Source organism: Macrosteles quadrilineatus, unplaced genomic scaffold (genome assembly GCF_028750875.1).
Source record: "Macrosteles quadrilineatus isolate MER2022 unplaced genomic scaffold, UCM_ALF_1.0 Scaffold_3__2_contigs__length_128488019, whole genome shotgun sequence".
In the NCBI taxonomy this organism is placed as follows: domain Eukaryota; kingdom Metazoa; phylum Arthropoda; class Insecta; order Hemiptera; family Cicadellidae; genus Macrosteles; species Macrosteles quadrilineatus.
Window position 1 is genome coordinate 48,411,075 of NW_026542596.1, and position 72,089 is coordinate 48,483,163.

At 34.8% G+C, this 72,089-nt stretch overlaps 3 protein-coding genes across 3 annotated transcripts; 1 reads left to right on the forward strand and 2 right to left on the reverse strand.

Moving 5' to 3' along the window:
• Positions 1–11,791: 11,791 nt before the first annotated feature.
• LOC128991076 (trypsin alpha-like) lies at positions 11,792–21,931 on the reverse strand. The gene is made up of 6 exons (XM_054413803.1): positions 21,783–21,931; positions 16,441–16,556; positions 14,314–14,408; positions 13,420–13,666; positions 12,999–13,133; positions 11,792–12,004 (listed from the first exon to the last, which is right to left on the reverse strand). The coding sequence occupies exons 1-6, from the start codon at positions 21,820–21,822 to the stop codon at positions 11,840–11,842; spliced, it is 798 nt and encodes a 265-aa protein (XP_054269778.1). The 5' UTR covers positions 21,823–21,931; the 3' UTR covers positions 11,792–11,839.
• Positions 21,932–24,013: 2,082 nt separating this feature from the next.
• LOC128989180 (uncharacterized) lies at positions 24,014–28,237 on the reverse strand. The gene has a single exon (XM_054411050.1). The coding sequence runs from the start codon at positions 28,235–28,237 to the stop codon at positions 24,014–24,016; it is 4,224 nt and encodes a 1,407-aa protein (XP_054267025.1).
• Positions 28,238–31,666: 3,429 nt separating this feature from the next.
• LOC128988412 (uncharacterized) lies at positions 31,667–37,284 on the forward strand. The gene is made up of 4 exons (XM_054409676.1): positions 31,667–31,692; positions 32,549–32,690; positions 34,898–35,049; positions 36,950–37,284. Exons 2-4 carry the CDS (start codon positions 32,552–32,554, stop codon positions 37,058–37,060), a joined length of 402 nt encoding a protein of 133 aa, XP_054265651.1. The 5' UTR covers positions 31,667–31,692; positions 32,549–32,551; the 3' UTR covers positions 37,061–37,284.
• Positions 37,285–72,089: the final 34,805 nt, after the last annotated feature.

A 72,089-nucleotide genomic window follows, 5' to 3' on the forward strand; every position in this document is an offset into this window, starting at 1 on the left:
ATCCTACACTCATCCTTCACTCATCATCTGATATAATTGATTGATTGATTGAATTTTGAACCGTAATTTTTACAGCAAATAGAGATACAATTCTGTTTAGAATTGTAAGGACCATAACATACTTTCGGTTCAGCCGTTTTCCATCGAAACTCAAATTTTCCATTTTTTACAAATAATATCACATAAGTTAGAATACCTTTTGAGGCGTAATTTGTACAGCAACAGAACAGAGTTTTGCTTAGACGCAAAATAACTATAACATACTAACATGTAAAGTGATAATCAATTTTAATGACAATTTGGAAAGACAATTACCATAAATAATCATAGTTTAAAAGAAATGAAATACACCTGGAGACAAAATAGATTACTAGTACCCAAATACCAAAATTCATCAAAATCAGACCACGTACGTGGTATGTAGCTCTCTATGTTGCTGACCCGAACACACACACACATCACTTCAAAGGCCACATTTTTGGGTTCAGGGGAGCTTTTGTTATTTTGAAGCTATAAATATGCAGTGGTAATTAATTATTAGAAAAATTTCATATCTAGTAATCAGATACTTAAAAAATGTATCAGTAAATCATCAAAGTATTATTTTATCAATCTCATCCAATCAATATGCACCTCAATAACATTTAATATATCTTATATCTTCTAAATCTATAAAAGAGAAACTATGTATGTATATACATTCCCTATGGACTCCGAAACCGCTTGACAGATTGTAATGAACCTTTCAGGCATTATTAAGCATTATTCAAAGATGGTTTGTGTGAAGTTTGGTGCAGATCCGTCAAAAAGGCTCAGTAGAGGCAATACCACAATATGACCAATATACCAATATACCACACAATATACCAATATGACCTTAAACTACAATATTCATACATAATATAACCATCTAATTCGTCTTTCATCCAGCCAAATCTTTTAACAGTATTTTTTATGGGTACCATCTATATATAAAGCCAAAAGTACCCATGAACTTTTGAGAAAACTACAAGTCACACCCCCATAAACCATATACTTAAAATGTTCGTCATGACGAGAAACCTTGCGCAAAATTATCCATTATTTCATAAATTGCCCTATAAGGTCGTAATTGCTTTCCAAAGGGAACTTTCCATTTACCTAATGTTAAAAATACCTCAGCTGTTATTATTTGTTTGTATTACCATTACTGTATTCTGCTTTGTTTATTTCAGCTTAACTTAACCAATCAATAGTTTTATTAATACTTATGTAGTAAACGGGGTGGAGCCCGTGGGTAACAGCTAGTTTATTAAGTAAATTCAAAAGTGCCATTTGTATGCCAATGTATTGTATATAATGTAGGTGTTGGCAAAGGTTACCAACTCCATGCACTACGCAAAACGATTAAAATTTAGGCCTTCTACGTGGGTTCCAGCTTTTGATCAAAAATAATTATCCAGCTTAAAACATATAAAAATTGAAAAATGTTTAACATAATTTTTATATGAGTAACATTTTTTAAATAAATCAAACAGTTTCATTTGTATGTCAATACAACATAATGTCGGTGTTGGTAAAGGTTACACACTCTATGCATTTTAAATCCTTATATCTCAAAAAGAGCTTGAGATACGGCAAAACTGTTAATACCAGCCTACTAGATGGGTTTCAAATTTTGAACAAAAACAATAATACAGCGTAAAAAGTCTAAAATTTTAGACGGGTAAAATTTACCAGTTTCTTTTGCATTGCAATTATTTTCCATTACGATAGTTAAAAGCAATAAACAACGTTTTGGGATCTGGAATCTGATCCCGTCTTCAGGCGAAAAAACTTAACTAACAATACACAAATGCCCAACATAAGTTGGAATACTTTACAGAGGGTAGCAGTCAAAAGAAATATGCACTGTATAGCAGTCAAGTCATGACAAAACATGCAAATAATAACCAATCACAAAACACTATAGTCTATAAAAGGTGTCGTGTGGACAGCTCACACAGTGGAACACTAATAGCACAATTCACAATGACTACTTCAGTGCGTTTTGGCGTGACTACTTACTTGGTGTGTTTTTTATCATCGTAATGGAAAATGTCCGCAATAAACCTTTAAAAGACATTAACTCACCATCACCAAAGATGAACTTCAAACAAAGAAAATATTATGATTTATTCAAACTAATCTCCAACAAATGAACCTAGGACAACTGATTGTCTCAATACTTTGTAATTTTCAACAAACTCGGACAACTGAAAACTCGAACAAATTATGTGATCCGGTTGACTTCATGTACCGAAAGAACGCATAGAGTTGATGTTTTGCTACCAATGACGAAATTTACTAACTGTAAAATATAAATACAAGACTGGTTTCAAACCACCTAATAACACAACGGTACTCTTAACAGACTAGGCGTTCTCCTAAGCACATATTGGAGGTGCAGATAACTGTGTACAACAGGACGAAATGTGAAGAAAAATACAACCTCACACCCAGGCTGTTTTGTACTTTCGACCAACACGTGTCAGCTTGTTGGGTAAGTATCAAGTGATTCAGAGTATATTTTGGAGATTCAATTGAATAGTAGGGTTAGAAGTTATTTAGATGAATAGCAATTCTTCAACACTCGCTCATTTGGGCTAGTTGAGTGTTGAGTAAAGTATATCATATTCCAACACTAGAGTGATAACCACAGTCAAAGAAAATCTGTCCACACTTGGTCTTCAAATATAAACGAGTCACCGTTTCATTGAACTGGCAAAGATTGTGATTGTGGCCGCCGCGATGTTCGCAGCAATCCGTTATCTCCAGTAAATGCGGTGGACTCGCTCATAGTTGCTTTCTCGTCCACTCATCCCATTACGCGCATTTATTGAATACATTTGTTGATAGTCTTCAAGATAAGCTATTTACATGAATTTCAATCACAAAAAAATATCAAGCAGCACAGTTGATAAAGGTGGCAGTATTTGAATTTACAGTTAATGACAAGTTTTTTTTAGCCTACATAGTGGTTTATGTTTCTAACTTCAGTGCGATACTTGCGATATCGAAAATGGTGTCTGGGCATGAGCGTCTTTATCTTTAAAGCAAGGATTCCTTTCCTTCATTGGTTAAGTCAATGGAGTAGACACAAACATTTATTTTTCTAGTTTGATCCTTTCACATTTCTGAATTGCTTAAACTGAAACAGCGTAAAATTTTGTGCAACAATATTCAATTTTGATATTAATTATTATTTGGTTTCTGGACAATTGCCCTGTACTCTATGGACCTTATGTTTTAGGGTGACTTTGGTGACCCGGTGGTGGTCGATGGTGTACTCTATGGATTGTTTGCTGGAGGATACACTTGTTTTCCCGGTTCTTATCCTTCACTTTACACAGACGTTACTTCACTCCAAGATTGGGTCCAGAGTGTCATCTCAAAAGACTGAGAAGAACAGGAGGAATAACGGTGTTAAAAATCTGTATTTAGTAACAACAAATTACCTCGCATTGTTTTATTACTTTTTATCCGACCTTGACTTTAAGCCAACTTTTCATTATAAAACAACCTACGAGTTTCCGTTGGATGGACGACGTGGGTTTGGTACCTTTTGAAACAAAATTACTTAACAATGCATGGTCAGTATGGATATTGTGGTGCTTTGCTTATATTGTGTACACACTTGACGCTGTTATTATGCATCACGTCGTCCGTTCTTCGTCGATCATCAACTATGCACAAATCTTTCACTACCATTTCTACAAAGTGTCTGGTTTCGTAAAATATAATGCGATTTAAGTTTTTTGTACCTCTAAACATCTACTTAAACACCCTCTTTTTACTGTTATTTCCTTTTTAAATTTAAACACATTACCTCCTACATCTAAATAATTTTGTCTTAGAGTTTATCAAATGTGCATCCTATATCTAAATTGTGTTAACTTACTTCCTCTCTTCCTTATTCTCATACATAAAAATAATTGATTTCCTACAAATACTACTATAAATACTCTTGCATCTTATGATAAAATATTTGAATATATCGAAGTAACAATCATTCAATATTCACGTTATTTTGTAGAGTTGATTGTTTTTTTTATATATTTTGTTGGACATAAGTTGGAATAAGTGTTTGGACATGAATAATTTTCCTAGTCAATAAAAAGTAACGGGAAATTAAAATAAAACTCTGATTAAGGTATTTAAAAGGTATTCAACAGGAAATTCCCACGCACAATCTATGACAGCCATAAAAGATTCTAATTTTCATTTTGAAGAAAGGAACTATCATACTTTTCAAAAAACCCCTTCAGTAAAAAAATAAATAAAAATAAACTTCTAATATAATCTGTTTTGTAAATTAAATAACACCCAAGTCTCAATAGCTGCAGAATGATGGTAGTAGGAAAACTAAATGATCTCTCCTAATACAACGTGTGTAAATCATTCTAATTATATTGGAGAGTTATTGCCTTCTTCTTTATTAATCCAAAGGTAAAAGATCAATTCAACAACCAAGGACATCAAGTACCAAAATTATTTGTCTTGAGGAACCACCAAAGAAGGACTGGATTCAATGCACTTCATGTTCACTCTAGTTCAAATTATGAGGTTGGGAGCAAATTCACTTGTGATTACTGCTAAAAAGAACTAATTCTCTATAATAAATAGGTTACATACCTTATAAATCCGACAAACAGCTCATTTTAATTGAAGGTCGTTTACATGTTTCGGCTTGTATCGGCCATTGTCAAAACGTTGCAGTTGGATGGTGAAATCCTTGTCATTGTTTTCTACTAAAAGTACATACACAAACACATACACACGGACGGGACGAAAACATTATGAAAAACGAATAAAACTTTAAATAGGCCTATTAAATACACGGGCAGGACGCACGCACACCGTTGTCAAGGTCAGGATGCAGACTGGACTCCACTTTCCTAGTAACTATCCTGCAACTATTTAACTGCATCCTGACTGCATCAATTTGTTCGTGTATACCTTTAATTTAAGACCAACATTATGAATTATTGGGTAGAAGAGCCAAACGAATTCGGAAAAGAAACTCCCATAAAAAATGACGAGGAAGGAAGTTGCTATTATGCTTAACTTAAAATATACATCCGATAAACCAATGCTGACGCTTCGTTGCAAATCTTTGTGTGCATACCGTATTTAATAACAATATCATGAAAATCGGGGAAAAGCCGAACCGACTCAGAAAATAAAACCCAATAGTTTGTAATATACTAGCAGACCCGTGCGAATCATACACACTTAATCCATCTCTGGTCCCACTTATTGAGGTACACAGCTTAGTTAATTCTGCGTAGTAAGTGCATCGTTGATTTAAGTATGGGTTCTTAGTTCAGGAATAGATGTGAGTTTACATTTTAGATAATTAACCTTTACAAAATATAATATTAAGTTATTTACGTTTTTACATGTTTACAGGACCTATTTGAACTCGTTTTTTAAGTTAAGGTCACACGAGTAAAAAACTTGTATGTCTAATGTCTTGAACTGAAATTGTTATATCCATTGGAATTTTTATGAATGAAATAATAAAATATGCGTTTTAAAACAGAAAGTAAGGAGGTCAACAAAACAATCTGTAGAAATGTTCTTCAATTAATTGTGCTATTTTTAAAATACTACCCATAAGCATCATCATGCGCCTCAAAATCTTATTTAACTAATGTTTTTAAATAAACACACCTTTTTTTGTATTGCTATCCATAACTTCTTTGTTTATTAAGTTTCATTCGTGTTTTCCTAAATAACTACTCAGAAATCAGTTTTCTTAGGTTTCTGTAAACTTAAGGCAGTAAAAGAGAGGATGCAGCTCTTACAAACCTCTTTGAAGCGTAATGGTCCGTATAATTCTGCTAATAAAGCTTAAAAAATACAATGATTTTAAAGTGTCCATTTAATTTAATGTGCTCATTATAATTACTGTAAAACCTAAATAAATTAAAACAGTTTTCCCTTTAGATCCACATAATGTTTAATGAGACAACATTTCAGTGCTATGTTCAATATCAAAGACAGCAGAAACCTTAGGATTGAAGGATAATAGAAGGATAACATTATCCTTCATTAGCCTTTGAGATGTGACGCAACTCGTTGAGAAGCTGCAACACGAGATAAAATCAGAGACTTTGTATTTTATTCGAGAAAACATTTAAACTGGGTAGAGGAAAACTTCTTCCTTAAAATACATTTATATAAATTGTTATTTTATTAGCGAATTTCCCATATAGGGAATAAGATATTACTGTAGGTCTCATGGTAGGACCTTGACCCGGGACCGATTTTCTTTTTCGTTTTGAGGCCCCCGGCAGCAAAAAACACCATTATATATTATATTAGATGTTGTTCGCATTTAAGGATACTGTAATTAATATTAATAAACAATAAATCATAGTACCCTTATTTTAAAATATATTTAATGACTTATGCATTTCGATTCTCAGATCATGGTCACAGTCACAATATTATTAAATCTAATATGTAAACAAATAAAATAAATACAATCATACGTTTAAATTTTAACTAAATCTTTCTTGTCTTGGAAAAATATATAATTTAGAAAATCGTTATGCCAATGGTTTTTTTAATTATTTTGTCTTAATTCTTTGATATTGTCATAAATTCTTTGATCTTGTCGTTTACATTTTGTGTTTGCATTATGTTAAGGATGTTGCTTTTATTGTTTATTGTTTCTAGATATATATGTAATTCTTCTTTTACATCCATCCTTCTTCTTGTTGTTCATATTCTAAACTTCGTACACTATCTTCAATAAGTTACTAAAGATCCCACTCCAGAATACAACAGAAATATGAACAACATGAAAACAAAATGCAAGTTATAAGTTTTTCTTGTGTTACACTAAAAATAATTTTGAGTATACAAATATTTTCGTTGCCTCTTATCCAGTACAAACCAAGGAGGTAATAAGGTAATATATTTTTAATATGCTCGCATCAAAGTAAACTAAAGGAGAGGGTTCCAACTACTATATTATTTGAATCTGAAGTAGATTCCATAAGACGATTTTGACATGATTTTCCATGGATATTCAAAAAGGTATCTTGAAAAAAACCCAATACAGTACTACTACTTAAAACTCTATTAAACTTAAAACAGATACTAGGGCACTTGTAGTTAGCCTTACCTATATTTGGTGGAAACACACTTTTTGAGCATTCCATATATCCAAATGATAATGGAAGTGACAAGAAGTTTTAGAAAAGCTTTTTAACAAGATTTTGAAAAGAAAAGCCCATCCACGATCAACTACAGCTATGAAAGGCAAGATTTTAACTCCATCTTTGAAGATGTTATTAGACTCTCCAAAGTACTGGTATTCTGCATTATAATTGAGATTTTAGTTAAATGGACAACCAATTTAGTACATCATAAATATATTTTCATTTAAAGCTGTCTTTTACTGTTGATTTCACGGTTACTGTTTGGTCATTTTAGAAAATTAATCAACTAAAATTAATTAGTACTGTTAACAAAGGTTTTTTGATACTGATAGTAATGAGATTTTTATTTTATCTATACAGACTATCAGACAAATTTAAATGATTTAAAATATTAATTCAATAATTGAATTCTTATAATAACCACTAACAAAATCTTTCTATGGAATCAGTATAACTCTCACCATAAATATTGTTCAGTATTAGCTGTAGTAACCAATCGAAGTAAAAAGTGGATAGTAATATAAAAAAAAATCTCAATAAAGCTAAACAAAACATTAATTATAAATTTCCAATATTTAATAAGTAAAGTGTCAGAATACCTTGAGGTAAATTTGTACCTTGACTTTTGCTCTTGACCTTTGCACTTTGTAAATTTCTACCTTTGAGAATACCTTGCGGTAAAACTATAATCAAAATTAATAACATCAAAGAAGTGTAGGAATTGTATTTATTTCAAAGTTAATAAAATATAAGAATCGTACAACATAGTTAAGTTGCGGTATAATTTTTAAAGGAAAGCCATATTTCTGCAGTTTTTCTTTATGTTCATTTGGCTTATGGTAAATATTCCTCAATTTATTTTCTAAATCCTTAATATATGCATTATATTTAAAAACACATTAAGGTCCACTAAAATTCAAGAAGACCTACTGAAGATCCAAACTATCACAAATAATAAGATTTTAAGAAACAACACGGGTTCAACCCAATTCAAATTCTATTTCCATATAAACTTATATTAAATTTGTGTTTTTTATTAACTTCATTTGCTACAACGTAACCCAGAAAAGAGAAGCAGGGCATTGCCTTTACAATGTTCCATGAACTGGATACAGATAACTAGATATGAACAGAAATGTTACTGACCAAAGTGACAGCACTATCAAAATGATATATTCACTAGCAACACTAGTAAACCAGATTTATCTTTATGTGTGCAATTGTATGAATTTTACACGAGCTGCCTTCAAATCTGGCTCACGAGTGGTTCTAACATAGTCCAATAAATTATTTATGAAGTATATGGGGAAATTGTGATACATTTATCTCTGTGTGTTCCCTACAATGTTCAACATTTATCCTTTAATAGCATTTGAAAAGATTTTGTCTAAGAATTATTAATAAATATTTTTGTCTTCAATTGTTACGTAGTGTGACGTAACTGAGAAACAGCTCATCAAGAAAGTTTCTTCGTTCAATACGCATTTGAAGATTAGTATTTTACACCTACATCAGACTACAGAATAAATATGAACCCTTAACTGAAATGGACTGTTAGAGGTACCAGTGGCTACAACTTAATATTTTAAGAAAAAAGGCCTCATCTAGAGAAAAATCTAGATGAGATCTAGACAGAACTAGTTAAACCAGTTTGTACTTCACTTGACAATGTTTAAAGTTTGGGATCGCACTAAAGTATATAGTTACGTTCAATATCCGTAATTTTAAGTGCAAGAGTCACTTGTTCAAGTATACAGTTACATTACTTTCAGTAAGTGCAATATTCAACTGAATATACGATAAGTGTTTGGTTAAATGGACAGCTCATGTGAATTGTAATGTTCATATCTTAACAATGCCAATTTTTTACAAAGGGATTAAAGTGCGAGAAAAGGAGTTTTATGTGTTCCGTTATCAGTGGATTCAAGATTAGTTGTGATAAAATAAACCTATTGTCTCGGAGAGTTCTTCTTTAAGATCTATAGCCACAGTGTTTTAATATTAGCCACATTTATAGAAAATTAGATAGTTAACTATTTTTGCTAAGCTAAAAGACAAAGTGTAAATCCAATCATGAAATTAGCCTTGTAGGAAAGTGGAAATAAAACATAATAACATACAATGCATGAAGGAATATATTAATGTAATATGAGCAGTGAGACTCCCCTATGGAGACATAAAACGTATATCTCTCACATGTTTAAGATATGTCAAGAGAATATGATGTGGATAAAATGAACTAATTCCAAAGCAGTGATACATGCTTCAACATGTAACAGTTGGATTATCTGGGTAAGGATCTTTACTTGAGCCACAACACGTGGTTTGGGAAAGTTCTAGCGGAACTCAGTAACGTGATCCATGTTTCAACCTCAAGTTAATATTAAACGCGGAAAAAATTATATAATTTTATGTGCCTATTTCACATCTTCCAACGCTAAGCTACAAGATACAACAAGATACACAATATGGTACTAAATACATTTTTAAACTTCAAGTTGGGCCTATAAGAGTCCCTGCATTTAGCATAGCTGAAGCTTTTCGGAATTGGGGGGCTTTAAGCCGGGTAGACTAGCTTTGCCCAGGAATACATAGTAGTTTATATATTTTATTGATCCTAGCACGTTAAAATATTAATTTTATACTTTCCTGTATTAAAAACTAGTTATTAAGCACGAATCTCTAATCGGAGTCGTAGATATATTTATTGTTTTGTATGTAATAATTACCTCTCAACACAAAACATGATACAGTAGCAAATATTTGAAAACAATATACTATTTATTTGTAAAGGATTTTGTATTTAAAGAATATAGCCTTTCTTGCATTTAATTTTTAGTCATCAGATCTTTTCCAGAGAAGACTTCTGAAAACTCTACGTCTAATGTTTATTTTGATTACCTTCTTATTTTCATGACCTTTTCACAAAAATACTGACCCACCTCGTACCTAAATATTTATACAAAGAGGCCAATTAATATAATATCACGAAAGTCCTATTTCATCATACTGTCCGGAAAGCAGCCGTTTTTAGTTCTCTAAATCGTCCGCAAAATCATCGTTTTCGGATAACTTCAAATAGGGGACGGAAAAACATATGTTACAATTTTTTGTTCGCCAACCTCAAAATTGTATCAGTTCATTATGAAAACACTACTAATAACACGATATTTAAATTTACGTTAGTATGCACGAGAAATTTAAACATTGATGACGACTTTGAATAACCTCAAATCATGTGGTCTAATTGTCTAACGATTGGAATGTTATTTCCACAGTACGATGAAAATAGTTGCTTATCACATGAGGAAAAGTGTATTTTTGGTACTTAATCGTAAAAACAAAACACGATTGCGTACCAAAAAGAGCCACTTTCGCTCCTAGTGATGATAAGTACTATTTCAAAGTAATGTCTGTGTGTGTGTGTATTTATGTGAGGAGAGGTATGTGTGCACATATTCCTTACAGACCACACGTGTTCCGATTTTGACCTTATTTCTGTGGCATTAAAAAAAAAACATTCTGTGTAAAAAGCACGTATACAGTCATTTTTCACACTAATATTTTAAAACGGTTAATAAAGGTGAATGCAATAATTCTCTCAATACTTAGAATTGATCACACATGTTTAAATAACACACCGTAAGCTTGCAACAAAGAGAATAGGGTGTTATTTGCTTATTATAGTGGACACTTTTTTTTTCATATTTACAGAACAGTTTATGTAAGCAGTAAGTTGGCAGTAAATTTTAACTGAAGAGCATCTTTTTCGCATTAAGTACTTTGGAAGGTCTAATAGCTTCTTCAAAGTTCAAATTGAAATCTCGCCTTTCATGGCTGTAATAAGTTGTGGGTGAGACTTTCCTACTGAATACCTTTTGAAAACCTTAATCAAAAATTTTAATTAAATTTCCCTCTACTTTTTATTGACTAGGTAAATTATTAATATTCAAAGACTTGTCCACCAAATAATGTCAAATACCATCAAACCTACGTAATAACATGACAAATTTTCATACTGAATCTTTGTTACTTTGATATAGTCACATATTTTATTATAAGAGTGAACCGCGCCCTCAAGTCTTATATCAAAAGTATTTTAAATAGGGAAACAATTATTTTTATGTAAGAGGAGGAGGAGAAGTGGAATTGTGGATGGCACAATTTGGATATAGGATGCACATTTAAAAATACATTTTAGATGTAGGATGTAAAGTTTTTAAAGGTAAGATGAAATATCAGTAATAAGAGGTTGTTTAGTAGAATTTTGAGGTATAAAAAACACTTAAATTAAATCACACTATGTTTTCCAACGACGATCATTTTGAAAAGAGTAGTGAACGACTATTTGTTGTATGGTGTGTAGTTGAAAAACAACGACAAACGTATGGCGTTTTGCTTTATAACCGCGTCATTTTAATACATGCTAGCAATAGCAATAAAATATCCATACTGTCTATGCATCGACGTGTAATTTCGTTTCAAACGGGACTGGTCTTTTAACATTACACGGTACATGGTCTTGCCAAAATGACATCAGAACCTTTTCTCTAGAGAAAAGTTCGCTTAAAGTTTAGGCCAGACAGAAAGTAAGAAAATTAACAGATATAATTTATTGTTACATTAAATACAAATTTTCGACATTTTTATTCCTGTTCTTCTAAGTCTTTTGTGATGACACTCTGGACCCAATCTTGGAGGGAAGGCACGTCTGTGTAAAGTACGGGATAAGAACCAGGAGAACAAGTGTATCCTCCAGCAAACAATCCATAGAGTACACCATCGACCACCACCGGGTCACCAAAGTCGTACTGAAACATAAAAGTCATAGAGTGAAGGGTAATTGTTCAACAACCAAACATGCAATAAATCACAGGCTAAACATTGTTAGGCCTACATAAAATACATTTTTTGTGTCTAAACCAATGAAATTTTCAATGAAGCAATCACACTCGCTCTGAAGATAAAGACGTCCTTACCCACACATCAGATATGCCGAGAATCGCAATGAAGCTAGAGACGGTAACCACCAGGCCAGCAACACAACCAATCCAGTCAAGGTAATGACGAGGCCTATCATTTGTCGTTACAGTAACTGTAGGGTAAAATATTACCGTCTTTATCAACTGTGCTACGATTGCTCTTTTCACCATGAAATTTCACGTAAATGACTACAATAGTCAATCGAGATTCAAGATTATCAACTAGTTTATTCAATTAATGTAGATGACAATATATTATTTTAATAAAATGTCTAACTGACATAGTTCTAGATGGTAAAGGTATTAAAGTGTTAACTTGTTAATTAAAAATACTTTATTTTTAGTGATTATTAGCACTGTTCGATGGTTAGGAATTAGCCAGATAGAAACCAGACGATTTTAGGCAGTAAAACGTTAGTAAAGTGTTGGTCTTTGGTGGATTACCGGGTCACTTGCGTTAAACCAATTCATGTTTAAGGGTAAGCCACAATGTAACTGTCAGTGTTGACCTGTTAGCATTCCCCATCGCGTCGGCCAAACTCTTTTTCCCAAATAATTCAAAGACACATTGACATCTTTATCTTCGAAGACCAATGCTTTACTGGTCGTGCTTGTTACTGCCTGTCTCCTTCGGCCGATGTAGTCTACCTTCAAGTACCTCTCCAGCTTTAGGCTATGATGCAACTTACTCAACAATAATATTCGACTTATTCCCCTTGAGTGAGATTTGAAGAATTTTTATTCATCTCTGAATCCCAAATAATTTCTTGTCATACTATTTACTTGGATCTCCAAATTATATTAAGAATAACGTCATACTTACGGGGCAAGCTGCCACATTTTGGTCCAAAGTACAGAACAGCCTGGGTGTGAGGTAGTCGCCGTACGTTCCAACACACTTCTTCCTGTTGTAAACAGTTATCTGCGCCTCCAATATGCTCTTGGGAATGTTCTCGGTCTGATAACAGTACAGAATTATCAAGGGTTTGCTACAACTCTTAAAATTTACAACTAGTAAATTTTAATCTTGCGTTGTCCCGTCCACATAGGCCACAGGTCTCTGCATGAAACCTATGCAACAAAGTATGGAGAAATCCAGGTACATGCCAACAAATTAGGTGCCAAATAAGGTGGCAACAGGAGGCATAACCACGAAATTGCTCGGATATTGTGAAACACAGAGGATATAACTGTAACTAAAGTTAGACCTATCATAATAAAATTTCTTGTAGTACGAAACTCACCGCGTCATAGCCCCACCCGGCAGTCCAAGCCTTGGTGTTGGGTTTCAGTGACTTTGTGCCCAATGTGATGGCCTTCACCTTCTTCCCCAACTTGATGGGTTTCTTGACCTTGACCAGGGCAATGTCATAGTCCCAGCCATCCCCAGTATAGTTCGGGTGTATCACCACCTTGCCGGGCTTCAACACCTGGCCTTGCTTGTTGTAGAAACTGCTGCCAACTCGGAACGTCAGATCAGCAGTTGGAATCCTGAAAATAAAAAGTATTTAAGTTCTCTTTCCATGTCGACACGTCAAATAATAAAATCACAATCCTGGGACTGTAGCCATGACCGCAAGAGGTGATTACGATGTCGCTGTGATCGAAACAGTTGCTCAAAGATGTCGCTGTGATCACATCAGTTGCTCACAGATGTCGATGTGATCGCATCAGTTGCTCAAAAATGTCACCGTGATCGCATCAGTTGTATGAGAATTTTACCGATTCTGTTCTAATGGTTCGGCAGTTATGATTTTGGTTCGACAAAGGCCTATTTAAGTAAACAAATACAATCATCACTGTGCGTGCAATTTTCCCGTTGTCGCCAGGCCGTGCCGCTGGTAGTCTCGCCCCATTCGACTTTAGTAACCGACATTTTAAGGTCACTTTCCTAAGATCAGTTGGTATCTATAATTCTCTTTAGTCATTGATTCATTACTGGTTGGTATGAGATAGACAATAGTAGGCATAATATTACATAGTAAAACCAATTAATGTGTGTGTACCAGGTAAACAATCGAGTTAGGACTTCGACAATTTGAGACACTTTAATATTTTGAGGTTCACTGGTGAAACAATTAAGATATTGAAGAAAAAAATAGCTTAATTTATGTTTAAAGAGATACATATATATTTACCATTCTGGATCTACATTCCATCCAGTAGTAAGGAGCCAGTTCTTGTTCAGTACCACTGCTGCGCCGTACTCTTCTCCATATTGCTCCAATGACGCCTGTCAACAGACACCACATATGCAGTATTAAATGCACCACTTGTAATAGTGTCATCAGTGTAAGTACATTTTAAATACATACATAGATTATTTTAGCTATACCCTATCTGGGTTCATTGAAAACGGTATTATGTTTTTTTGGCATTTAATCATTTTATTTATATTCCAACTTTTTTCTATATAGCCTACAATAGCACTAAGTTCTTATTTAAAATACGATAGTAAAAAATAGTTGTACAGTATATACATAATGTTAAGTTTTCTGTTGATTTATTTTGCCCTAAGTCTGTCTCCGAGACATAAAAGTGTTGTCATTAAAATATTTGTACCACTAGTCTGGCTCCAACCCATGTTTTAGAATTTTAGAATATTAACATGTGCTTTTGTATTATTGTTGGTTTTAATGCTCTGTGTTCAAGTTGAAGAAATATAAAACTGTTGTACTCAATAATCTTCGTTCTTGATGGTTATTTAGTGATTTTCTCTCTATGAAAGTACCAACAAAGTTTTCCTCCCTTTTCACTATAACTCCCAGGGTGATTATAAAAAACCTGATCGATTTTAACTTTGTCTCACTCATTCCGTGTTAGAGGTAGAAATCTCTAGTTTTCATTATTTGTTAGGGAAACTCAAAAAGTTTTATAATCAGCTGTTTTTATTAGCAGTACCTTCTTACATTGTTGTGTGATAAACAAAAACAAATAAGTAACATTTTACGATGGATCCTCGAGTGAAGACGCAGTGTGTCGAGTGGTTAATAGAAACTAAGTCTCCTATTGCTGTTCACCGTAGATTTGCCGAGCATACATCACAGAAAAGGCAATGGTCGTCCAAGGGTAAGTGAAGAAAACGTTCAAAGAATTCATCATTTCTTAATAATCCGAGACAATCAACAAGATCTGCAGCTCGAGAGTTGAATATTAAGCATTCCACTCTACACAAAGTGTTAAAAAGAGTTTTGCATTTTCGGTCTTATAAGTTACAGATAGTTCAAAAGATTACGCGACAAGACTGGGCCAGACGCAGAGAATTTGCAGTTACAATGCTCGACCGTTTAGAAACTGACAATAACTTCTTAAACCGGATATTTTTTTCTGATGAAGCTACGTTTCATGTATCAGGGAAGGTGAACAGACACAATGTCTAGATATGGGGATCTGAGAATCCTCATTTTCACCAGGAGCATACTAGGGATAGTGAGAAGGTGAATGTTTGGTGCGCCTTATCTTGCAACAGATTGATCGGCCATTTCTTTTTTGCCGAAAGAAATATCAATGGGACCATTTTCGTGGATATGTTGGAAAACTTTGCCATTCCACAGTTTGAAAATGAGCAACCAATCATGATGTTACAACTAGATGGCGCTCCACCTCATTGGAGACGGTTTGTTCGTGACTTTCTCGACGAACATTTCCCAAATCGTTGGATTGGCCTTGACGGACCCATACCTTGGCCACCAAGGTCGCCAGACATTACCCTATGTGATTTTTTTGTTTAGGGGTTAGTAAAAGATCGTGTTTACTCCAACAAAGTCAACAGCCTGGAAGAAATGAAGCAAAAGATCAGAGAAGCATTTGATGAAATTGATGTTGCGATGTTGCGGCGAGTTTGGGCAGATCTCGAACACAGACTTGATTATTTAAGAGCTAATAATGGAAAACATATAGAAATAAGATAGTGTGAATGTGTCATCGTAAACTTAAGAAAATTGTCTTTAATTTAACATTAATTTTAAAAAATTTTGATGAAAAATAAAAGAGCAATGACTGTTTAAAATCGATCAGTTTTTTTTATAAACACCCTGTATTTTAAAGACATATAAAGATTTACAAAGAAGCCTAGAATAGTTCTAGGTAAAACCTCTTCCTAATTGGTATTACACAAGCCTAAGTTTTATCCTCTAACTACTCTGATTCTCGCCTCTCTAGTCATTTCACATAATGACAACAAATTAGAGGTTTTCTAGTTTTTTTTGCAGTTCATTTGATATGAAAATCTTTGAAATATTTACAATTTTTGAAGCAGCACTTACAATGTAAGGGTATTTGGTGATGGATGTTTTGTTGCCGTTGAATATGTACAGAGAGTTTTGAGATCTCTTCCTGTTAGGCAGTTTTCCGATGAATTGTTGCTCGGCATAAGTCGCTCCTGTGACAAAAACTTTAATTATGAGGAGAATTCCTGCAATATAAGTTTTATTATTGAGACTAATGTCTTAAAGTTAACCAATGATGTCTTATGTAAGGTATCATAGTTGTTTGGAATATATCACTTTACTTACGATTACATAACACGAGAAGGAATATCTGAGCAACACAATTTATGTTCCTCCATACCAGTAATTAAAAATAAGTGAGTGGCTAGGATCCTTGCATAAACATCCTATGGTATAAAAGTAAATGGTGAAGTCTGTAGAGTTGTTTAAGCATTGATGCTTCACGCCGTCAGGATCAGGAATTAATAAACTATGCTACAATGATGCAATTATTATGTGGCAAAACCATAGTTCAAACATATCTTTTTCAAAGTTTAAGAGTATCCTTCATTTATGTATAGTTCTACTGTACTAATTACTTTTACAAAAAAAAAAAAAAAAACTGGTACGGATTGAAAGTTTTAAACAATGACTTTTTATGACTTTATTTGTTACCTACTAAATTAGATTAAACTATAAATCATAACTAACAATCCAACCAGGCCACATGGTTTCAAAAAAGTTTACTTAAGTATATTAAAAATACCTTCGCCCCAGCATACCTGCAGATTAAGCTAATTGCCATTTGCCTAGTTTGATTTAACTTTTAAATCTATTTAAATAACATTAGGTTTAATTAGTTCCTAGGTGTGCTGCTATGGGGGATAAATTGTGTTTTTAGTTAAATATTAAAAGCTTCACTTAAAGTAAACCTAAAAAGTAAAATATATTTATGCACATAAAGTAAATAAATTTGCCAAGTTTGATCAAAATGTATCCATATACATGCATACTACATCAGTTTACTTATTCTATATAAAAATAACACGGTAAAAGTTTACAATTACTTAAGTTTTATCCTTAGTTATTTCCATAGGTGGAGTGGTGAGACCTGAGCCCAGGATTGATTTACTTTTTTCATTTTAATGTCCCTAGAAGCTAAAACACTAGTCTAATTTGGGTCCGATTTTGACCAAATTCCACTTGAAGGTGTAGGACCGGATAAACTTGAATGATTTCGCACACCAGCAAGTGGGCATTGGAACAGGGTACTTTAGGGGTTTGAAATTTTCTGTTTACCTCAAAACATGAAAATCCCCAATTTCCAAAACAACTATCGTGTAGAGCTAAAAAAAACAATATTTTTTTATATTGAATTGGTGTATTAAAATTAAACTTTAACGAAGAAAATTCCCAAAAATCTGTACATTTAATATTCTTATGTCATTCTAATGGAGAAAGGAAGGTTTTTATAGTTTGCTTGCTTAAGGATGTATGTTGATTAAATTTGGCAAATTTATTGACTTTTTCTTATCCTATTAACGTTTGGTCAAAAAACACAGTTTACCTTCCCCATTGCAGCACAACTAGGTACTCACTAAATATATTGTTATTTAAATTAGGAGTAAATGAGATTTGTGTACGGAAATATTATAGTAAAAATCCAATCAGACAAATTGGAAATCGTTTAGTCTGCAGGTTTGCTGCGGGTACTAATGGCAAAAAATATTGTACGTCGCTCGTCCAAAATGTGTTTACCGTACTTGTATGGTAATCCCGCACTCACTAACCATTATTTTAAACAACTTTAGTTGCCTTAGTTACCAATTAATTTTATTTAGATATGAATTTTTGTTTGTTGTATACCTGTAGAAAATTTTCTGAAGGTTTTAATTTATTTATCTGAAGTTTTTTATTTGCCCTATTTAGGGCAATCCTTGTGCACCCAAAATTCGAAGTCAAAAAAAGAAAGGAAAATTATGGGTGGGATGACTGGAACCGCCCATTATATCTGGACCATCCTTGGTTGATGGTTGAAGAATAGGACACTACCAAGACATACATGCATACCCAAACTTGATTATTTGTCAGATCCTGCTAGAAATCACCAGCAATCCTGGAATCTGAGGAGAATCTTTTTCCAAGAGAAACCATTCGATTGAAGTTTCCTTTCATCAGTTTCCTTGGAAGATCCACAAGTGTTCTTTCGTATCATGGAGGAAACAACCTGATTCAATCACAGAAGATTTCCCAGAACACTATGTTGATTTTCTTCTGACTCCTCTTCTGGTAACTTACTTGAGAAGTTTGTAGACCTCTGACTTCATCTTCTTCTGCGTGGCTTCTTCACATTGATTTCTTAGTATAGAATATAGGATGTTAAGATTATGTGATTGGAGGTTGTGGCACATTCCTCTGATCGAATCCTGGATGTTTGCTATATCGTGGAAAAAGACTTTACAGTTGGCCTTAGGAGTCGATGAAGTATATCAACAAAGTGTTCTGGGGAAATATTCTGTTATTGAATCAGGTTGTTTACTACGTGACAGGAAAGAACACTTGTGGCTTCAATGGAAACTGAAGAAAGGAAACTTCAATCGAATGGTGTTCTTCTTGAAAAAATATTCTCCTCAGAGTCCAGAATTGCTGATGATTTCTAGCAGGATCCGTCAAATAATTAGGTTGAGAATTTACAAAACACCTCTTTAATTGGCGACTTGAAATTAAAATTCTAAATTGTATTCATCAAGCACCGCAAGCCAAATTATTATTTGCAATTCATTAAGTCCTAATACAAGAAACACATTATTTCATGCATGTCTTTGTTTAAGTAAATTAAATTGTGTTTTTAAATAGTAGTTTACGCAACGATTGCGTTAAGTGAGTCTTTACGACACGAGTAGAAAATTTAAGGCACGAGCCTTGGCGAGTGCCTTAAAAACTTCTACGAGTGTCGTAAAGACTATTAACGCGAGTTGCGTACACTACTTTACCTACGACCGTTTTTTAATTACTATCAATCTGGATTTAATTACTAACAATCACTACTGATAACTTTTTAGAGAGGTTATGTTTTCGTGTATTGTCATTGCCACTGAAAGTGATGCAACGACTTGTTGTATAATCAGCTGATTTCCTGTAATTACGTGTTTGTTAAACTTCGTTAAATATTACATTGCTAGCAGCATTCTTACCATAAATAATATTGTATCAGGTACAATTCGGCAAATATTTCATTTATTTTTGGACTTCCACCAACTTAATTAAGAATAGTATCAACATGAACAAGTCGGATCAACAATTAAATTGGTCAACTGATCAGCTGATCAGCTGATTAGTTGACGTTCGAAGCATTACAATTTTAATTCTTTTCTCTCAATACTTGAACCTCATTGGTCCGTTACCTGTGTGGATATGAGAAAACTATGCGGATATGAAATGAAACTATGCGAATATGAAAGTAAACAGCTGTAAAGTGAAACTTTTCAATTCTAAGAACTGGACTGAAATGGCTACTTTAAAAAACGGTCGTAGGTAAAATTATTTGTCATATTAATTTGTTTTTATTTCCAAACAAAGGTCCCGTCTAAGGTCCCGCATTAAGTTTCAAACTAAGTTAATCCTTTTAATAAATAAAGAAAACGCAATTGTGTACTGAAGTAACAAACCTTTATTGTTATCACTCATCAGTATCGGACCATGGTAACGGCATTTTGTGGAGTAAAGATTAGTTTTTCTCATTTTGACCCTCAAAAAATGAAAATTCCCAATTTTTTTCACTAAACCATTTTGAAGAGCTTAAAAAAGGGATAATTTTGTATACCGAAGCATTATTGCATGATTTTCATAGCTAACGGTTGTGGAGAATATTAAAAAGAGTTACCTAATTATAAATTCCCATGTTATTTCTTCGACCACCTTCAGACTTGAAGATGAGGACAGACCACCAATCGACTACAGTCGACTGCCCAGATTTACAATTAATACCCCCGCCGCAGCAAACCTGCCAACTAAGCGAATTTCCATTTGTCTGAATTGATTTTCAGTTAAATATATTTTAATAACATTAGGTTTAACGAGTACCTAGGTTTGCTGCTACAAGGAAACTAATAAAGTGTGTTTTTGAGTAAAATATTGATAGCTTAGTACAAAATAAATAAATTTGCCAAGTTTGATCAAAATATATCCATAAACAAGCAAACTACAACATTTGACAATATTCTCCATAAGAATAACATGGGAATTTTAAATTTACAATTTTTTAAATTTTCTCCGTTACTAATAACCGAACAAAAATACTTTTATATACTAAATTATTTGTTTTTTTTAAGCTCTTTAAAAAGGTCTAAAGAGAAATTGGGAAATTTTGTGTTTTGAGGGTCAAAAGTGAGAAAAACCAATTTTTACCCCATAAAACCCCCCGTAAAGCCCCGTTCCCATGGTCCGATCATGCTGGTTCGCGAACTCATTCAAGTTTATCTCCCTTTACACATTTAAACCAAATTTCATCAAAATCGGACCAAAATTACTCAAGTTATCGCGTTCACGGACGTATATATATATATATATAAATCTATATATATATATATATATACATATATAAAAATTTGAACGAATGGTGTTTTTGGCCTCTGGGGACATCAAAATGAAAAAGTAAATCGGTCCCGGGTCTAGGTCTTACCGTGCCACCTACGGTAATAGCTACTTCCCTATAGGGAAATTCGCTAAAATGAAGGAAAGGTCCTCGTTATACTGTAATATGACCTTCTCGTATACACACGAATCATAGTTTGTAAAATTCATTATTATGTTGGTTCTAAGATATTACCATTATTAAATTGGACTTTTCCAACGTGCCTTGTGTATAAAAAACTACTAAACATTTCTGGAGACCGATAAACTCCTCCTGTTTTTAAGTGAAAATGTACCAATGAACATAAACAACACAATGCGCTAAATATTGTTAAGACCTTCAGAATGGTTTACAGAGAAACAAATAAATTTGATGTTTTAAAGGCCAAAAATTAGAAAAAAAATATTTTTACCCCGTAAAACCCCCCATAAAACCACGGTGTTCATGGTTCGATCATGCTGGTTCGCGAACTCATTCATGTTTATCCAGCCTTACACGTTCATTCCAAACTTAATTAAAGTCGCTGCAAAAATACTCTATTGTCTGTGCTTGTTCACGTGTACATATATAACAATTGGAACGAATCGTGTTTTTGACCTCTGGGGACATCAAAATGAAAAATGAAATCGGTCCCAGGTCTTACAATGCCACCTACGGTAATAGCTTCTTCCTTATATGGTAAATTCGCTAAAAACAGTCTCTTTAAGTTTAAAAGTACTCTGATATGTTTAATATATCGAAAATGACACGTATGATTTCAACTTACCTATGATGCAAAGAAGCAACACAACTGACGTCGACACCATGGTTGAAAAGATGTTGAACAGGCGCCATTGGAATTATTCAAGGTGTTTATATGGGACTCGTTATAATCTTATCTTTTACAAAACAAGTACTCTGAAATAGTGGATTTTTGTTTAAGTGTTTTCTTCAGACAGTTATCTTTGATAAACCATACAAGCACTGGCAAATCCCACACTCCATATTTCACACAAGTGGTTTCTGTGATTTAATGATTTAACATGAAACTTTGTGTGGTTCTATAAGTAACCTAGCCTTTAAATATTGACAAGTGCCAAAACAAAATATACTAACACAATTTTGTGTTAAGACTTAGGGGACCAATACTTTTTATAGAATCTAATTAAACAACGATTTTAGAAAGGTTAGTCACATCGGTTTAAATCTTAGTCCATGAATTCATTCTCTGTCTAATCCACTGCTAACGATGATAATTATAATGCATCAAAATAACTCCTATCCGAAAAGCTTAGTGTCTTGTAGTAGAGTAGGTTTTATTAATTCCTCCCCCTAAACGGTAGGTATATGGAGAAAGTATTGTTTTCCTCAAAACTTTCGAGTTTCGAGTGGATATATTCCTTTCTGGACCCTGGACCAAAAAAGTGGGTTTTGAAGTGAGGTCTGTGTGTTGGTGTGTCTGTCTGTATGTGTGTATTTGTACAGAGCCACAGACCACACATGTGGTCCAATTTTGATGAAATTTGGTATGTAGCTACTAATCCTTAGTATCTCCATATATATGACATATTAGGAGACATTTTTGGAGACATTTTAGTGTAAATCCAATCAGGCCAATGGAAATCGCTTAGTCTGCAGGTTTTCTGCGGCGGGGGTATTGTTATTGAATATGGGGTATGAGAAGGGACATGAGAAATCGATTGGAGTGGGTTACAATGATGGGAAAAATCCGGTTTCTGTCCTACATCCCTTGAAAATGCCCATGTTATCGACAACACCTTTTTGTAAAGGCAGTTAACAAAAACAGAAGTTACAGGTATTTTTATTGTCATAATTAGATTTGACGTGTAATTAAAGAATAGTTGTATTAAGTTAGTCTATTAGGTCCATATTAGTATTCAAGGTTATTTTCAAGATTAAAAATGAAACCCGAAAGACCTCCGAAGCGAAAATGTTTACAGAACTCGCATTGGGGGAAGCTACAATCGATCATCGAGAAACAAATTTGACCACTTCGTCTTCAACAGAACCAGCTCATACATCTCACCAGATGTCTCAGGTCGGCAAAATGAAGTCTGAAATTCCTCAAACCTATAAAGTCGCCAAGTCGGCGGATTAGGGATATTTTATTGAACAAGCATTATGCACCCACTTTGCAAGCGGACAATATTTGGAAATTTGAAATAGGTACCATGCTATCCTTGCTACGCTTAATGCTGAAACTGGAAAGATAAACAACGATATTATCTAAATGCTACTGGGTAATGAGAATATTTGCACAACTTTAAATTAAATAATTTAACTACTTATTTAATAAATATTTTATTGAATCCGAGCAAAGCTTGATCTCCCGGTACTGTGTATTAATTATAGTAAAATATTTTATATTTTCTGATACAGCTTTAAGTTAATCGTAAAATCTAAGTGAGCCTAAATAAATATTACAAGGCTCCTAGATTTGATTTAAGATTTTAAAATTACTGAACCAAACAGTCAAATTTTTAGTTATTTAAATAGATCCTCTATATAGACAACATTTTCCTGTAGTGTTGAAGTCATCACATCCAGGAAGTGTGCCGTCAGTCAGTAGTCTCAGAGACAGCTGAGATAAGGTTTATTGTAGGTATGGCCAGGAATCAGGCCAAGCAGTAACTGCAGTAGTCTACTAGAACTCACAGCCCGTTTAGGACGACTACCGGTATTACAAATGTTGGTTTCAGTCTTGTTAAAATGCTGTTGGTGAATGTTTTGTAGAGAATGAAATTAAATGGAGATTATAAGATGAGAAAAAAATGAACACACTTTTGGGATAGGAGAACAAGCACTGTTTTATTTACTTTTTGATACACAACATGTGTTAGCAATAGAGAATAATTTAATTTGATTAAGAACACATGTTAATTGCAAGGAAAAGAGATGTACATTAAATAAAACATAGAGTGTTAAATAATATGAATGGTTAAAGTTTACTGAACATACCGGGGGCCTTGAATCCCCAGTGGATTCAACAAAAACAGTTCACGAATCCACAGTTGGCAGGGGAAACACTTTGTGGGCAGATCTTCTGAGGTTGCCACTTGATGTTTTTTTTGGCAGAATAATGGGATGTCGAGCATCTTCAGGAAGTGATGTCTGAGAAAGACGTCCTCCAACACGCAATAATCCAAATGAGTCAATGAAAGGTGAAAGACGTTGTAAACGAGTGGAGCAAAATGATTTCCGTTTGAGGCAGTTGATTTCTTCTGTGAATACTTCTTTTTGTACAAGTTTAAAAATGTGATATTTTGTGTCTTTCAGTTCCTGTGTTGAGATGAAACCTTGGCGTTTTTCAGAACCTTTACAGTTGTGTATGAAACGAAGGACGTAAGCAAAAATCCTAAGAAGTCGTTCCCATGAAGAATATTTAATGAGAAGATTGGTCAGCGTAGATTCAGTGGTAGTTGACACAAGTACAGTTAGAGGAGTGTGTTTTACTTCATCTAATGTTGAGATATCTGTAGGTGAAAAAGTTACATCAGGCCAGTTTGAAGGGGGAAGAGAAAGCCAAGAAGGCCCTGACCACCAAAGGGGGTGAGACACAAGCTCAGTGGCTAGAATACCTCTTGAAGCACAATCAGCAGGGTTTTCCTTGCTAGGGATGTAACGCCAACAGTGATAGGGGACAAGTTCTTGTGTTTGGGCGACTCTGTTAGCCACGAATGTTTTCAGCCTGTAAGATGGAGTTTGAAGCCATGTCAAGGTTACTGAAGAATCACACCACAAATAACATTGGTTGAGTGAAATTAAGGGTTTGAATGAAAAACAACAGAAGTTTACGAGTTGAGCTAATAAGTGGGCAGCGCAGAGTTCTAATCGTGGAAGAGTCACCTTCTTGAGAGGGGCGACTCTAGTTTTAGATAAAACCATACGTGTAGTCACTTCTCCGTTGGGTTGGGAACATCGTACATAGACAACAGCTGAAAACCCACGTTCAGAGGCGTCTGAGAAGCCGTGAAGTTCAACACTAGAATTTGGAGAGATTTTCAATGCTCTAGGGATCTGAATGTCTGCAAGTGCTGGTATCGCTGAGATAAAGTTACTCCAAATTGCACTAAGTTCTGGAGTGAGAGGTTCATCCCATTGTAGACCGGTCGTCCAGAGAAGTTGAATAAAACATTTCGCTGTCATAGTACATGGGCTAAGAAATCCACAAGGATCGTATATTTTAGCGACTAGACTGAGAACGTGACGTTTAGTTAGTGTTTTTGGCGGTAGGTTGAGATGAAATGAAAAATTGTCCGAGTCTGGAGACCAGTGTAGGCCAAGAATTGAGAAATGGGGATCAGGTGTATTTTCAAGAAAGACTGGAGAGTCTTTATGAGTGTCTGGAAGAGACTGAAGAAGCTCGGGAGAATTCCATTTTCGAAGTTCAAAGTGTCCACGGTTGAGTAGTTGAATGAGTTGATTTTGAAGGTTCTTTGCTTCATCTACCGTGTCTGCTCCAGTTACAATGTCGTCTACGTAAGTCTGAGTGCGCAAGACATTTGCTGCTTCAGGGAAGTCTTTACCTTCGTCTTCAGCTAACTGGTGGAGGGTACGAATCGCTAAGTAGGGTGAGCTATTTACTCCAAAAGTCACTCGAGTGAGTTTGTATGTGGATATATCTTCAGAGGGATTGTCACGCCACAAGACGAGTTGGAACAGTTGATCGGAAGGTTTGATTAAGATTTGAAGATACATTTGGCGAATATCGCAAGTGAAAACGATATTGTGTATTCTGAAATGTAGCAATATATCACAAATGTTGGTCTGTAATTTAGGGCCGGTCATGAGAGAATCATTGAGGGAAATTCCAGAGCTGGTTTTGCAGCTTGCATCATAAACGATTCGGAGTTTAGTTGAGGTACTGGATGGTTTCACAACTGCATGGTGTGGCAAGAAATAGTGAGGAGAGTTGATATCTAGATGAGGTAGTTTTACCATATGACCTTGAGAGATGTGTTCATTTATATTGTCAGAGTAAGATTTATACAAATCAGGAGAGAGTGTAAAACGTCGTTCAAGTGAGTGAAAACGTCGTTCTGCGATGAGTTTGGAAGATCCTAAAGGTGGATGATTTTCTTTAAATGGTAGCTGAACTAAGTAACGGCCATTTTCGTCCCTAGAGTGGGTAGCTTTAAACAGATCTTCACACTGTTGCTCTTCAACCGATATCTTTGAGGGTACAGATAATTCCTCTAATTTCCAAAATTTCTGTAGAGAGTTATGCAATTCGTTGTCAACCGTTGAGAGCAGAGAGATGGATGGAGTGTTAGCAGGCTGGGAATCGGTTGAACAAGGTGCATTCCCCATAACAACAAAGCCAAAGTGAGTTCCCATCATGTTAGGCATGTTAGGGCCGAGAGAATAGTTTTCATTCGTTAAAAGAAGAGGGAAGAGAGAAGCTCCGATCAGCATGTCAATGGGCCCTGATAAGTGGAAGCTGGGATCAGCAAGGGGGTAAGGTTTTACTTTCAATAGAACTCTTTGTGATATTTGAGATCTAGGGAGATTGACAGATATTTTATCAAGTATGTGCACTTCATGGTTGGATGCAACTAATTTTCCTGCCAGTGTGTTAACAGTGAGGTTCACAATACCCTTTGTGAGAGTTGGAGATTGAGAAAGACCAACTACTTGTAAGTTGGATTTGAAACGAGGTGCATTCAGTAGTTGAGCAGCTTTTTCACTAATAAAATCACACATGCTGCCACTATCAATCAATGCTCTGAACACATGAGAAACGTTATTTTGAGCAGTAACTTTAACCAGTGTTGTGCCTAAAATTACAGTTTTAGGGATTTGGTTAGCAGGACTGGCTTCCTGTGAGCAAAGAGATACGGTAGGTTTTTCATTCGAAACATGAGTGGTTGATGGTTGTGATGATGTAGAACCTTGAGATGTCTTGTCATGTTCAAAATGAAGTAAGGTGTGATGACGTTTGTGGCATTTGAAGCAAGATGCTTTAGACTTACATGTTTTAACATCATGTTTTCCGAGGCAAGAGACACATCTGTTGTTGTCCTTTACGGTTTTAAAACGTTCATTTGAAGAAAGAGAGAGAAAGCTAGGACAAGCATAAACCTTGTGGCCAGTTGATGAGCAGACAAAGCAGGGAAATGAGAAAGGATTTTTTGAGTTGTCTTGATTTGATGGAGTTGGAGTAGAGACCATTGTAACTTTCTGAGCTTGAATGAAAGAGGGCTTGGATGTGAAAGATTTGGGTTTAAAATTTGAATTGTGGTTGTTCGTACTTTGAGCAAACTTGGTATGTAACACAGCGTCTTCCATTTGGTTACACTCTTGATTAAGAAACTTGACTATTTCGACTACTTCTGGTAGAGAATGTGTTTCGCATTTTATATTAATTCTAAAAGCCTCTAGTTGTTTTAGAAGGTCATTGTCTAGTTTTCGTAAGAGTATGGTGGACAACAGAGGGTTAGAGTTAGAAGTAATGTCACAGTCAAGAGCTTTAAGTGCTTCTGTGTGTTCATAAAACAAGTTGAGGAACGTTCTGAGACATTTGTTTGAGGTAGAGGAAATGTCCGGTAGGTCGATCAGTTTGTTTAGGTGAAGTGTAGTTAACCTTCGGGTGTTGTGGTATCTGTCTCTGAGGAGCTGATAGGCAATTGAGTAATTGGCTGAAGTGATACTGAAAGCTTTTACGAGATTTAGTGGTTCATTTTTGAGCACGCTGAGAAGATATTGAAATTTAGTGACGTTTGAAATGCTTTCATTCAGATGGATGCTAGTGTCAAATAAGTTGATGAAACTTACCCACTGTAGAGGAGAACCATCAAACGTGATGAGGTCTAGTTTTGGGAGTCTTACGTGAGCAGATGATGAAGCTGAGATGTCACTAATTCTTGTTGAATCTTTACTTTCTTCTGGAACATCTTGCGGCTGCTGTTGGAGAAGGGCTTCAATCCGAGACTTGGCTTCGACGAATAGCAGTCGCAGTTTGTCTTCAGTGTCACTTACTGCATCCAAATCTAATTCTTCTGATATATGTTCCAAGGCTCTTTCCAGGTAATTTTCATAGGCTTCATGTTTCTTTTCTAACTGGTTCGAGAAGTTGTTTAAAGTTCTGATTTGTATCACTGACAAGATTGAGGGGGAAAGTGTTTCAAGCTCTTGTACAGATTTGAGAATCTTTTCAAAAGAATTTTTTATGAGAAGGGTTGATTTGTTGAAGTTTGAGAGTGAAATTGATCTGGTAGCCATATTGGACAAAACAGATGGAGTGAAACTTTACTAAGAATTAGATAGAGTTTGTGACACTATGAGAGTGGGGAGAAACATAAAGAGATTGAATGATAAAATAAATATATTTCGATAGCTTGAAAGTGTTCTGAAAATTGAATCCAAAGACTGAAATTCAAAATCCAGGCTCGATTAGGACCAATGAATGTTTTGTAGAGAATGAAATTAAATGGAGATTATAAGATGAGAAAAAAATGAACACACTTTTGGGATAGGAGAACAAGCACTGTTTTATTTACTTTTTGATACACAACATGTGTTAGCAATAGAGAATAATTTAATTTGATTAAGAACACATGTTAATTGCAAGGAAAAGAGATGCACATTAAATAAAACATAGAGTGTTAAATAATATGAATGGTTAAAGTTTACTGAACAGTTGGTTCATACAATTTGAGGGTATAATTAATTATGTGACCAACAGATGACATAAAGAGGCTGAAAATGATTGTATATCCATTAAGCTGCTTTAACAAATCGTTGTTTAATAATAAGTGATCATATGAGTAGGACATATTTACATAGGCCTACTCTCTTTGTATACTATAACATTTACTACAATTGTTATGTCGGGCTGCAATTGTTGAATGATACATAGGATTGAACTACGACACTTATAGTGTGCATACCACTTAATCCCTAAACTGAAATAATTTTTATCACAGACAGTGAATTACTTCGTGTATGCAAGGCTATATGGAATATTGGCGAATAGTCTGTGTAGCTTTGTTATTTACAGATCAGCATTACAAGATCACCTGTTTCTTATTGGCCAGGATAATTGAATAATTTCGAAATAGCTACCAACCGCTCTTACCGAAAAGATCTTTGGTCATTTCTTTATGCAGTTAACTTTGGTAATCGATATTTTGGAACTGAACAATCTTTTTCCTACAGTCACCCGACAAAGTTGGCTTCCTTGTACTGTTTATAGTACAGAAAGCTGCTAATTGCTGCATATTTATACTTTGCCGTACGGTTTATACTTTGTCGTACGGTTTATACTTTGCCGCACATCAGGATTCCAACGAAACAACACAAAACAGCGTGGTTCTATTATGCACGTAACCCGTGTGGTGTCCTCCTGATTGCGAACAGTCCTGATTGCGAACAGTCCAGACTGCGAACATGTTTGGTTCTACGAGGTGGAGGGGGTCGTCCGTGGGGTGGGGAGGATTCCTGATTGCGAACAAATTTTGAGTGGTCGGGGTTTTCAACCCTTTCACAGAAACCCTTAACAAAATGATTTAGCCTAAATCACAACTTAAGACTGGTAATATATGTAATGGAGAGGATGAATGTTCTTGAAGACACATATCTTTATGAGACGTAGTATAATTTTACGTAATGCCGCTTGTATATTAACAGACAGATTCTTTCAGACTCACAAATCCGTTCTGATAACATTTAAAGTGGCTGTTTATTTAAAATTAATTATAATATGTTTGACTTGAACAAGCAACTACAATAACTAAACAATCTCAGAGTAAAAGAAATAAAACAATCATGTCATATGAATACTATAGTTTAACATAATTAGCCGAAGTAACATGCATTTGCCAATATCACATTCCAAACTCAATCATTACCTAAAAAACCATCGTCAACGAGCAATTTAAATAGCAACTAAAACAAATACAATACTTACATACATCTTACATCCGAAATAACATGCATATGCATTACACATTACAACATTAATCATTCAATCACATTCCCAACTCAATCATTACCTAATAGCCCCGCCGCAGCAAACCTGCAGACTAAGCGAATTTGCCTGATCGGATTTACACTAAAATGTCTCCTTAAAATGTCACATTTATTCCCTATTTAAATAACACTAGTTTAACGAGTACTTAGGTTTGCTGCAACAGGGAGGGTAAAAAGGTGTTTTTTTTTTAATGTTAATAGTTTAGTATGAAATGAATACATTTTCCAAATTTGATCAAAATATGTGCATAAACAAGCAAACTACAACAGTTTACTTATCCTCCATAAGAATAACATGGGAATTTTAAATCAAAACGAAAAAGTAAATCGGTCCCGGGTCCAGGTCTTACCATGAGTACTACGGTAATAGCTTATTCCCTTATGGGAAATTCGCTAAAAATATTAAAAACAAGCAATTAAAACTCACGTTCAACAACAGTTACTAAACCATCTTTACAGATTCCAAAATATTTGTTCGCAGTCTGGACGACTCATGTTCAGATAGTCCACAGCATTTTTGAGGTGTTCGCAGTCTGGACGATTTTACCCTTGTTCGCAATCTGGACTGTTCGCAATCAGGACACAACCATCCGTGTACGCTTGGAAATAGGTTGGCAACACTTAAAGATAATAATACTATGAGCAGCTGATTGACTATTATAACTACGATTTAACCTGTCATTTCGTGTTTATAGTTTCGGTATTTCTGAACTTTCTGGACTTTTCTTTTAAACGTTTTTAAAACATTCCTACGATCTTAATAAACAAGAAAATACCTTTAAAGCATTTTTTTAGGCGCGGAAACTACTTCAAATTACAAAAGCATACGGAACTATATTCTCAAAACTCGGAGCACATTTCTTGCCGAGGAAAAATAGCGGAGTGATACGGACCGCGGGTACTACTTTCTCTAGGGCACCTATTTGTGTTGCCAGCTGAACCTAAAAACGTGTTTTATAGTGTTTGAAAGACTAATTATTTATATGCTTTATAGTGACTGTAGGAAAAATAAAATGTGTAACACGAGTGAAAAAGGCCTTTGCTGCACTCGAGATCATTCCGCACTCGCCTGCGGCTCGTGCGTAAACATTGCTCTCGTGTGCAGCAAAGTGCCACTTTCACCACTAGTTACACAAATAACTATTATACATTACACACTACAGGCGATAGTATGCGTCAAGAAGGTGCCACAAAAAGTCCTTAATAAAATGGCCCAATACGAACTGCATAAAGCATCTCATCGTCACTACTTTTGAAAGCAGCTAGGGGATTGCTAAATACGAACGCAGGATGAGTGTCCAATAGACTGAATCTGTATAACCTTACTAAGACCAGCTGTCTAGGACCATTACTGAGAAGCCCGATGATGAAGAACACCTTGGTCCAGTTTCGAACCAACAAAGAGCTGCTGACTCTTCGCAGAAAGAACCGGCAACGGGCAACCTTCTAATATTCACTAAGCCTGATCATCTTTCCAGTTACATATCCTTGCTCACTGCACCACTCATCGATAAATACATTTCCTTTATAAGCCCATAAAGTAGTGTTCAGTTAGTTGTTTTTCTAACAATCCACAGTAGTGGTAACCGTTTTGCTGCTGATAACTTCAGCGCTAAGTTATGCGTCGTCACACACTATTGTTTTAAAACTTCGTAGTTCTGGTCAGTTTGCTCTCTGAACTGGAACTTGCAGGTCTCGAACAAGCAGTGAGTATGCCTAATGTAGAATACAGCAAAAAGAATACAATGAATTGACACATGGATTTATAATGGATTTTTATAATTTATTATTTTATTTTATTATTTATTATATATTTATATATTATTATATATTATTATATATTATTATTATATAATTTACATTTATAATTTATTATACAATGGATTTATAGAGTTAGTTATAGAGTTAGTAGAGTTAGTAGAGTTACTAGTTTTTGAGACAAATCGCTTTTATAAACTTTTAGGAAATCATATTGGGAATACTTCAGAGTTAACGTAATCACCTTATGTACTTTGATTAGGTATTTTAATCTGAGTACAAATACAAGGTGAGTGTAGATTAAAGTGAGATGATCTTTGTAGCTTTGTTACTGACTAAGATTAGTTGTTTCTTTAACTAGGATAAAGAATTGAAAGTCCGAAATATCCAAAAAATGTGTTTAAATGCTTTTGAAGAACACAGTCACATCAATGAAAGTTTTTATGTTACTTAATGACACTTTATTACTCTCAATAAAGTTATGGGAGAACTGACTGTACTGATGAGAAATTAGCTTTAAGCATGTAATTCTAAAAGAAAGGAGGTTTGTCAATAATTGTTTTCTAGTCAAAAACATTACATAGGTTGTTCCAGAATGAGTAGTATGTACCTCCTGGTAGAAGGACGGCTGATGTAGTAAAAGAAGAAGTTCTCCATTGGTTTAACTTCAGTAGTCACATGTTTAACTCTTTGGTGATCATATATGAATGGATATAATAAAAATACATTTTATTTTCAGATTGTTTGTTATTTTATATAATTGTCGTACAAAAACTCACTTATTTTCATTCCACCTTTGTGTAGGGTATGGCAGCATTCGTGGTGTTACTCATACTTTCTACTTCGATTTTGATGACATTGGAATGTAAGGGTAAGAAAACAGCACTCGCCTCCAACCCTGATGTTGTGAGGACATATTCTACAAGTCTAGCTCAATGTGAAATAGGTGAGGATAAATATACACATTACTTGAAAACATACCACATTGTTGGATATTTACATGTTTTTTTTTTGAAGAAATAGTCTAAAATGTATATCAATGATGTTTCTAATGTCTGAAGTTAATAAATAATGTTAGCTATAAATGGATATTATTAAAATGTGCTTGGAGGTTTTTTTAATTAGCATTGTAATGTTTTACAAAGTAGAAAAATATCGTTTTTTTTAAGAAAAGTTGTCGTCATTTTTTTTTTTTTTTTATTAAAAAAGTCTACCTGTATAACATTCTTTGATTCTTATCAATCAGGAGGGTTCTCAAGTTAAAAATATTTTTCTAATATATATTTACACTTATACTTACAGTTATACACTTATAAATTTAATACCACGTACAATGCTAACAAGAAGTCATTTATTTATAATGGTCCAAACACGGTGTTGTCATCCTTATTATCCTACCTGTTTAAAAAGGATTTGAGTTAAACCCACGATGGAGCTTTAGACGAAAATAAGTCAAAAATGTTATTTCCTTAATCAAACCAGAAAAATTTAACGAAAACTATTAAATCCATTTTTTACCTAGCTAGATGATAAACAGTGACAAATTATTGTCTAATCATTTCTATAGTTAAGGACAGCTACACGTCCTAGCTATAATAACTTAGCTTATTTAATTACCTAATTTGATTATGACTTTATGATTTTAAACTCATTGAAAATTACCTTATTATTTAACATGAAAAATGCACAAACTTATCCATTCAAGTACTATTATTCTGTTATATTTTTACACTTGATTCGAAATTCCCGAAGGAAAATTTACTTCTCTTTAAACGCTATTGAACTCAAGTACAGTTTCACAAAGTGTTGCAACAATCTTATCTAATGACAAATTCTTTTATAAAGTTGCGTGATTCATTTATGAAGTACTATTAATATGTTAAATCTTCGACGATTTAAACCAGATGTATCACATAAGTGGTGTATAGGGTTTCTAAGATAATAGTTTATCTCTTCAGAAAATCCGAATTGATAACGCAAAATTAAGATCTGAATTTATTGTTTACTTAACAATAATCTGAATCAACCATCCAGTACATAGAACCGCTATTGATTTACAAATCATAATAGAGTGTTCTGATTATAATATATCAAACTAAAAGTAGACAAATTAAATTGATTACGAATGTTCTTTACTTTAAGACTGGTTCCTAAAATTAAACTTATGTCACATTTCCTTGATATTATCATACATTGTTGATTTAATGACATACGCGTAGTAAAATCTATTGGTAGGCTACCCTTTTGGTGGATACATCAACAAATATTTCAAATCAATTTATTAACAAGCTTTTAAATAATACACAGGATAGTTAAAATACATCACACAACTACTTTAAACCGTCATCGGAATAATAATTTGGTCGTTGTTTCTTATAAATAATGTTCATAATATGTACAAAACATGCTATCAATACAAATATTTTGCCACAAACAACATTTAAACAACGGTAGATCTTAATAAACCGTCGTCGTGGTAATATACACCCCTTGTAAGCTCTGTCTGCAAAAACTTCGCAATTGTGAAGACGGCTTGCGGCAAGTCGCTTGCGGGAACTAAATAGGAATCAGAATGAGAGATGAACCAAGGGCAACGTTTAGACGAATCTGGAGAAGTTGGCTACAATGAAAGTGCACTGACAATATAAGCTGTTTCTTTTTCATGGACAGCTAGACCAATGAATACAAGAATTTCTAGCTACTATGTCTTTTATAATAGGCGAGCCCAATTAACCCAATTTAACTACCCAACTACACACGGGGTAAGATATTCAATCAATTCATTTTGAGATTTTTTTATCGGTACTTTTTTTTTGTCAATAATAGTTGACAAGTTTGTCTAAAAAGTGAGAAACCATTGACCTATTGATTGGTGAGATAAAAAAAGATACTGTAGTGAAAGAGAAAATACGTCTAGGATCACATATTAGCATGGGATCATATTTAAGGTTATTCACTAAACTAATCGAGATTTTAATGATAATATTTTTTTTCATGCTTCTTTGTGTTGTACATAGCGTGGCCATCTAAGACACGCTATCTTTTCGATTGTAATTGATCTGCATAGACATTTTTGTCATATGCGGATTATCCCAAACTCTTAAGCAATTCTTTAACATGATTAATATACAGTACCTCATAATTATTGTTCAGCAGCCGCCCACCGCGCTGAGGCGGATGACCAGTGGCTCATGATGTTCAGCAAGATGGTCAAGGACGGAGTAGATGTCGGACACACACTACTGCAGGTGTTCCAGTGGCCGCTAGAAGTAGGGTTGTCTCTTCACAATGCAGTTTTATCCCAGGTCAGAACTCAGAATCTCAGCATGACTATTAGCTAACATTTATAGTATCGCCTTTGATTTAACTATATATTACATCCCCATGTCAAAGCTGTCGCCATTTTTTTTTATCAAAATCGTCATAGTTGATGTGAGCCACCAACAAAATGTGCTGATATGAATTACTATACCTTCCGCAAAGATTCGTGGCGGCTGAGGGATTAGGACGTTCAGGTGGTGTCCCGGCCCCTAAATTAGCCCTCGTTCGGCTGCTCTGGGTTTTGACCATGAGTCACCCACTAGGCTCAATGCATATGTGGTAGAATCTTTGTATATCACCATAAAGTGTATTAAATATTGCCTTTTTTCTAACCTGCGTCAAATAACAAGAACATTGAGCCCAAACACGAAATAATTGCGACGATATTGAGTATACATTTGGCTTTAAAATTATATACAGTTTTCGTGTCGCGGTATGCTTAATACCATCGCAATTATTTCGTGTTTCGGCTCAATGTTCTTGTTATTTGACGCAGGATACAAAAATGGCGTTATTTAATACACATTATGGTGATATACTAAAATTTTACCAACTATGCATTCAGCCCAGTGGCTGACTCATTGTCAAACCCCAGAGCAGCCGAGTGAGGGCTAATTTAAGGGCTGGGACACCACCCGACCGTCCTAATCCCTCAGCCGCCACGAATCTTTGCGGAAGGATAATTTCTGTCGAATACACGAACTTTTTTACCAAGTCAATCTGATAGAACGACTTATTGTATGTTTTAGCAACTGTTATGACCCATCAACTACGTCAGAAACAAAACGTAAGGTAGACTAGAAACTAGGATTTTAGACACAAGTGCATTATGTAACTGGCTCACAATATGTAATAATGTAATGTTAATAAAAAGTTTGCGACATCAGTCCATATAGATGGGATGTCTACTTTAGTATCCAATAGTCAATGGTATCACCGAAAAAATGTAGTTTCATCAACCAATGGTTTTAGTAGAAGGTCGTAAACATAGTGATAAAGAGGATAAACCTAGGAGGGGTAAATAATAATAAATAAACCTAAGAGGATAAACCTAGGAGGGGTAAATAATAATAAATAAACCTAATAGGATAAACCTAGGAGGGGTAAATAATAATAAATATACCTAAGAGGATAAACCTAGGAGGGGTAAATAATAATAAATAATCCTAGGAGGGGTAAATAACAATAAATAAACCTAAGAGGATAAACCTAGTAGGGGTAAATAATAATAAATAAACCTAAGAGGATAAACCTAGGAGGGGTAAATAATAATAAATAAACCTAATAGGATAAACCTAGGAGGGGTAAATAATAATAAATAAACCTAATAGGATAAACCTAGGAGGGGTAAATAATAATAAATAATCCTAGGAGGGGTAAATAACAATAAATAAACCTAAGAGGATAAACCTAGTAGGGGTAAATAATAATAAATAAACCTAATAGGATAAACCTAGGAGGGGTAAATAATAATAAATAAACCTAAGAGGATAAACCTAGGAGGGGTAAATAATAATAAATAAACCTAAGAGGATAAACCTAGGAGGGGTAAATAATAATAAATAAACCTAATAGGATAAACCTAGGAGGGGTAAATAATAATAAATAAACCTAAGAGGATAAACCAATTAGTGATAAAACTAGGTTGAGTTTGAAGATTTATATTTGATCTAGAAAATTCCTCTTAGATTTAATGATAGTATTTGATTTTCCTAAGGACTATGAAAACACTAACTTTTTAAGCTATGGTAAATTTATTTTTATTTTATGGAGATAGGTAGTCATTATAGCAATAGTGTTTTTCCACTAAGTGAATCAACCATGGGAACTATTGTGACGTACCTTTCACACCAACGCTTGAAAATAATTTGTTCCTTTACACAGATTGGTGCAATGATCTCCTGGTTCAACTTCCTCGTCGGCTTCGTCTCCCCAGGAGGTACCGGCACCGCCCTCCTATCCTGGCTTAGGGGAGACCCTACCAAGATGTCCTGAAGATATCCTGCCCAAACATCGAGAAAGTTCTGTACATTTCAAGAGCTTAAACACTATTAACCAAAACACTGTTTGCAATCTTTCAAGAACGATTTGACCGACAGGTAACTTGGTCGTAAAGCCATATGACTGACGAGTCACTTGTCTAACCATTTTACTGTCATTTTAGCTTATTTTCAAGTTTTTACTACCGTTAAATGAACATTTGTTTAGTGTTCTCTTTAAGTAACAGTCTCTTTAAGTAACATCTTTCTTAATTGTCAAATTGTGTAAAACGTCCTTTATTGACCTTTATAGTTAAACAAATTCAAGCCATGAACTAAATTTAAAAAATAGTAAAGAAAGTTATTTTAATTATTTACTGTAGAGTTCTTTGCATAACCAGTGATTTTCAAATAGTATAATAAAACTTTGTCACATACTAAATTCAGCCATTAAGATAGTTTATTAAATGTAACCAACTTGATATTACGGGTATAACATAGGTTTAGGCTACACTTCCATGTGAGCATGAATGTTATTATAGTCATGTGATGTTTCTTGCATATTACATTAAAAATACAAATTAAGACGGATTTGACAAAACTATTTCAGGTTATAAAAAATATACATACTGGGTTTCGTGAACTCTATTAACCTTTTAAGGCATAATTTACGTACTAAATACGAAATAGAATAATACGTAACAATTTAAAACTTAAAAGTTGCCCGTTTGCCGCCATTTTGTTTTCTCATAAACTATTTTTTTATTAACAGCTTGTGGTGGATTACAATTTGGTACATTGAGAAAATATACAAAGACCCATTTTCAGAAAACTCTATTTTTGACCATTAAAAAATGTTTGAACTTAAATAACACAACAACTAACTTCATCAGCATTACAAAACGCCATGATTGAACAAAGAACGCGGGTAACTTTGGAGTTTTTAAAATTTCTAAGAGATATTTTAGTTTGTCTTTAGCCTCTGAATGATTCGGGGACATTCTGTATAGCCAATAGAGCAATAAAACCACGAGGCACCTTTACCTAATATGTTTAGAAACTGGAAACAAATTATACTGTTTTATCGTCAATGTTGAAGTGTATACAGGGCGGTAAAAAAGTCCCAGGACAGTTAAATATTTTAAAATATAATGCAGATAGAGCTACAATACTTGGTACAAAGTTACAGGGCATAAAACTCTATTTTAACATATATTCAGTGATCCAATAACTCTTCAGCGGGACGGCCCACAAGGAGTCGGAATAAAATCTTAAAGGAAGCATAGGTCAATATGCACATCAAATTAAAGGTCTTTTCCACATCAAGCATCGGCATATATTTATCTACTGTAAATTCGACACTGTACATTCGACAAAAAACATAAATTTGATTTATTTTTGAATTCTTACTTCAATTTAATATGTATGTCTCCAGTTATAAAATAACTGTTATGAAATAACTGATTCCTCTAGAATTGCAACAGTCATAAAGATGTAATTCTTTATTGATTACATCATTATTCATATAATGACATTTTTACAGTATATCGCTAAAGGTCTTGTTAGTTTAGACATAGTTTACAACTATATCATAGTTTAGTGTACCGAACGTACCTGACGATGATAGAAATGGCCGTAGTGAAGTATCGCCCTGATTGCGTAGACGGTAAGAACATTGCGTAGACGGTAAATATATTATTATATAGATTTGTAATGTAGTGGTAAATACATGACGTGTGTTGGAGTCTATATTCATACATCTCAATATGAAACCCCACATGTAGGCCTACACGTGTTCCTTATAATTATTATTGTCTTATTCCCATTAAAGCACCTACAATTCTTGGCGTTGCAATGAGAGAAGCAAAATGGATACAGGTATGCGTTGTGTTATTAGTATCAAATAAATGCAGGCGCTACCCGTACAATTCTCAGTAGGTACTTTATTATTGACTGATGACAACTATTCGTTATGAGAAATTTTTTTTAAATATATTTTATATACTTTATGGTGTTATATCCCTTAATATGGTTTACGTTTACTTTGGGTAACTGGACCTTACTCTAGTCTGGTAATTTATAAACCCATTATTTTGTTGTGTAAAGGGCTAACCGTGAATAATAGGCTACTTAGGTGTTCAAATCCCGCCAAATCACCAATGGATTTTATCTAAGTGATAATGCCACAACCCCTAGGTATAGTCTGAGGTAATGTGAAAAACGATTCCGGCTCGTGCCTAGGACAAAAAAAGGAAAGAACTAAAGAGTATAACAACTAAGTACTTTTTAGTATGAGACCCGACAAATATGTGAAAAATAACAAAACTACGCTGTAAATAATCAAATTACTCAGTTCTATTCATCAGTGTTTCCTAGGTACGCATCATGAACAAAGCATCTTTGAAAGTTATAAAAAGAAGAAAGTTTGCATGAGACTTTCAGTCAACTTGAACTTCAGTTTCTTGCATGGTGCTATGATAATTAATAGATCCGATAAACAGCGGTATACGTTACCTATTCTAGAAGGAAGCACAACTGGATTCCAGGACGAGGGAAACAGATGATCCATTGGAGCAAGGAGAGATGTTTCGTAAAGAGGATGTTACCAAAGTCACAACGCGACCAATCGATTGTCGGCAATTACACAAACCACAGTCAACCGGCTGTCGCTTCCGGCGGGAACTGCATCAGCTGATCAGCTGACTGTGATCAGCTGACTGAGTCTTGGAAAAATATTGTCACGGATTAAACAGTTGGTTTTGAAATGCCCAGCAGACATTCCATCTGTTTTTACCAGTTGATGCCATTTTCAGTTGTTATTTCGCAAACTTTGAAACTAATTTGACCAAATAGAACTATATTTTAGTTTATTTCTAGTGAATATCTGTAAGATAATTATTTAAATTCCTCAAATATAGCCTATTTATGAATAATGGTTTTACAAAAAAATTTGATTGACTCTGTATGTGGCATTTTTAACGGATTTATAAAAGTACACAACAAACTTTTGCAGAAACGACCCAAACCCTTATGATTTGTAGGTGTACCGGGAATCGAACCCGCACCTCCCAGACCGAAGTCCGAGACTCTGACCACTTACCACCAAAGCTCAATAATAGGTATAGCTTTAGAAAATACGTGGTTTAATTAATAATTAAGCTGTGAGAATAAAGTAGACTTAAATTAATTTGTAAGGGTGAATGTAAAATCTGTGGGTTTTTCTTGTCAATAAGTCGAATCGATGAACTATTTCAAAAGTCCCACGTTGAAACTTTGGTCCCCCAGGGAGCGTAGGTCAGTGGATTTAAGTTAAGGACAAGGACATGAAGTTTGTATAGTTAGAATAGTTACGAACCAAGTTTTAATCCTAGTCGGTTCATCATTAACAAACGGATACACATAAACTACCTCTAAATTATATCATTACGTGCGCAAGATTACTGATATTTAAGGAAATAAAGCGTACACTGTAAAATTAGCTAAAAAATAAAATTTGAGCCGAAATTGAATAGGTTACTAAACAGTTATTCACAATTCTAAGTAGTAGTCTCCTGAGGTGGTTTAGTGCGTGTCGTAACACTTCGGCCCAAGTAACACTTCGGCCCAGTAACATTTCGGCCCGAAACCCTCAGATGTGGCCTACGGTCCAACTCTCTACCTGCCCACTAGTAACACTTCGTCCCAACAAAATATTTGACAGGTTAGGTTAGGTTAGGTAAGATTCCACCGATTCTCCGTCATGTGAAGTCAGAGGATGCAAGGGGTGACGGTTGGGCGACATTCCACCAGAGGGTGGTTGCAAAGTATACAGGTCATGTACCTCTTACTACCTGAACTGCGTTCCTCAATCCTTGTCAATTTTTCGTCGGGCCGAAATGTTACTCCATTAGCTTATTTAATCATCTGTAAAAGTGAGTGGGACGAAGTGATACTGTTTTTCTAAGAAATTTGAGTTTGGCCGAAATGTTACTGGGCCGAAGTGTTACTACATCGGTTTAGTGGTTAGAGCGTGGGACCACAGACAATTATTATATTGTCTGTGGTGGGACTTCAATCCCTTTGGTCAAGGGTTGAAATATCGCTAATCACCAATGGATTTTATCCAAGTGATAATTCCGCAACCCCTAGGTCTAGCCTGAATTAATGTGAAAAACAAACCCATAGCGTCTTAGGACAAAACAAATAGTACACAAACGTAACTGAATATGAAACATAATGCTATCTACAGATTTAGCGATAAAATAGTCAAGTTAAAAAATCTAAAATCAACGAATATCTACAGATGACCTCCTGTGATAGGTAAACACTATATACCTATTGAGTTTGTAAATACATGTTCCATTTATATAAGCTTAAAATAATAATGAATATCAGATTATTAGCCTCTTGTTTACTGATAAATACCGTTTTTATCTACGACACAAAATGTTCTGCAGTGACGCTCGGACATGCTTTCCGTTTGACATTGAACTCTCACTAGTCTCACTAGCCCACAAACTGTTTCGTCTTCAACTCTTCCGATGATCACTTGAAACTACTCACTAGTGAAAACGTCCAGCAATCGACATGCGGTGGCACTTTCCTTGGAAGCGGGCTTTGTTGGAACTTTCTTTTGATAGGGGTTTAAAGGGAGTACACAGTGTAAAATATTTTTGTAAATATTTGTGCGTTTTATGAGTATATAGGAAAGAGTTCTTTTGCTATCATGTGCTAAAGCATTATTATGTAAATACATATTGAATTACCCACAGTTATTGCAAACCACATAAGTTTCATATGTATGTTTAAGGCTGAGAGGGTTGTTCAGGATTATGGTAAGAAATATTTTGTGGGAAAATCTTAGAATTATAATCATAGTTTTTCTATGAAGTGACTTTTTAAAGAACAGTGGTTCTCTTACACTTCTCATGGAACATTGCAATAACTATAATTGTATAGCTTTTCGTTGAGTGAAATCTCCAATACTTACTGAGAGAATTCTTTCCGTCTGGGCGATCCGTCTTTTCCTCCGAAGCTTAGGACCTGAAGCTTCCATTTCGTTACCAGTTTGGACCTGAAGCTTGATGTGGGTTTGGTACCGACAGACCTAAAAATTATTAAATAGAAGCAATTGGTGATTCGCGGGATTTTATACCGAGCCTTAAGAGTAGATGTTCGTGCTCGAACTACTAAATCAGTCTTTTGGAAATCAACAATTAAGCATTAAGGGGTTTGGTCTCATATAGGTAATTGAATTAAAATTTTGAACATAACAATTAATTTAATTTGCAAAAAATCTATCATAGTGTATTTGGAAAGTGTAGAGCTCTAAATTTATGTATGCTTTAATACAATAAAACACGATTTAACCTTTGCAAACAACCAAATCACGACCACCAAAAATTAAAGTTATTAAAAGTATGTAACCTTTAACCATTGTATGCCAAATTGGGTAAATAGCATGGCAAAGCTTTTAAATAGAGTTATTCATGCGTAACGGTTACTTAAGCGGACCTACTTTTCCTTGGAAGGTCATTTATTGTATAGTGAGAACACATCAAGGATGATTCTACGTAACATCGATGTGAAAATAAAATAAAATCTTTACCATATTCTAGGTGACTTTTAAAGTGATAACATAGTATCTCCCGAGAAAATCATTAATAGTCTCTTGGGGTGTAACAATGCACTATGGTTGCGGACAAAATCATAATGTGTACTCTCGAGCAAAGCTTGGCCACCGGGTAGTTATATCAAAATTGTCCCTAATGCAAGGCGTGCACATGCACATGAAGTCACGAGCTAACTGACATTTCAGTGTTTACGGACCTTTACACATTTACCGGAGCGAAAGAAGAAGTGCGAACGTGACCTTATGTAAGATCTGGACCATCTGGAGGTAATCTAACATGAGGTAACTGATGCTCAGATGATCACTATCAAGAGGTCAGTTGGTTAAATCTGAAAGAGAAATTTCCGTTTCATTGAGCTTTTCACGTCTATTGATATAGTACAGGTCAAAGATTCTAAACCGATCTATAACTGTTATCTAACATTATAAATTGATGTTTTTATATGGTAAGTGTTTATAGACACGTCAAATTACAACCCTGCATACGACATTTTTAAGTGTTTTATGTAAGAGGGTTATTTTGTGTACACAAATTACTCCTTTTACGTTGTGATGAAGTTTCATAATAATTCCCCTTTTTCCCTATATTTGCTTCGGTTTACTCCATCAAACCTCGGACTACGAAGCAAAAATAGATGTAATTCCAATTACAAATCCCCTGATTGTATCAAAGTTTTCAAAAAAGTCACAGACTTTTTCAGTCCACGAAAGTCACAAAATCACCCATTGATTAACACAAATTCACCAGTTAATTAAATATGACCATAATAGTCATACTCAACCACCAGAGAACCGGCCACTGATTTGCCCAACAATAATGGTTTGCCAACAGGAACTGGTCTAGTTACTCACCTCACACGCCTAAACTCAGATTTTACACATAATCTGAGCTATATGTACTAAACAAACAGGAATTACTCGTGCGAAAGAGTTCAAATATTTTAGTCACTGCTGGTCTCTGTCCAATTTTCTCTAAGTTCTTAGTTGTAGTTTAGCCTATATAATCTTACTAGGCCTACAAATACTACAATTTTAAATTTTTTTTTAATTGTTATATTACCCTTCTACATTTTACATTACTACCCATTTACTCCATCCTTCCACTTAAAATGAGCTCAAATCCTTTACCCAACAATGCCAAACTTGACTGAACCGTTTATCAGAGCAAATCTGTAGCAAATGGTCCGATTTATGATGTTTCCCAAAACGTGGACGATGTTATCTAATTTTACGACCGATCTGCGTGAACGTGACCAAAGGTTGGAGAGCTTAAAGGTTAATATCCGCTGATTACAGATGGAAGAACACGTAAGCCACCGTTTACTTGGAGTAGAGAATTTAGCTGCGTAGATACGAAAAATCTCACATTATGAACAATTTAGAGAACATTAGCAGTAACCTTTGCCAAAACTGTTAGTGGCAAAAACGTTTCTTTGGACTAGGGGGATTAAATAGCACTCTAACATGGAAAAACATTACGTTTTTGTAGTGAAGATCAGAAATCGTAGAGTAGACAGCCTTTTAAATGCTAGCTTTAATGGTTAGGACTTTTAATTCATACTTTAATTAATTTAATACATTTAACATTTAATACATTTAACATTTAATACATTTAACATTTAATACATTTAACATTTAATACATTTAACATTTAATACAATTAATTCACACTATGTTGCCAGACAGAATGTGAATTGAGTTGAGGCGCCAACAGAGTGTGTTGTTAGCCCAAACTGAAAGAACAACTGAACAATAGCGTTTTTTACGTAATCTAAACTATCACAGGAATAAAGGTAAAATTTTAATTTTACACTGTAGAACATTTTGTGAATGGTTCATTCAGTAATATAGTTTTTTAGTAAGGGTTTGGCCACAGATGGTTCATTTAGACGAGATATCTACTTCTACCAGTTTGCTCAGCTTCAAATCTGAAAGAAACCTTACAATATAAGGTGAACGCAAACGTTCCACATTATCCAAAAATCTTTCAGGCTGCTTATAACAATTTGCAAAAACAGTTAAGGTGTTTATCCGCCTAATAGCTTCGCACGATCCGGCTCTTGAGCAAGAAACCAGTAATTCAGCTGAGTTTTGGCGCAATCTCCATCAATCTCTGATAACCCGGTGGAAGATACCGCGCCAATTTGCAGACTCTGATATCCTTTCACTCGCCCCGGTTACTGCGGGCAACCGAGTGACGAAACTGAGGCATCTGGCCCTCGGGGCTCGCAGACAATGCAGATCCAACAGCATTCGAAAAGTATACTAATCTTAAATGCAGGAATATCTTCATCTACAAACCTCTCTTGCACTTACAAGTGGGTTGATTAAATTGGTAACATCATTTTTGTCTTTCTACGAGTTTCAACACATTCGTTGAGAGGATAAAGTTTTTCTTTGCCCACAGAAAGAAGAAAAGAATCAAGAAAATAATCAGTTGGAGACGAGGACATTATACATAGTAAATCTGTTCCAATATTCCATAATTCCTTACCTTAACCTTTTCCACTAAAGCATTCCTTGAAATTCAAACAAATGTGTGGTGATGAGAATTTGTTCAATGTTGCTATAACAATACTAAGATCGAACCCCGCCAGTGTTTTTTACAACCACACTAATTGTACTGAAATTGTATTCAGGCTCAATATGAGTGAACAATATGTGTTGAGATCATAGCTTTTTTACAAACTAAGATCAGCTGGTGCTTCATTCAGGACCATTTATTTGAAGCCCAATCATCAAGGACAGATCCAGCTTAAAACCATCCAAAAGCACCTGACTTTTAACAGTATCGAAACGTTGTCCTGATTACTAGGTGAGCACCATTCCATTCAGCTTTCCATCCATAAAAATCCATTGATACAACTATAAAATCAAACCCTTCACACGGCAATCTCAAATAAACCACTACAAATACGCCACGTGTCCTTTTCACAGACCCAAACAATTCAACCTCCACCAAACAAAACACGAAACCAATAACAATCAAATATCACTTCAACCACATAGCCTTGTTTCTATACAACCACAATAAATGATTGTCTGAAAACCGCATATTTAACAAACACACCCCTTCAACCATGAGCGACCACACGTAAATCTAAACTAGACTCGGTCTAGACCAAGGACCTAGCAGAGACATTCGCCAAACAGAACGTGACCAGATTCCTCAAGTTCTGTCCCAATTGATCGTCTGGAAGTTGCGCAACAACGTCGTCGGGGAAAGTTTGATTTACATGCGAAGAGCGGCCAAGAATCAGCTGATTAGTGATAACGCTCGAAGTGTCAAGATAACGAGTTATCAGATAGACTGTATGGCTATCAATGGGAAAGGTCATTTCATTAGCGTCAGTTTGCCAGTCATTGCAATTGAGGGTGAACTAGTAGTCTTCTTAAACGTTTGATCAAAAGTAGCAGAGTGTTATTTAGTTTTTTTACACACTCCATGTTACAAGTGTAGATAACCTTTTTACAGAAGAAAGAATCTCATAAGCTTCTTGCCAGCTCTGCTTTCTATACGTCATTACCGATTTGCTGATGAACATTTTAGCATCGATGTCTACACGGTTGTTGGGAATTTAATGTGAAAGAGATTCAAGATGTTTTTTCTCAAACGCAACCAACATTAAGATTGATAGTACACTTAGGTCTATTTAAAAAATCCTAAGTATTGGATTATTGGTCTTTAAATGTAATACAATATATAGTTGATTTATAAGGTAGAAAACTTGGAAGAAAACTTGGATAATTTACTGTAAATGCATTATTCTACAATTCATAGTAGTTTAGCTGTAAAAACGCAATGTCTTATTCATAATAAAATCCCAATAAGACTAAACCATATGCACAACAATGCGAAAATGTATCAGCTGATTGGCAATCAAGCAAGGAAAACAGGGATACCAACATATGAACATATGCACTTTTTTAACAGTGGATGTCGATACTTTTAATTTGGGTTTGATTTCAATACACAAAATACAAAATATTTTCATGAAAAAAATCAAATAAATGTATAGGACTACTTTGTTCAAGCATATCTTTTAATGTTCATAAAATATCATGGGCAAGAATTGCTGGTAATACAAATAAATATATAACTCATATTGAATTTGAGTTATCGTGAAAGTAAATTAATAGTCTCACAAAATGTCATCCCATATTCCAAATTACATGATCGGAAACCACCTCTTTGACATTTAGTAAAGTAGGTCCTGTCAAAGTTTGATTTAACTTTCACACAAATTTCCTGGTTGAAAATTGTATAGTTTAAATTTGTAACCACTATGGTGTCCATGGTGTGGGAATGCAGACAGTGCAGTACTTTCTCCTTCATTTGCCTTCACCCACTGACCTTCTGTCATAAAATGCGAGCCTTCGTTAAATCCTCGCCTTCATGTTTCCGTTTACCTCATCTTCACAGCAATTTACAGCTGTTTGGCTGTCCGTGCTGTAATGCTAATAACCACATGTGCTCCAAAAACGTGTTTGAATTTGATGTATTTTCTGCTGAATTACGGTGGATGTGGGGAAGAATTACGAAGTGTTTCTGATTTTCAATCATGAACTATTAAACATTACGATTACGATAGTTTATGAGAACAGCGTATAAATGAGTAACTTTGCATGGTTGTAATTTTTTGACAACGTAGATACTATGAATAATATTTTACTTAAGGAATAATAATTGCAGATATTCTCTATCACAATGTGGAAAGTTTCTCCAGTGCAGCTAAGGCACTATGCACTCGCCTTACACATAATATTTATATACCAAAAGCATATAAAGCATATAAATAATTAGATAATAAATAATTCTTTCAAACACTAAACAACAGGTTTTAGGTTAGGTTAAATCCTAGCGTTGGACGAAAATAGAATGTTAAGTTAGCACGAAACAACATGTTAAGTAAGTCGTAGTATACACTTAGTCTGTGTAACGCTGCACCAGCTGATAGTAGTCGTAGAATCTTTAGTGTTGCCAACATATTTTTAAGCGTAGACGTATTACATGCCTTATGTAAGCACACAGTTTTGTGTTGTTTGTTTGGAATACTGGAGTGTGGCAAAGTAAAATGAATGCGGCTATAGAAAGTAAATGCAGCAATCAGCTACTATGCATGCTATAATCAATACAAGAAAGCCTGTAGGAAAAAAAAGATTAAATATCGGTAAATCGTAATAGAATGGGTCTGCAATAATTTTTAAAATTACACAAACTTACCATGAGCAAAAAATTACTTACCTATAGAAAAAGAACTGAGAAAATGTTTATGTTTTTTTTTTTAGGGTAAAAAAAGACCAACACAGGGGGTGTTGGTACAGGGCTAAGACTGTACCAACTGCAGTAAAACTGTAATAAAATGTAACAATGTAAGTAGACTGTAGAATAACGATGTGTGAACATATTCAGTGATAATGGATGGTTGTGGGTCGGCTATTAGGTGTGAACAATAAAACTGTCAATAGGTCGTCCACAACAGACCTACACCTGACAGTTTATTGGCTACAGTAAGATGAATCTGTAGTGCATGCTTACGTAACTATAATCCGTTGACAAAATTTAGGCAATTTAAGGTGAAAGTTGTTGGCTGTTGTTTCAAAGTTAGGGTATGGTGGAGGGAATCAAATTGCTTCCCTCTCAAACTGCCTAAGTTTTGTGAACTGAGTATAACATATTGTACTCACGAAACTAAATTAATCAAATCTTATAGTAATAACCGCAGCACCATTATTGCTTCTATTTCAATAATATTACAATAGTGTTTACTTTTTCGGGTCAGATGCGTCCTTCGTTTATTTTTATGCTCCGTGCCATTTTATGTTTTGATATCCGTGATTGTACTGTTTGAGCTAATATGTATTCGATAAACTAGTATCAACTTTATTTGCCAACGTGTATTTGATGAGCTAACATGTGTTCGATAATCAAACATACTTAATGAGCCGTTAATTCAATAATCAAATAGTAAGTCATGCGATGTGACGGTAGCGCTATATTATTTTATGATGCGTGCAGCTACAGCATAAAAAGTGATGCAACGAAGTCTGCCATATACTCAATAATAAACACACTCTAACCACGTAATACACATTAAAATGTTCACTCTCACAGAAGTCACATTACAAACTGACCACCCAAGATTTCATTAAACAGCTTCTCCTTGATTATTGTGATGTTGACACATTCAGTAACGTCTGTAGACCACAAAACTATTGTTATGGTCTGTTATATAAGGTAACTCCTGCTGAGATTTTGTCACTCTTTTAACCAATTCCAATTTGTGGAGACGACGTTCCTGGTTAGTTAAGGTTTGTAATGTTTTCTCCACAGGACATAAACAGGTCTGAATTGCAAGTGAGCCTGTTCTAAACTGAGATTAAACTATTAGTAAGCATTTCATTACATGCTGTTGTAAATGAAATGCATTATAATACCAACATCGCATGGCATAATCTTTAATTTATATACCAATCCTATACTCTTATATGAGCAATGTTTGCTTGTATACTTGCTTGCTTGTAAGATCTTGAAAACGGAAAAATTGAATAGTCAAAATATTTTAACATTGACCTTATGGGTTGCCAAGTAACCATGTTGGTTATAACAAGGAAAAAGTAAACAAACTACTTGCATTATGTGTTTATAACAAGCCGTCCACAGTATACTAGCTAATTAGAAAATACAGTACAAAGGAAAAAACATCAGTTGTTACTATTGAGCAAAGATTAGCCTACTCGATATAGAAGCACAATGAAAATAAACTATACTGAGCCCTGGCTCGGTCCCCAGGTAAGATCTAAATATGAATAATATCATGTATGTCAGTATCTTGTACAGGAAACATTACCAATCTGTTCAATCTAAAAAGTCTTTATAAATCATGCTTCTGTCTACGGAATCGATACCGCTCATGGTAGAACCGACAACCTATAGTTCTGAAAGCTGAATATGTCTTATAACTTTGTTAAATGGTTACTTAAAATTGAGTTTAATTGTATTAAACTTTCTTTAATTGGTATACAGTTTAGATATACAGGGTGGAACGAAGTTAGTGTTAAAAAATTTTATCTGTTAAACTACTAAGTATTGGTGACAAAATGGCACCAATTTAAGTTTCCATACCCTCACAGGTAGGGAATAACGGACAATTTAAGATTTTTTCAAAATATTTGTATTTGCTTACATAAAATGGCCATAAGTGCACTAAACATTGTTTTTATTCAAAATTCATTGTCATTTTTAGAATCCTCGTTAAATTTCCAATATTATTAGTACAAATTCATTGGGATGAAACATCTGTATAAGCCCTTATTTGGCAATGGAAGTTTGAATTTGTGATTTTTTAGAAGAAAGTAATAACTTTTTCCAAAGTGTTTCTATGCTACACTGGACTCTAGAGAGTGTCAATTATTACTAAAAACTTTGGCGGTTAATAACCTTTAAAATGATGTATAAACATCTACTGTTCGTTTGATTTGTCGTTCTCAAATTTAAGAGTTTTTCTTTAAAAAACACGGAACGGCTAATTTTTAAGTTCCTGTAAAAAAACATGTATTGGCTTCAATGATATGGCAGCAGCTGCTTTAAAAATCATGTTTAAATGGGTAATATTGCAATTTTCAGAATCATTGTAAAATTCCTAATATATTGAGGAATTGTTAGGATTAAAACCTTATGAACCTATGTTTTGTGACGTATCTTCATTTAGGGTTAATTTTTTTATTTTTTACTAGCATAACTTAAATAACGTTTACGGTGTTAGTTCTATGGTACATTCAACCGATGTGCGAGATTGAATTAATGCAAAATACACAACTTGAACAATGATAACAATGATAAAAATGGGTCATATGGTGTGGTTTGCTGGCATGCCAGGTCGCCAGACCTCTAGTCCACTGGACTTGTTTTGTGTGGCTATGTGGAGTACTTGGTCTCCTCATCTTTAGTGGAAGATAATAAGGAAATTTAAAACTGGATAATGAATGCAGATGTTCTAGTCAGAGGAACGTTGTATTTTAATGTTACTGTTGGTGCCACTTGCAAAAAAACTTGGCTGTATATCAGGGAAAATAAAGGAGATTTTGAAAAAAAAAAATAAAACTCAAGTAGTTGGCATCAAATAGAAGGCAACTATTAAAACGTTAAGGAAGTAAGGAACAGTTATTTAAGTTTCGAATATTGTGTGTTTTAGAATTAACTTTTATTTTTTGTGTAAATAAGTTAAACTACGTACTCGTACATAATTTTAGAGGTTACTCCATTGGAAGTATTTGCTTATGTTTAGAAAATAATCTTAAGTTAAATGTACCATGTGTGACTTTGAACAATATTCATTGTATTCAAAAAATTAAAATAAATAAAAGCTTAACATGTTTTCACAAAACCTACGTTTATATGGATGTCAATCCTAATAGATCTTTAATATTCTTTTAATAAATCTCACAAGGATTCTAAAAATTACAATAAACCCTATTCAAATATAATTGTTATTACAGCTATTGCCAAATTAGTTAAGCAAATACATGTTATTTTAAAGGGAGGCGATTTTGGCCATTCCGTGTTATCAAGAGAAACTCTTAAATTTGAGAACGACAAATCAAACGAACAGTAGATGTTTATACATCATTTGAAAGGTTATTAACTACAGAAGTTTTTAGTAATATTTGACACTCTCTAGAGTCCAGTGTAGTATAGAAAAACTTTGGAAAAAGTTATTACTTTTTTCTAAAAATCACAAATTCAAACTTCCATTGCCAAATAAGGGCTTATACAGATGTTTCATCTCAACGAATTTGTACTATTAATATTGGAAATTTAACAAGAATTCTAAAAATGACAATGAATTTGGAATAAAAATAATGTTTAGTGCACTTATGGCCATTTTATGTAAGCAAATACAAATATTTTGAAAAAATCTTAAATTGTCCGTTATTCCCTACCTGTGAGGGTATGGAAACTTAAATTGGTGCCATTTTGTCACCAATACTTAGTAGTTTAACAGATACATTTTTTTAACACTAACTTCGTTCCACCCTGTATATTGAGTATAAAATATCTATCACTGAGATGGAGACGCCATCTAGGTGCGTATTTTAACCAAAACATGAGTGAAGGATAAGTGTAAAATGTTGTGGGGTGATTTGTGTAGCTTTGTTACTAAGACCAGTTAGCCAAAATATTCAATTAAAGCCTAATGATCAGGAACTGGTACAGTTTCGAACCATCAAAATCTACAGACTTTTTCCAAGATCGAACCGGTGACTGTTAGGCGAGCACTATAACCACTCAGCTACCCTGCCAGTCCCGATCACTTATCAATAAACATCACATTTCTTTATTCCCCTATTAAAGATTTTACAAATTTGACACTTACGAAATCTATTAATATCAAACACTGGTCGCCCCGTGGTCAAAAACTCGACCACGAAGTATGTATTGTGCAAATTTCTCTATTTTCACCCTACGCTGTAAATATAACATGTGATTGGAATTCCTTCCATTTGATATGATTTTCTGTTTATATTATTTCGTCACCAACATGACAACCTATAAGGCCCATGTATGTTTTTTTTAATTTTAAATTTATTTTTTCTGCTTTTAAAAGGGATCCTGCACATCTACATGCAAATATATTTGTAACAGAATGCGTATATTTTCACTGCAATGCTCAGGAGCTGAGAAAAAAGGTTTTCAATAAACATGCTTGTCTATTAATATATAGAACTAGTCCCATGTTAAATATCCATAAGAAAAGTTTCATTTCAATTTTTGATTCAATTAACATAAATATTTTAAAATACAAATAAAACCTGCACATATAACATTTTGTTGGTACAACCCGCGTGTAATTCGGTCCAGTAGTATAGTCAGGCTAGCTGTCATAAGTTTAGCAAAAGTTTTGTTATATATAAGATGTATCGATTGTCATAAGTTTTTATGATGTTAACCGATAATCAAATGCATTTCTTGAACGTGTTGCTTTAAGAATTTGGTTTACAGCCCGTAGAATTAATAAATCATACAAATTCTTATGCAACACTCTCAACATATTCCAAGCGTCACCCACACAGGCCAGAACATGTCTGGTGACGTACAGTGCAGGAAGTGCCTTATACAATGATAACCAGACCAAGGCGTGGCGTGTATTGTTTGCACCTCTTCCTTGTGCAGATCTGTGCCGTTGACTCCGCCTCCGATCTGGACCACGGGCCGCGGGCGAGCAGAGATTACTTATTGAACCATTAATTACTTGAATAGTCACTAGTATATCTTGAGGTTTGATTGATGAATATAATCTAACTTAGAGCCCATAGAAAGCTCATATAAACTGTACAACAGCAGATATGTAATGGGAAGACAGAATAGATGTAATAGTACCTCTCGTTATGTTCATAGTTCGGGATCTATAAACAGAGAGAAGCCACTTTTTGTTTTGGTATATGGATTAGTTTTAAGGCCAAGGTTTGAAAATACTTTGTTTTTATTTATAGAACATATAGATGTGTCTACTGTCTAGGTCATTTCAAATAACTTTTTTGAAATAGCTATTTGTGTAGAGTGCAATGTGCTTACCTGTTTTAAGTTAACGTACCTGATCCACGGCTGTGATTGGTGTAGAAACGACAACAATGAAACCAGCTTATTTAGCGAGTGGGAATAATCCATTCCCGCTCTAGAGCGTAAATGAGCTATTTTGCGTCCTGTTTACAGGTATGGCAATGTAATAATTTCCATGGAGTGGTAGGAAAAGTATAGTATATACAACAATACGACGCTAACACACCAGGATGCATATACCACAGTTGACCACTGCTAAGCAAAGATGAATCAAGGATGAGTGTTGCATGAATGAAATGAGAGCTCTGACTAACTAGGCTAGTTCTTCAGTCGGACCATTAGGTAAAAGAAAAACCCGATGATCAAGGACTGAGTCCAGCTTTGAACCATCAACAAGCTAATGACTTGTCTGGGGATCGCACCGATAACCTCCTAGCTAAAATACAAAAACTACTGTAAAACTATGGTACTCATCTACCCATATATGTTAGGACTTCTCCTAACAGGGTAGGAAAGTGATGGTAGATGGGGTAAAACTTTAATTTTATTAAGTTTCTGTTGGGAAATTACTGTGGCTGCCAACTCCTGAAGTGTAAAGGCAATGGAAAGGATTTACCCATCTTACATATACGAGTGCATGGATCAAAGTCAGCAAAACAATTAGTTTGCATGGAAATGATTCTCTACCAAGTGGTTACTGGTTACTCAAGTCCGTATGCAGATGTTCCAGTGCAACTGACCAGTTTCCCCAACAAGTTGCAAGACTTCATCAAACACAACATACAATTTACCTGATGTAACTGGGGATGTGGGATCAAGCCTCGATGTTTCCGAAGGCTGCAATAGCAATAGTGATTGTATTGTGGGAGACGTTGCCCAACTGACTCCTGCTCCTGCACTACTTGCCTTGACCTCTCGCCCCGAACTTTCCCCGGCCACTGGGCAGCCCTCGCCCTCCCCCCGGGCTGTTGGGGCTCCGCCCACGCCATGTCTCTGTAATAGAGTCGTGTAAAAGTCGTAGTACAAGAGTTAGATCAGGTTCCAGGTCAAAGGTTGTAAATATTTCTGTCTCGAAATGTGGTTTAACTTTGAAATTTCACTTGTTTTCTAGTTTCTTCTACGGTCATTGGTTGGTATGTTTATATTTGACATACACTGTATGAATAATAGAATTAGAAAGGAAGAAGAATTGTTATAAAATAGTAACTGCTAGTTTCTAAAAGAGCCGGGATTTTGGCAGAAATACCATTAGTTGATTAAAGTATTTTTTATTTTATTTTACATGCTACAAAACAGAATATATCATCATACTGAATTCTTAAAAAACTCGAGCATAGCTTTCAACATACAATACAATATTCTTTATTGTTAATTCGTTAAGAATTACAATAGTGTCAATACAATAGTGAATTGTACATGTTAATTTTCATTAAATTCCTAACATGGATGTCATCAGCTATTATTCATTTTAGAGGACGCAATGATAAACTGAAAAAGGGCTTTAACGTTTTTCTCAAATATTAGGTAGTATGTGCGCCCTCTGCGATCATGTTCGTTGTTCTTAAGGCATTTAAATTCAATGTATCGTAGAGTTTGGAGTCTAGTATACTGGTTTGGTTTCATCATAAACCATGGACATTTAGATGCTGAAATCCACAATATCAGTGATGATGTCCTGTCGGAAATTACACTAATGTCACTTTAGAATATAGAAACTCGTGAATTCTGTCATTTGATCATTTTAAAACCATCGTTTACCTCACTGAAGGGGCCACTGAATATATATCCAGAGTCAAAGGTAAACAATTATGTATATAGGTTCAAATTTCAATCCTAAATTTGAATACCGTCGTATTTGACATTGACAAATCAGTTCACAATGCTGTTGTATTAGGAGGCCCTTCGAAGATGACAAGATATTGTGAAAAAGAAGTTCTCCTTTCACGAATATCACTAAGATCAGCTGAGAACGTGAAATATCCACCACCTCATGACACGACAGAATGTACTTTTCAAAATCAACGTCCACCATGTCACAACGGGCAATTTCACCGTCCACGTCGCCAAACAGCTGTTCCGGTCGGCCAGCGGCTGTAACGAGACCAGATAAACCTCGTGTCACGACCACACCAGGGAAAGTCACTTCGTGGAAGGTCGCATCCTAATTGATATAGACAGGAAGACGGTTTACCCTAATTTCGCACTGGATAAATCAAGAGCATTTCATAACTGGGTTACCCAACGACCACCCCGACCCGGCTCATCGTGAAAGTGTTGGGATGATGAACCAGTAAACAACTCTGATTACAGCTCATCTCTCAAGTACAAAGTTCAGGTTGTGCAACAGATCGTCTGTAAACACAGGTTAATCTGCGGTAGAAAGGTTAGTGTGGGGGAGATGGCTGCTTGTGCAGTGTTGGATTGGTACAAAACTGGTAGTTGCAAAATTGCAATACACATGATGTGATTGTGGGAGCGAAATCCTGTGATTCTGATGTTTATGATTCAAAATTTTGCATATTCTCATTTGTTTACGACATGAACACAAAGTTTCGTTTTAAAGCAGCTAATTATGGTAGGAGGAGTATAGAGTGGTGTGAGATTCTTTGAAACTCTCAGTACTGATAAATAATGGCTATTTATTTGTCGCTCTTTAGAAGCCAATGGCCAAGAACGGCTGAAATCAGGTGGCCATTTTTCACAAAGAGGAAGCGGTAATCTACTTATTTATTACATGGTTATATTTAAATGATATATTTTATGTTCAATTTCATATTAACACAAGCTGAACTCATTTAGCACCACTGGTAATAATAATAATAATAATAATAATAATAATAATAATATCTTTATTGCCGTGAAACAAATATAAAATTGCATGGCATCCGTCAACATTTAATACAGGCATAACAAGCGGCAAGACAAATAAATACAACATCATAAAACAATTAATAATACAAATGATTAAAAAATTCACAGAACATGTCATTTGATTGATTGAAAACCTCAGAGCAGCCGAACACCATCTACTCATTTGTGTCAAAAAACTCACCCACAGTGTAATATTCTTTATTAATCAGATATCTTTTCAAAATCCGTTTGAACCGTTTTTCGTTCCTTTCTTTCCTTATCTGTTCAGGAAGACTATTCAAAAATCTCACCCCCGTCTGAGAGGGCAAGCTTGAGGCTGCACGGGACCTGTTTTGGGCCAACCTATATTGTTCTCTGCCTCTAGTTGAATAGGAGTGAATGTCCTGGCCTTGTGTTAGGCTGCATTTAAATTTGGAAAACGTGGCAGCTTCCAAGATGTACAGAGAGGCAAGAGTAAGCAGGCCTAGCTCCCTGAAGACGGTCCTACAAGACTCTCTCACCTGTAGTTTAGCCACTATTCTGAGTGCTCTCTTTTGAAGACGGAACAACCTGTGGAAGTCCGCTTCTGCACATCCACCCCAAATTGCAATTCCATAAGAAAGATGGGGGTAAATAAGGCCAAAGTAGGCCATTAGCAAGACATTTTCTGGACAAAATTTTGAGAGGACTCTTAAGGCAAAACAGCCTGAAGATACCCTCGTGCAGACGTTGTCAAGGTGGTTACTCCAAGTGAGCCCCCGGTCAATGGTGATGCCCAGAAACTTAAAAGAATTTACTTGTTCAATTTGTGAGTCATCAATCATGACCGTTACAGTCTCACTTGGTTCACCGTGCCTGTAAAAACGGATGAAATTTGTTTTTTGAGAAATTATTTTCAAATTGATGTTTTCAAAAAATTGAACACATGAATTTAGATCTACAAAAGTTTTGATTTCTAGATTTGGAAGATTGTTGGCACTGCAACAGAGAGTCGTATCATCAGCATACTGAACCAATTCGCTAGATCCAGATGCTGAAGACAGATCGTTAACGTAAATTAAAAATAAAATTGGACCAAGAATTGATCCCTGCGGGACACCATACTTTAACAGAGCTGGTTTGGAAAGATGATTTGAGACCTGCACCTGTAAAGTTCTGATTGAAAGGTAAGATTTTATCCAATGCAACGGAACACCTCGAACACCGTAGCTCTCTTTTGAAGACGGAACAACCTGTGGAAGTCCGCTTCTGCACATCCACCCCAAATTGCAATTCCATAAGAAAGATGGGGGTAAATAAGGCCAAAGTAGGCCATTAGCAAGACATTTTCTGGACAAAATTTTGAGAGGACTCTTAAGGCAAAACAGCCTGAAGATACCCTCGTGCAGACGTTGTCAAGGTGGTTACTCCAAGTGAGCCCCCGGTCAATGGTGATGCCCAGAAACTTAAAAGAATTTACTTGTTCAATTTGTGAGTCATCAATCATGACCGTTACAGTCTCACTTGGTTCACCGTGCCTGTAAAAACGGATGAAATTTGTTTTTTGAGAATTTATTTTCAAATTGATGTTTTCAAAAAATTGAACACATGAATTTAGATCTACAAAAGTTTTGATTTCTAGATTTGGAAGATTGTTGGCACTGCAACAGAGAGTCGTATCATCAGCATACTGAACCAATTCGCTAGATCCAGATGCTGAAGACAGATCGTCCTTGAAAGCATCACCCTATTTTCAGCAAATTAAGCTAAGGGTTCAATGATAAATTATGTGCAAACATCACATTGCAGAAATAACTGTTTTGGGAAAAATTGTGAAATACATCTTAATTCTTAAACGTTGAAAAATAAGTAATATTTTGACAATACTGGGATTTTCCTATCTTTCTCACGCGGTACTACTGCACTTACAAAGTATGAATGAAGTACAATGTCCCCATTGTAACTGAGACAACGTCACGATACAACAATGGTACGTAAACTTGGTACATGTTTCAGTCTTTCATTCTGGGCTACATCGATTAACCATAAAACAAATAACCTTATTCTGGGGAAACTACATTGTATCTAAATAATGAGCTCTTTACAACAATGTAACGATGTCAGATCATCACAAGATATAACAATAGCACATTTTGCATACATCACACACTCTTTAATTAAACCTTGAAAGCATCACCCTATTTTCAGCAAATTAAGCTAAGGGCTCAATGATAAATTATCTGCAAACATCACATTGCAGAAATAACTGTTTTGGGAAAGATTGTGAAATACATCTTAATTCTTAAACGTTGATAAATAAGTAATATTTTGAAAATACTGGGCTTTTCCTATCTTTCTCACGCGGCAGTACTGCACTTACAACAAAGTATGAATGAAGTACAATGTCCCCATTGTAACAGAGACAACGTCACGATACAACAATGGTACGTAAACTTTGAAACGTAAGCTTCAAAGAGTTGTAAAACATCTGAGCCTCTCACAAACCTTGAGACCGACCAAGGAACGCCTCCTTTCACAACGTTTGAGCCGAACAGATAAATCTGCTGATTCCGGATCAGTATCCGGATATCGTACAAACTGTGCGGTGAATGGTTCAAAGTGTACATTGCGAAATCTCTATATAAACATCGCTATGTATGTAGAGCGATAAACCCTAACAATAAAATGATTGCAAATACAAGGTTACAGTTAACAAGACTTGACCACCTAGCATTGTGCTTGTTGAGTCCTTACCAAAAAAAGGTCCTATAGAATTTTTCTCTCATCAAATAGACAAATAAGTTATGCGTTCTCTCTTTGGTTATAACGTTATAAGTATGGATCTTACTGACCTGAAAATATGGGACAAAACGAGGAAGTACACTGCGCATTTCCAGAATATTTTTGCACTTCGCATAGTTAGATTCTGTACCCTCGACAGTTTCTCTTAAACTAGAATAGACTACTGAGTTTGGTTGGTAGTACAGATACTACTAGTTAATATTTCTACCTTAGAGGACAGTTCGGGAAGTACACAGTTTTTTATAACCAAAAAAGTGTAGTTTTTTTATAACTAAAAAAATTATAAAATGAATACAGTTTGAAAATATGTAAACGTGTACAAAAATGTATTTAAACTTTTAAAATACTAAACCCCTGTCAAAATATAAAATTTATTTGGACTTTTTCTCTTGATTTTTCTTATTTCAGTTAATTCCAAAGTAACTTATAACACGAAAGTAGGTTGACTTCGTAAATTACAAATTTACGAAGCGTGATAAAATGCATAGTTGAATACTGTAAAGGTTGCTCATAAAATATTACAACAAATGATATCACCACGTTCTTATAACACAAAATAATAATATTAAATATTTAACGAATTTTAAAAATCGATTTTCATGTATATTTGTTTTTAATATAACGGTAGTTCATAAAATGTTCAATAATTTTATAAAAAAATTAATGTTTTATCACGTATAAAAGATAACAGCAATGAAAATGCTGAGCACTTACAGTGCCTCCAAGGTCTATGGCACTCAACAATTTGTACGCTGCCAAACACTAGAAAGATAAAGAGGTTGAGTGAGGAGTGTTACCTCACGACACCAGCCCAATGTCATTGATCATTGACTATAGCTAACACTACATCAAGGGTTACACGTTGAGTGAGGAGCGTCACCTCACGACACCAGCCCAATGTCATTGATCATTGACTATAGCTAACACTACATCAAGGGTTACACGTGTCACGTTTTATAAATACGATTTATTATTCTTATTAAACGTAATATAAGAGTGGATAATTGTACTTGTGCACTGTTTAGGGAAACAGACACGATTTAAACTTTTAACGCGATTATTACAACAACACTTGAGTACGAATGTGTACGCAAGTGGTGTAAGTACTGGTGTGTGTACTCATGGCGTAAGTGGAAAACGTGGCTAGCAAAAACATGTTCAAGAAAAATGTGAATTTGTCAAATGCATTGGAAGTGTTAACAAGCTAAATAAATCGTGTAAGCAGATATTTCACCCCGTGTAAGATTTAGTTGAAACCTCTATGTATAAATGTTAACAAATTATTATTGTTTTTATAAGAAACAGAACATAGAACATGTTAGTTTTTTCGTCATTCGCCTATTGGGTCTGATTGGATTGTCTAATCTAAATCGATCACCATTTACCAAAATTTATATGTATTAACAGTCTGATGAGTAGACATTATAAGTGTAAAAATATATTATTATAAGTGTTATTAGACAAGTTTTTAACTATTATGATTGCGGATAAGACAAAAGTCTGTAAGGATGAGGTATTTAGCTGGATTGTATTGCAACGTTCTTTAGGCACCCTTATAGCCTTGTACCCCTTTGCAATACTGACAGGCACACACACATAAGTAGCCTATTACTGTACAATGTTCCACAGGTACACATTTAGCCAGCCTATCGAAATGTTCCACAGTTTACACATTTAGCCAGCCTATCGCAATGTTCTACAGGTACTATAGTCGTAATGTTCTACAGGTACACATATAGCCAGCCTATCGCAATGTTCTACAGGTACACATACACACAGTCTATCGCAATGTTCTACAGGTACACATATAGCCAGCCTATCGCAATGTTCTACAGGTACACATACACACAGTCTATCACAATGTTCTACAGGTACACATACACACAGTCTATCGCAATGTTCTACAGGTACACATATAGCCAGCCTATCACAATGTTCTACAGGTACACATATAGCCAGCCTATCGCAATGTTCTACAGGTACTATAGTCGCAATGTTCTACAGGTACACATATAGCCAGCCTATCGCAATGTTCTACAGGTACACATACACACAGTCTATCGCAATGTTCTACAGGTACACATATAGCCAGCCTATCGCAATGTTCTACAGGTACACATACACACAGTCTATCACAATGTTCTACAGGTACACATACACCCAGCCTATCGCAATGTTCTACAGGTACACATACACACAGTCTATCGCAATGTTCTACAGGTACACATATAGCCAGCCTATCGCAATGTTCTACAGGTACACATACACACAGTCTATCGCAATGTTCTACAGGTACACATACACACAGCCTATCACAATGTTCTACAGGTACACATTTAGCCAGCCTATCGCAATGTTCTACAGGTACACATACACACAGTCTATCGCAATGTTCTACAGGTACACATATAGCCAGCCTATCGCAATGTTCTACAGGTACACATACACACAGTCTATCACAATGTTCTACAGGTACACATACACACAGTCTATCGCAATGTTCTACAGGTACACATACACACAGTCTATCACAATGTTCTACAGGTACACATACACACAGTCTATCACAATGTTCTACAGGTACACATACACACAGTCTATCGCAATGTTCTACAGGTACACATACACACAGTCTATCACAATGTTCTACAGGTACACATATAGCCAGCCTATCGCAATGTTCTACAGGTACACATACACACAGCCTATCACAATGTTCTACAGGTACACATTTAGCCAGCCTATCGCAATGTTCCACAGGTACACATACAGGCAGTCTCTCGGACCGGTCCCGCCACCAGACGACACGCTGACACACTTCTACACCTGATTGACCGGAAAACCAAGTCATTTTACTTTCAGTCTATTTATTTAGCTCGATTTACATAACCGAGAGCAGAGAAAGGCTTTGGATTTCACCGTCTGTGGCTGATCAGTGGTCACTGGGCGTGCGTCATGTTGATCTGTACGTGCTCACTCGTAATGTCCACGACTTCGCGATGGATTTCTTATGACCAAATAATGTTAAACTTATCATCAGAAAATTTTGAGCAATAAATTTCAGTTTATCAACTATATTCAGGATTAATTTTCAATTCGATTTAAGATCACATTTTTATTTGTAAATCGACATTTCAAACTATATCTATACAGTTCTAAAATATAATATAGAATTTCAACACTTAAACGGAATGTTATCTGTAGATTGGCAAATATTGCTATTAATGAAAGTTTTTATCACTAAGGGGCTTAAAATCGTCAATCTTGTTTTTAAATGGAAATTTTTCTTTTTAAATTTTCAAATATGTTTTCCTGATTTTAACACAACTTAAATCAGGCGAATAATAACTTTGATTTTTTATTCGCATTTTTGTCATTTTGCCTCACCCAATAGTTTTAGTATTCGTTTACTTTATGTTCGTCATGGTTATATTACCCCAATAACACTATCCTATACCATAGACAAATATATTAACTTTGTAGTGAATTTTGCTGATTATAACTACACCATATTCTTCGTCCTCCGTTTATTATCTACAACAAATATGGTAATATTTACGTTCATAGTGTACCCTACCCTTTCTAAGCTATCCTGATGCATTTATTTTGGCTAAACGGTTATTTCCTAAGTTTCGTAAATTTTGGTCATACCTTTTAACGCACGTTTTCTCTCTCTAAGTATATTGATGTATTTTAGACTTTATTACTCCACGTAACTCATTATTCTCAACGTACTACTTCCTCTCTAACTGCGTAACGTTATGTTCTCATTCGTTTCTATGATTTTCCTCCCGAACACACTACCGAACTCCACTTATCACTCTTGCGTTACGCTATTGCGTCTCCACGTAACGCTCGCCGTGACGCTCACGCGGCCGAGTACCAGGACCATCATGGAGATGGTTTATTAGCCCTAATCGCCTGCCGGACGTTTCTTGCTTCTTTCATCTGCTTTCGTCACGCATGATTAGTCGTCTGTTGTATCGTTATATCCTCCGTTGTGTAACTCAACCTTAACTCGTTACTCATGTCGAGATGTCTTATGACTATGAGTTTAATCCTTGACAATATCGAAAGGGTTATAGACTTGTATTTAGTATGAGATTAAAATGTGAAACTTATTGAACACAACATTCATAAACTGAGTTGCTGTGCAGTCTAACTGTAGAATCCTCGGGTGAGGCCGCGTTGTCAACTGGAAAATTTGTATTAGAAATCTTTATTATTCCTTTTCTAATCAATGTGCATCACAAAGATACAGAACACACAAGAAACAACACCTTAGGTTGACCACTTCGGTGGAAATACTGGTCGACTTTTAGAAATTTTCTAACAATCCATCTTTCAGCTTTTATTCAATTACTAGCTGTTGTACCCGTGCTTTGCAACGGGAAGAGAACACGAAATAGAAACATTTTGATCTTTACATCTGTTGATAAATAGTTACACATACGCCTTTTAAAAACAAAATGGCCTTAATAGGATAGCTGTTGTCATAAATGTAAAAAAATAATAGTACTGCACCCTGTTGGTAAACCTTGTAACTTTATAATGGTATTTAATATCATAGAACCAACTTGTGTAGTTGGAAAAGCTGACAAAATTATTTTATTCCTTTTAAATACGATTACTCATAAGGTTAACATGGGAAACTCCAGAGCCACTGGGGCGGAGCCCGAAAGGACTTTTAAGATAAGAATGCGTCTATATGTTAATTGGGAATGTGAGCTATCATCATTCCAAATTTCAGCCCAATCCGACCAGTATTTTTCGCGTTTACTTGTCACAAACATACATCCATCCATCCATACATCCAAAATGTCTATTATAATATTAGTAGGAAATAGTTCCGTTTAAGTTTGCTCCAAAGATGGTTTGCCAAAGCACTCCAAGTTTCGGCCAGAACTTTCTTTAGTTTAACGACGCAGGCTTTATCTAAGACCAAGGTTCGACAATAGACATACATATGTTTCCAACTACACCTTGAAATCCTCTGTATATGAGATCATGAGTTGGTTTGAAGAGAAGTAAATAATCCTTTGTAGCCAAATAGTTAAAACTTTCGACTTCAATTCGGAAGTATAGTTCTTTCCGATTCTAAGAGGGGTCTATTCTTAACCCCGTTTCCATTTGTAGCCAGCAGCTTCGTCATACGTTAGTGAAAGACTAGTTCAGTGTGTATGGAACGTCCTTTAACTAAACTCGTAAAAGGCCAATGTTAAATTGTTTTTAGTGTAATCTGTTGGATTAGGGAGAGGTTTATATGTTTTAGCTGCAAAATAAAAGTTATCAGCTCATATAGTATCCGAAACCTCCTTTTTCATTATTTCATTAACATTTAAAAAGTTATTAAGAAACCTTGGAGTATCAAGAGGAGTGTTTCGAATGCAGTTTACTACTACAAGACTCGAAGGAAGTGTATGTTTTCGACCAAGGTTATTCCTGCCGATACTGTATTGGCCGCACCCCGGTCTTCAAGGCCCTCTTGGCAGCAGAAACACGAAACTTACTTTCATTACTATCTTCAAGTACGTTGTTTAGACGTCAAAAGCACCGGTGTACATGGTACCCGCTCTAAACCTGGAGAATGTAACAACTAAGGCACGAATTGTAAAATAGTTCATGGATAGATAAAACATACTCCCTTGTGTTAAATAGTCTATGGTTCATGTGACCACGTCGAATGTTGGAACAGATACGGTATGGATAGTAAACATAAACGAATGACGTCACTGAACGAATGGCAATATAGTCGTAACAATGTGCATTGACTATAAATATGAATTTTCTTTAAGAACTAAACGCAAATGTTTCTTAAAAGGTGTTTAAAACGGAAGAAAATTTATCTTATTGTATCTCTATATAGATCAAATAGTTCGAAATAATTTATAATTTAATTTCCTACTCCTAATTTCCTGTGGTGTTGTTTTAATCATATTAATCATACAAATCAATCATAATAATCATACAAATCAATCATATTGATCATACAAATTAGCACAATATAATATTTTACTATTGATATAAGTATTGCCATAACAAAAGCTACAGCCAGATTAAGTACAAACATTAACGTAGTTGATCTGACTACCAACAGATTGAGCTGGTGACAACTAGGCCTAAACATTTCTGTCAAATACACGGACTTTTTGACAATGACAAACTGAGGGGGCAATTAATAGATTTGATTTAAAATCAAATATGACAGTAATTAAAACCTGAGGATGAAATAAAACTTTAGACTGTGACTGTAGTATCATAGATAAAACATACTCCCTTAGTAGATTTATCATTTATATGTAACAACTGAAGCCAATTTTATTGTTAATTCTGTCCGATGCACTGTAGAGGTCGTGTTTTATTTACAATTCATTTCTTGTTATTTCAGGCATTATAAACGTCGTTTAACCAAATAAAACGTCCTAATCATAAACAATAACTCGTACCCTAGTAATATGGCCAAACAGTAAAGCACAAATCATTAACCCTAAAATTAAATAGAAACAACATTTCGTTGACACTAGCTATTAGTGTCACCGGACATGAACTAAAAGAAAAATAGACACGAAAAACTAGCTTCAAAACTTACGATGGAATGAGAAGTCTTCTTGTGTTGTAGTGTGTAGTGTGTCTTTGTAGTACATTCTATAAGTGGTCCATCCAACTGTGTTCTATTTTTTTATGGAAATACTTTTACAGCTGGTCCATACGGATACAAAAAAAAAATAAAATTCAATAGTACCATAATACATAATCAAGGGTAAATAAATTTAACCGATACGAATCATTTTTTTACATTGTTGTTTTTTAGTACAAACTCACGACGTGACGGTTTATACATACAGTAGCATAATGTATAGACCCAGTGTAACCTGAGTCATGTTCAATGGTACCTACTACATTTTTATTGAACATGATTCTCACTAACTGTATACGAAAAATCTTTCAACAAATTTGTTATTGAACAAATTAAAAATTATCAAAAAGGATATACTGTATATAAGCAGCAAAGCAGCTAGTTATAAGTGTGAAAAGACATTGACATGTGAGTAAATTACTCATGAAAACTGGAATAATCAATTGCTACAATCCAAGGCCGCAGTCGTGTGGTTCTGGTGTTGAAAGTGCTCCAAATTCCTGTCGTTGGAACTACTTTATCAGCTGCCCAAGGTGGCGATACCGTACAGTGTTTGTATGTGACAATAAACATCAACTTGTAGATGCTTATGCAGATAGCGTAAAATATAAATTGAATTGCAATAGTTGGTTTGTATAATATATTAGTTGTCCTTTCAACATTGAATAGTTTTAGATGGATAAAGGTGATAGTATTTTGTGTTTATCTTATCAAATGCCTGAAGTGAAATGTATGATGAATTTGAAATCGTAAAACATATTCAAGGTGTGAATTGTTTAGTGAAATACACATTGAACAACCCAAAAGCTCCCAGCTTGTACAACAAAAGGAAGGGAACACAGACAAGATATATCTCTTATCTGTGGTAGAAAGCGATATAATCAAATGCGATTTTGAAATATAATTGACGAAAAGAAGTATGAATAAATTCTACGTTGAATAACCCATTAAATTGTTTCATTGTGTCTTACAATGTCTTCTCTTATTTTTATAACGCTTAAGTTTAAATTCTGACTAAACAAGTATCCAGACACAGTAAGGATACAATAAAAATAGAAAACTGTATGATTTAAGATACAACTGATAAATGTTCCTATAAACGATGCTCGTCTATCGTCTATTTTAGGTAACCGCTATGCTACCAAGTTTTGCCTCGTACAAGAAAACTCATCGTAAATTGCACACCAATCCTCGCAGAGAGGGATTTGAACCCTCTTCAAATTTTCTGGTGGGACAGACAACACCTTAAAAGTATAAAGGGGCGTACAATTATAGTTAATCTTACTTCATATAATGTTTCTAACGTCCTAATGTGTTCTAATATTTTCAGTCGACGGTTCAGCCAGATTGTAGATTTGACAGAAAGAGATACCAAAATTTTAAAAAAATCCTCAATTTGTAATGTTTTGTAATGTTGTCAGACATCGTAGATAAAGGAATTTCCGTACCCCTGATCTCACCAACATGGATGCGATTATCATGATAATCAACAAGCGTTTAACTGACAGGTGATGTCTGTTAATTTTATCATTCATATTTTAATTAACTAGGTTGTTAGATGATGTTTCCTGATCTGCTAGTCTGAGAAACAATGATTCCTTTCCCTTCGTTGTCAGATAGACTGGTACGACCTGGACGAGATCCTTAATTTAGAGGGGTAAAATTACCCCGAGAACGTACTGGAGGATTTTTTAAATCAAGTAGATAAGAATGGTATGCAAAAAGGATTATATCCTCTAGTATTAAATTCAAGAAGGAGTTGTAAGCCTAAAGTACTTTGACACTTTAATTCTTTTCATTGAAATGACGACCATACAAAGTAGGTATTTTAAGCCAAGTAGATAGAGATGAGTGTAGGATGAGTGGCGCGATCTTGTAGTCTTGCTAGTGCTGAGGCCGACATTATAGACACAGCTAATAATTAAACGCCCATTCGGCTAATGGCAACTAAGGGACCTACAGTGGAATCCGAACTACTCCAGGGGCATATTCCCCCTGAACATTTATTTATCCGCCCCGAATAAGTCATGCGCATAATACTCAATTGCCGATGAAAAGCAAAAGTTAGTAACGCAATGCACTATTCACAAATATATTGACCCTTTATGCTAGTTTTCCATTCAGCTTTCTTTCCTTTCGCGTCATTGATATCATTGAAGGGCGAAGGAAAGACCTAATCACTCCGAATTAATCTGGTATAGAAAATGGTACTTTCAAAGAAAATTAAAACCGGCTAAGTTAATAAGAGAATAAATTACTAGCTCATGGTCCCATCGATTTAAAATTATTTTACTCTTCTGTTTGGATAAATTCGGTAGGAAACACCCTTCACATCTTAGTTTAAACCTACGGTCTGTAGTACAAAGTGTCGCCATTGATTTGTAAACAATGAAGTAAACGTCCCATTACAAGCCCATTACGTCCCATTACGAGCTGTAGCCAATTATTTAAATTAAAATTTCAATAACCTAGGTGTCACAGAAGATGCTATCGTCTCAGTTAAGTTTTTTAATGGACCAGTCAACAATTGATGTTTCTTTACGTAGCTCATTTCACCTTCAATTCACTTGATTTTGGTTATAGAAACTGAACTAAACATTAACATGGGAATGTTATGCCTCCAAACGAGAACAGTATTACTGTCGTCTACCACTAATCCCTAGATCAGGACTATTGCTAGACTAACACCGAGAGTTTGCCCAATTCTGTTATCTGCGTCCTCGGCTTGCCCAACGTGGGATCTTCAGTTTCACCACAGCCGAGGATGTTGCGACAGTAATTAGCTGGACTACCAGATAACTGGTAATGGTAATGGCAGAGGTAAAGGTAATGGAACCCAGCCTCGAGGCTAGCCTTGATCTCAGTGTTGTTTGGCATTGTTGTTTCAACGCTGCAATCACCATCGGCCAAGTTCATTGGCTGATTGTACAGCATTAGAAACTACGTTGCATCCGATTACCTAAGTTTATTGTTTTATTACGTGGTATATATATATTTTTAGTTTTACACATTCTTTGCCTAAAAATTTTTGATAGCTGAGTTTTTATGTATTTTTGTAGGTTCTAGAAATAAAAAAATAAGTATTTACACTAATAACAGTTGAAAAAGTGCATTATTTTATAAAAACGGCACACAATTCTGTATGTATTTTTATTTTATTTTATTCATCAAAATGCATAGTATGTACAGTTAAAGTAATTATTAACCTTCCAGAATTAAAGGAAAAGTCACCAAAACGTATATGATTTTATTTGGTAATCTAGTTGGTTCACAACTTCACTGTTCTGTTCACTACAAATACCACAGACACAGAACACAAGTCAGAAGACAGAAGTCTTCAACCATAACAACAGATTGAGTGGTATTTGTAGGGTTTAAAATGAACCATATGTAGTCCAGTGGTCGTAAACTTGACCAAAAATATGTATAGACTTCTTCATTTTATTCCCTACGCTGCAAATAAAAGAATTTCTTTAATTTGTTTAAATTTTCTGTTTATATCTTGTTGTTATCTTGTCACCAGTATGACAACTCATAAGGCCCATGTTATTTTTTACAATCGTTTATTAATGTTTGTGTTTTTTTTTAGCCCATATTAATTGACAAAGGAATTCTGCACATCTACAAGAAAGAATCTTTTTAACAGTATGCGTAGATTTTCCCTGCGATGCACACGAGCTGAGAAAAAAGGTTTTAAAGAAACATGCTTGCCTATTAATATATAGATAATTAGCCCTATATTAAATCTCCTTAAGAAAAGTAGAATTTCCATTTTTGACCTAATTAACATAAATATTTTCAAAATACAAATAAAACCTTCACATATGGGACCGATAACCTTTCTTTTGGTACAACCCCTGTGTAATCCGGTCCAGTAGCATGGTCAGGCTAGCTGTTATAAGTTTCGCAAAAGTTTTTTTAATATAAAAGATATTGATAATATCTGTGTACTACCATGCAAATTTTATTATTGACAGTTATTATTTATTGAATACTTTGATCTGATCAACGCTTATAATGGCTATCAGAGAAAGAATTACCATCGAGTAACGTGTACCACCCTCTTGTTACAATCAAATTGATGACTATACAGACAACTGTCACTTGTTATTTAAGAAATAGTTGCCAAAACTTTCCATCACAATTAAAAGAAGAAAAACAAAGTTTGCACAACGTTTCTCACCTCGGGAAATGCCAGATGTCAGATCCTGGTACGCAGTGAAAACCTTTTTTAACTGTGACTAAAAATGACAAAAAATTATTTTTCTCCAATTTCCTTACGAACAAGTTAAGTGGTGAATTCCCACATACTTTATAAGCCCAATGACTGTCATTACAATTTCTCATGACGATTGACAATTCTGACCTCATTTACCCTATTACGTGAAAACCTTGAGACATAGAGGAGTTATCTCAGCGCCGCGTCGTCAAGAAGACATGAGGAAGCAGTTGTACCGTGTTTACGGTTGTATCACAGTTGACCGCTGCCTTATCGCCACCTTGGCATTCAGAGTTGCGGTCTGAGAAACATAATGTCTCCAGTTTGCAATACCTACTTAACTCGGGTAGATGTGACAAGTATAAGGAACAAGCGTGTTCTTTTAATAGCTTTATTGAGCTATTGACCCAATTTGTGTACACATTTTTAAGACGAAAGTGATTGCAAGAAGGGTCTGGAATAGGAATAGACTAAGGATAGGATATTTTATTTCCATGTCAAAGTTGTAGTCATTTTTGGATATTAAACATAAGTTGATTTGAGCTTTCGACAAAAAACGCAGTTTTCGATTACACTTTTTGATATTCCAACCTTTAAATCGGTAAAACTTCAAGAATAAAACTGACTTAAAATGTTTGTAAACTTGCATAGTCTCAAAATTAAGTGAGATAATGGAATTTGTATAATAGCTCTTTCTATGAGTGGCTGCTTCAACCATGTTGATAAAATAAAAAGTTGACTTGAGTTAAATACATTTTTATGGCGTTTGATCCTTTAAAATTACTGGATTTTTCCTTATTAAATAGATAACTCATTGTTATATTTTTCTGCGGAAATGGTGATTTTATATAATTCTTTAATCCGATTTAAATGATTTTCGCGTTGTTGGATTAAGTTAAACGTTAAAACATTTCTGTCAATTCAAAAAAGTTCGTTATACTATAGGACTGAATTTGCCCAAAATCCTTTCAGGGTAATATAATGCTCGCCCAGTTTAAGGTTGCCAGTTTGGTTCTTTGTTCTGAGAGAAGTAAGTTGGAATTCATTCATATTTCAATAAAAATTTCAAAATTAAGAATCAATATCTCACTTAATCCTATTGAAACAAAAACCCGCTATAGTCTAACAAGATTATAAATCAAGACGGTTTACCCTCTGGTTTACCCTCTGTATTCGTATGAAATATCCTTTATCTTACCTCGCCCCTTTCCTTTAGATCCCGAACCATCTTTTGCTCTTTCTTTCAAGTCATAACCCTTCGCATACACAAATACATAGCAAGTTTTACTGCCTCGGATCATTAGAACCACAGTAAGCAGTGAAACGCTCGCCCCTGTTTCATGAAAGGACTGTAAAATAAAGCACGTCTCCAGGACAAAGGACCGCCCCAAGGACATCAAACCCACAATTAAAGGATTAAAATAAAACAAAAGTACTTTCTAAGTCTGCGCGGCCTTGTCCGACCTTGGTCCGAACGGCCCGCTCTCCCATTTACTGCCATTACTAATAATTGTGTAATTCTCTTCCAGATTAAAGTATCGCAATCTGAAAATTGTAAGGACAGATTTGGTGACCTTTGTCAAACTCTGTTGATGGGTAGTTAGGGTTCAATTCCTCAATTTTTTACAACAAAAGGTAATATTTTCCTTTTGCTTTTGACAAAAAATTTTAGTGCATTTTTTATAATATTCCTACGCGTTGGATTGCATCACATTGCAAAGTTAAATTAAAAAAATATGAGCTTAGGCAATCAAAAGAAAATCTACATTTCCAAATAGAGTATTATGAGGAATTTTGAGCTATGAAATATATTTACCTTATCTTAATTTCTTCGCTAATTCTTCAAGGTCATCAGTAGGTCTAATTGAACTGTAAAGACCAAGATTATTGATTCAACCTAACGCTTTTCAGTTCAGAAGTATCAATATGATTGAAGGATGAGTGTGGATTAAACTTCCCATGTTGTGTAAGATTTGGTGCAATCTGTTGAGATGATCTACCAACTCATGACAATATTCTGGGTCAAGTGATAAATGAATCATCTGTTTGCTATGTTACTGCATTGATTTAAATTAATATTTAACCCTTGACTATTTGAATTGACTATTGGATACAGTCAAAGCTATTGGATACTGACATTAAAAAATTTAACCCAATACACTAGTACCCTCTTGCGAGATGGTCCTGAACTTCATCAATTTTCTTGACTTCAAATTTTTACATTACATGGGAAGGTGATATTATCTCTGTGGCTTTGCTAATTGCTACTGACTTTGATTAGCTGTTTCGTTACCCAGAATCATTAATTTAAAGCCTAATTATCAGGAACAGCTGGGTCCAGATTCGAACAATCAAAACGCTACCGACATTTCTCAGTCTCAGCCCA

What these genes read in the sequence shown, in the direction of transcription:
- LOC128988412 (XM_054409676.1), top strand. Translation starts at nt 32,552, where the DNA reads ATGGCAGCATTCGTGGTGTTACTCATACTTTCTACTTCGATTTTGATG. An exon ending in TCTAGCTCAATGTGAAATAG is followed by an intron (nt 32,691 to 34,897) that starts GTGAGGATAAAT and finishes ATTATTGTTCAG; the next exon opens with CAGCCGCCCACCGCGCTGAG. An exon ending in ACAATGCAGTTTTATCCCAG is followed by an intron (nt 35,050 to 36,949) that starts GTCAGAACTCAG and finishes TCCTTTACACAG; the next exon opens with ATTGGTGCAATGATCTCCTG.
- LOC128991076 (XM_054413803.1), bottom strand. Translation starts at nt 21,822, where the DNA reads ATGGTGTCGACGTCAGTTGTGTTGCTTCTTTGCATCATAG. An exon ending in TCACCAAATACCCTTACATT is followed by an intron (nt 14,409 to 16,440) that starts GTAAGTGCTGCT and finishes GTCTGTTGACAG; the next exon opens with GCGTCATTGGAGCAATATGG. An exon ending in AAAATGTGGCAGCTTGCCCC is followed by an intron (nt 12,005 to 12,998) that starts GTAAGTATGACG and finishes TTTATGTTTCAG; the next exon opens with TACGACTTTGGTGACCCGGT.
- LOC128989180 (XM_054411050.1), bottom strand. Translation starts at nt 28,237, where the DNA reads ATGGCTACCAGATCAATTTCACTCTCAAACTTCAACAAATCAACCCTT.